The sequence below is a fragment of the Carya illinoinensis genome, chromosome 2 (genome assembly GCF_018687715.1).
Source record: "Carya illinoinensis cultivar Pawnee chromosome 2, C.illinoinensisPawnee_v1, whole genome shotgun sequence".
Taxonomy (NCBI): domain Eukaryota; kingdom Viridiplantae; phylum Streptophyta; class Magnoliopsida; order Fagales; family Juglandaceae; genus Carya; species Carya illinoinensis.
In genome coordinates this window covers 3546500-3617337 of record NC_056753.1, presented here as the reverse complement: position 1 = coordinate 3617337, position 70838 = coordinate 3546500, and the positions used below count along the sequence as shown (strand labels likewise).

The 70838-nt window shown below is 34.7% G+C and overlaps 8 protein-coding genes and 2 long non-coding RNA genes across 10 annotated transcripts; 5 read left to right on the top strand and 5 right to left on the bottom strand.

Annotated features, from left to right (window-relative positions):
* Window positions 1-8174: 8174 nt before the first annotated feature.
* Window positions 8175-9068, bottom strand: LOC122301617 (protein FAR1-RELATED SEQUENCE 5-like). Its single transcript, XM_043113022.1, has one exon. It carries the CDS (start codon window positions 9066-9068, stop codon window positions 8175-8177), a length of 894 nt encoding a protein of 297 aa, XP_042968956.1.
* Window positions 9069-19519: 10451 nt separating this feature from the next.
* On the top strand, window positions 19520-20732 carry LOC122301989. The gene is made up of 3 exons (XR_006240243.1): window positions 19520-19710; window positions 19831-19922; window positions 20639-20732. It is a non-coding gene; the product is annotated as an uncharacterized LOC122301989 (long non-coding RNA).
* A 137-nt stretch (window positions 20733-20869) lies between these two features.
* LOC122301616 (protein FAR1-RELATED SEQUENCE 5-like) lies at window positions 20870-22170 on the top strand. Its single transcript, XM_043113021.1, has 2 exons — window positions 20870-21010; window positions 21190-22170. Exons 1-2 carry the CDS (start codon window positions 20870-20872, stop codon window positions 22168-22170), a joined length of 1122 nt encoding a protein of 373 aa, XP_042968955.1.
* A 20-nt stretch (window positions 22171-22190) lies between these two features.
* On the top strand, window positions 22191-22973 carry LOC122301614 (protein FAR1-RELATED SEQUENCE 5-like). Its single transcript, XM_043113020.1, has one exon. The coding sequence runs from the start codon at window positions 22191-22193 to the stop codon at window positions 22971-22973; it is 783 nt and encodes a 260-aa protein (XP_042968954.1).
* Window positions 22974-24420: 1447 nt separating this feature from the next.
* LOC122301966 lies at window positions 24421-26522 on the bottom strand. Its single transcript, XM_043113306.1, has 2 exons — window positions 25080-26522; window positions 24421-24987 (listed from the first exon to the last, which is right to left on the bottom strand). The coding sequence occupies exons 1-2, from the start codon at window positions 25242-25244 to the stop codon at window positions 24751-24753; spliced, it is 402 nt and encodes a 133-aa protein (XP_042969240.1). The 5' UTR covers window positions 25245-26522; the 3' UTR covers window positions 24421-24750.
* Window positions 26523-32767: 6245 nt separating this feature from the next.
* On the top strand, window positions 32768-38206 carry LOC122297394 (lipid phosphate phosphatase epsilon 2, chloroplastic-like). The gene is made up of 4 exons (XM_043107446.1): window positions 32768-33252; window positions 35345-35570; window positions 36350-36423; window positions 37593-38206. Exons 1-4 carry the CDS (start codon window positions 32893-32895, stop codon window positions 37830-37832), a joined length of 900 nt encoding a protein of 299 aa, XP_042963380.1. The 5' UTR covers window positions 32768-32892; the 3' UTR covers window positions 37833-38206.
* Window positions 38207-39488: 1282 nt separating this feature from the next.
* Window positions 39489-46091, bottom strand: LOC122297391 (GTPase ERA-like, chloroplastic). The gene is made up of 9 exons (XM_043107433.1): window positions 45643-46091; window positions 44562-44707; window positions 43090-43230; window positions 42905-43018; window positions 42678-42803; window positions 40958-41056; window positions 40682-40783; window positions 40013-40093; window positions 39489-39843 (listed from the first exon to the last, which is right to left on the bottom strand). Exons 1-9 carry the CDS (start codon window positions 46013-46015, stop codon window positions 39757-39759), a joined length of 1269 nt encoding a protein of 422 aa, XP_042963367.1. The 5' UTR covers window positions 46016-46091; the 3' UTR covers window positions 39489-39756.
* Window positions 46092-46719: 628 nt separating this feature from the next.
* LOC122301965 lies at window positions 46720-48411 on the top strand. The gene is made up of 2 exons (XR_006240236.1): window positions 46720-46894; window positions 48168-48411. It is a non-coding gene; the product is annotated as an uncharacterized LOC122301965 (long non-coding RNA).
* A 1062-nt stretch (window positions 48412-49473) lies between these two features.
* Window positions 49474-54677, bottom strand: LOC122297387. The gene is made up of 4 exons (XM_043107425.1): window positions 54427-54677; window positions 52132-52880; window positions 50794-51228; window positions 49474-50044 (listed from the first exon to the last, which is right to left on the bottom strand). The coding sequence occupies exons 2-4, from the start codon at window positions 52874-52876 to the stop codon at window positions 49869-49871; spliced, it is 1356 nt and encodes a 451-aa protein (XP_042963359.1). The 5' UTR covers window positions 52877-52880; window positions 54427-54677; the 3' UTR covers window positions 49474-49868.
* Window positions 54678-60264: 5587 nt separating this feature from the next.
* On the bottom strand, window positions 60265-67964 carry LOC122297378 (auxilin-like protein 1). Its single transcript, XM_043107418.1, has 7 exons — window positions 67421-67964; window positions 63007-66578; window positions 62776-62873; window positions 62624-62689; window positions 62447-62536; window positions 61492-61668; window positions 60265-60483 (listed from the first exon to the last, which is right to left on the bottom strand). Exons 1-7 carry the CDS (start codon window positions 67816-67818, stop codon window positions 60448-60450), a joined length of 4437 nt encoding a protein of 1478 aa, XP_042963352.1. The 5' UTR covers window positions 67819-67964; the 3' UTR covers window positions 60265-60447.
* Between the last annotated feature and the right edge of the window lie 2874 nt (window positions 67965-70838).

The window sequence follows — 70838 nt, the reverse complement described above, 5'->3', positions numbered from 1 at the left end:
CGCATCTACCCCTCCAACGTTTAGATAACTCACGATAATCTTCTTAATTTTTTTAATTAAATTTTAATCAAAAACACCTTTCTGTACTTTAGTTACTCAGTTTTTCAAAACTTCATTCGTCTCATTTTCTATTATTCTTCTATCCTACTAAAAGAATCTTTTTTATTCTTTAGCATCATCGTTCTTAATTTATTTCTTTTCACATTTTCAGTTATTTGTTGTCCATGCTCTTTTAACTCTTCACCTGTAACGAAAATTTTAAATTATCTATCTCTCCTAACGGTAATGTTTCCAAAGTCAGCAGTTTCATAAAGATAATATTTAAAAAAAATTCATATTTTCCCAACTAATCAAATTTTAGAAGAAAATAAATAACTTAATTGTATATGTTCATATATTTGCATACATTAACAATCGCTTTATTTCTTGTTACCATTACAAGAATTATATGCAAATTCAAAAGAATATGTGTGGCTTTTATAATTTGATGATGAAGTGTATACTAAAGTTGGTTTGTGGCCAACAAAAGTATTTGGAAGATTGTTGCCCAGATGACTAACGCAAGAGGGGGATGAATTGAGTTGTATTAAAAAAAATAATAATTATAAATCAAATATACAATATAAAATATAAACAAAATACGAAATAGTAATAAATATAAAGAGTAAGGGTAAGAGAGAAGCAGACTCAGTATGTTAACGAGGTTCGGCCCCACTGCCTACGTCCTTACCTCAAGCTACCTCTTGAAAATTCTCAAATTCACTATTCAACCTCATTCAGGTGGAGATAGAAACTTATTACACATTTGAACAACACCGCTACAAAGGATCCGTGTAGAACACCCTCTACACTTGCAATCACCTTACACTTGGTGATTCAACTATTCCCTGTGTAGAACACTTTCTACACGCACAAGGGTTATACACACCATTTTACTGATACAAGAGCTGATAGCAGGTAGGTTATCAGAAAACATTTATCAATGAGTGTAATAAGAACAATACAGCGCAAACTATATCTCTCAAAATGAATAAAAATTAAGGCTTAATGCTTAGAGAAGAGAGAATGAAAGTTTTAAATGAATATTATATGCTCTTGGTGTTATAAATGTGAAACTTTCAAATGATCTATTTATAGGCATATAAGACTTCATATTCAAATTTAAAAAGATTCACATGTCAAAGACAATATCATTCATTTTTTCAAAAAATTTAAATAAAAGGTTGTTCTTTTTCAATTGTCAAAGACAATATCATTCATTTTTCAAATACTTCAAACCTAATCTTTTACTTTTGACATATGACAAAATGAACACACTTTACTTTTCAAAAAATTCAAACCTAATCTTTTACTTTTTGCATATGACAAAAAGAGCACACTTTACTTTTCAAAATTTTCAAACAAAATCATCTACTTTTTGCATAAGTAAAAAAAAATTAATAACTTTTGAAAATATTCAAATAAAACATGCACATGTGAAAGATGATAATCAATCATTTTTAATATTTTTAAAGTTCAACCCTTTAATCAAGGTATGCAAATGTGAAAGATGATAATCAATCATCTTTCAAAATTTTCAAATTTAATTTTCAAAATATTCATGCACATGTGGAAAATATATTTTAATGCTTTATGATAAAATATTAATTTTGAACCTTAATCCTAATTTCAAATTTTTAAGAGATTTACAACATTATTCTATGACTTTAATGTGAACTTGTTCCCTTCTTGCTCATACTTGTTTCCTTGATGTGCTTGACTCTATTGTGTAGAAAATTTGAGTTTGAGACTTCTTTATTCTTTGAATTCATTTGTTATCATCAAAATCCATGTGTAGATATATAATTACACAAAGTTTGAAACCTTGGGTTCAATAATCTCCCCATTTTTGATGATGACAAATACTTGATAGAATCTGAAAACTGTATTAATACTTAAGCTCCCCCTGAGAATGTGCGTTAGTTTGTTAAGCAAAAATCTAAATATAATTCCAAACATATATAACAAGTTTAGCAATTCAAACAATGTTAATGTTCTAGTCTAACACTTCTCTACATTTTGGCATCATTAAAAAGGATCCACAGTAAGTAAATAGACTAAAGAAAATGGTGCGTTAGTAGAAACTGTAGATAGTTGAAAAAAATGGATCTGTCCGTGACCCAACAAGTGTGGCTGGAGATTTGAAAAAATCGTTTGATGTTGTTGACAAACGAGATTGAAAGCTCCAAGTTTCTAAAAAAATGTCATTTTCACTGATCGGTAAAAAAAAATCACATTGCTCTTTGACTTGGATGATAGCTCGTCTTATTCTTTATGCTATCTCTATAAAATCAGTCTTAAAGTTCATCAAATTCGCATCAAGTTTTCTTCTCATCTCTATAATTCATTTGCATTCCTTCAACATTCTCGCTTTAAGCCTTATATTCTTTTCTCAATGGCCCATTCTTCTAACATTTTTCTAAATCCATCCATGAAGCATTCTGCACCTCAATCTCCTGTTCTTTCTGCAGCTGCCATTGGTGCCATGTTGCAGCAAGAAAATAATAATTTGGCTAATAAGTCAGATTCCGATGCTATCTATGACTTGGTGAGTCTTGTGACTCGTTATTTTTCCTTTATTGTTATTTTTTTCCAGCGGCTACAAGTCAGAAATCATAAAGTTGAAAAGCTCAAAGAACAAATTGTTGTACTTCAACGAATTGCTCAAGATTCTCACACAAGGGAAGGAATCATTCGGCAGAAAAATAAACAGTTGAAATCTTTATTAGATTCTTCATTCCGCTTGCCAGTTCCCATGGATAAGAATGACATGATATTATACGAAGAGAATGAGCGTCTCAAACATGAGGCTAAGAATCTCAAGTTTATGTAAAAATATTTAAAAAATCTATCTCTATTTTTATTAACTATGGTCTATCTTTTAAGAGATATTCATACCTATTTCTCTTCTGATCATACATAATCTATCTTCTGGTAAAGGTTTTGTGAAAATATCTGCTAACTGATCGTGTGTATTTGTGAACTCTAATACTATATCGTCTTTTTGCACATTATCTCGAAAAAAATGATATCTTATTTCAATATGCTTAGTTCTAGAATGTTATATTGGGTTCTTTGAAAGATTTATAGCACTTGTATTATCACATTTGATTGGAATGTGATTATATATGAGTTTAAAATCTTCAAGTTGTTGCTTCATGTAGAGAACTTGAGCACAACAACTACCCGCAGCAACATATTCTGCCTCAACAATAGATAATGCAACAGAATTTTATTTTTTTACTAAACCAGGAAACTAGTGCATGACCTAAGAAATGACATGCTCCACTAGTGCTTTTTCAATCTATTTTACAATCGACATAATCAACATCTGTATAACTTATTAAATCGAAAGATGTGTATTTAGGGTACCATAACCCTAGGTTAATTGTACCACTAAGATATCTAAAAATGCGCTTAACTGCAATTAAATGTAATTTTTTTGGAAATAATTGAAAACGTGCACACAAGTACACACTAAATATAATATTTGGTCTACCGGCTGTCAAATATAATAAGTTACCAATCATACCTCGATATACTTTCGAGTCAACTGGTTTACCGGTTTCATATTTATCAAGTTTAGTTGATGGGCTCATTGGTGTTCTAATTTTCTTAGCACATTCCATCCCAAACTTCTTCAGTAATTCTTTAATATATTTTGATTGATTGATGAATGTCCTGCTTTTTGTTTGCTTAATTTGCAATCCGAGAAAGAATGTAAGTTCTCTCATCATGCTTATTTCAAACTCTCCCTGCATAATCTTAGCAAAAACTTGACACATATTTTTATTAGTAGCATCGAATATTATATCATCAACATAAATCTGAATAAAAAAAATATCATCATTTTCATATTTAATAAAAAGAGTTGTATTGATTTTTTCTTTTGAAAAACTTTTTTCAATTAAGAAATCACTGAATCTCTCGTACCAAGCTCTAGGAGTTTGTTTGAGTCCATATAGTGCTTTTGTGAGTTTGAAAACATGATTTGGGGAAATATGGTTTTCAAAACTTGAAAGTTACTCAACATATACCTCTTCATTTATAAAATCATTTAATAATCTTTTACTTTTACTTTTCAAAAAATTCAAATCTAATATTTTACTTTTTACATATTACAAAAGGAGCACACTTTACTTTTCAAATTTTTTTAAACAAAATTATCTACCTTTTGCATGAGTAAAAAAAAAGTATCAATCACTTTTGAAAATATTCAAATAAAACATGCACATGTGAAAGATGATTAATATTTTCAAAATTCAACCCTTTAATCAAAGTATGTATATGTGAAAGATGACAATCAATCATCTTTCAAAATTTTCAAATTTAATTCTCAAAATATTCATGCACATGTGGAAAATATATTTTAATGCTTTATGATAAAATATTAATTTTGAACCTTAATCCTAATTTCGAATTTTTAAGAGATTTACAACATTACTTTATGACTTTAATGTGAACTTGTTCCCTTCTTGCTCATACTTGTTTCCTTGATGTGCTTGACTCCATTCTGTAGACAACTTGAGTTTGAGACTTCTTTATTCTTTGAATTCATTTATTATCATCAAAATCTATGTGTAGATATATAATTACACAAAATTTGAAACCTTGGGTTCAACAAAGATTAAATGAGTTTGATAATCAATCCATCCCTATGAAGACAAAATATACAGCACGCAGTCCTCTTATTGCAGGGGGAGGAGAAGTTTATAGTCCATTAGACCAACCAAGTTTACCTATGGATACTGGCATCCATCCCTATGGAGACATAAGATATGCAGTACATAATCGTCTTGCTGCAATTTCATATGAGAATTCACAATCTATATTTGTATAGATTGTGAATCCAAGTGATGTAATGTTATGTGAATAAAATCCAAAATCGTATACTGTGTGATTTTATACGATGGTCCAGTGGAATAAAAAGTGCTTGATATTATAATTTGGCTCTCGTGGTTTTGCTAATAAAGTTTCCCAATTATTTATTTTCCTTTTTAGTAAGAAAGCTTCTCTAATCACTCAAGGCTATGAAAAATGAGTATGGTCTATAATATGTCATAAAACAATCTTTACCCGTTTCCTTTTCTTTCTGAAGTTTTCTCAAGGATAATGAAAGGAGATGGCAAAGTTATGTTGCCATGAATTGATAATGTTCTTTTATGGCTTTCATCAGAAAAAAAAAAAATAAGGATGTCATCCTCAGTTTCTTCAGCTACACTAGGACATAGCACATTGAGTACTGTCCCAATGTGCAGTTATGGAAAAGAAGCTGTATTTAGAATATCAAATACTTCAAAAAATCTTAGACAAGCATTCTTTGGATGTCCATTGTACAACAAAGAGGTAGATGTAATTAATAGTACTTGTGTGTTTCTGTTTACATATTAATGTTTTATTACAAATTTTGACATCAAACATACTTAATAATTTATGTGACACATATGGGTTGCCACACTGCAAATATTTCAAGTGGGCAGATGGTAGTGAATACAAAGAGCAAGCCCTTTTACAGAGAGAAGCAAAAATATTAAGGAAAGAATAAGAACTTAAAAAGAGAGAAGAAGAGATTAGGAAGAGGGAGTTGGCACCCCATAACGATGAAGCCCAACTTCGTAGGCAAGAAGCTGACATGCAGCATGCACGCACACTACTTCATGGGCAATGGCTAATGTCCATAGTTATTTACTTGTATTTGATACGCTCAAAGTGATGAAGACTTTGTATTTGTATTTGATAGGAATTTAACATTTGTAAGTCCATACTTTAATGAATGTACTTGAGACTTTATTTGTAAAGTGTCATCTTCAATTTCGAGACTTTATTGTTCTTTAATGTTCCACTACTTATTAACAAAGTAGGTATTCTCATGTATATGGAAGCTCGTTGTATTTTGGAGAAACTTTTTATATTTATTGATATTTTCAATACAAACTTGTATTTTGTACAAAAAAATCTACTCTATCGATAGACATTATTAACAAGGTTTCAAAGGTGATATGACAGTTGCATATTCATCAACATATGTGGTGCAAAATATGTTGCATTGCTTAAAATTAGCTGCATTTTTATAAAAATCTGTTGTTAAATTTTTTTAACATCTGTTGCTAAAAATCGGTTGTAGCTTGCATCCACTAAAAAAAAATCTATTGCATTCACTCAAAAAAATATATATGTTGCATTCACACAAAAATTTGCTGTATTCACTCCAAAAAAAATCTGCAAGTTCACTCAAAGACTATTGCTAAATTTTTTAACATCTATTGCTAAAAATCTACTACAGCCTGTATTCACTTAAAAAAAATCTGATGCATTCACACAAAAAATCTGCTGCATTAACTTGAACATCTGCTGCATTAACTAAAAAATCTGCAAATTCACTAAAAAAGTATGCTTTATCCTACACGTGCATTACAAAAACTATGGAACTATGGACGCTGCATGTACTCAAAGACAGGAGCATAAAATTAAAAAGAAAAAAAAAAAGAATGAGCACTTCATTTATGTAATAGCAGCCCAATAATAAATACAAAGAATTCATTTGGCTATGTTCAAACAAATTACTACCAACAATTAAATACTAACAAACCACCACCAACACAAAACATACTCTAACACCCATTCTTAAAGTCTTGCTACAATATGCTATTTGGCTGCGTTCCATCTGTTGTCTCTGGTTGTGTTCCATCCATCCCTAGTTACATCTGTGCATGTAATAGTAGACAAAGTATGACCCACATAAAAAACATACAAATAGAAGAAATGAATTAAAGTTGGCTTTTGTACACTTTCTTGTATCTCCATCACTACTTGTTGTACACTTTCTTGATCCACCATTACAGGAGTTTGTGCATTTTCTTGCGTCCTCATTCTCGATGGGATAAGTTGATTTTCACTGCTTTCCAATATTCAATGTCCAATCCACACCTCTGACAACATAAAAAAATACATAAATAATTAAAGTTCATAAATAATAGTATATTATCAAATACTCAAATCTACTTTTTCATACTCTCACCAATCTGATTTTTCCTTTATCTTCTTTCTTTCTCACAGCCTTAGTTTTTTTTTCCTCATTTGTTCCTCCATTGTTGACATCCTCCTCTTACATGGGGGTCTTCTTTTGCCTCTGATAACACGGGGACTTAGTATCTTTTTCGAACTTCCTCCATGTCTACATTCACAATACTTACTCCAACATTAGAATCTATGTCGTGGGACTTTAAGGTGCAGTATAACTCATTCATTGCATACAACTTCGATACCATATCCTCAGTATGCCCATCTTGAGAGTAAGCATTTGTTATTACCTCATAACAAATTTTCAATAGACATTTATACCTAGTAGTTTATGGCCTCTGATCAGCAACGGCATGACTGCTTGGAATAAAAGTATACCTACGTTTTATGTCATTTCTTCATCGGTCCAATATGTACTTTTCCAGCAACTCACGGACTTTCCTAGCAGAAAAGATGGCAAGAATATGCCTACATATTATCCCTCGCATCTCAAATAACTCACAAAGACACTTCGCCTCACACTCGACCTCATTAAACAAAATAGTATAAGTAACCTCCTTAATGAAATCTTCAGCCTGAACTTCCTCATCAATCGAGTAAGTTGCGATTACTCCATCTATTTTCTCAAAATGATAATGAAAATAAATCATTCTCATTATCTCTTGTTGAACCCCTCTAAATTTTTCATTTGCATACACATCTTGAAATTTCTTCTCAAGAGCCAAGTGTGATATGCAAAGAATGATAAAGTTGAAAGAATGAAAGTTTGCTTGGTGTTTATTCTCAATTTTTTTCTTCAATGCATTGTTGAACTGATCAAAAAACTCTTTAAGGTTTGTCTTGGCATGCACATAGCCGTCAAAGAAAGCGTTCATGCTCTCATTGCGCTAAGTTGTACTCAAACGAGTTCTTTAAATATACAAGCACCCAAAACTCTCTCTCTGCATATAAGCTTTGCAGCCATGTATTTTCATGCAAGTTGAATGTATCCTTGATGATGTTTCAAGAATTCTCAAACTCCTTGATAGTAAGGGAGTCATAGACACAAGATAATAACTTACTTTTCAGGCCAGATTGGTATTGGCTATGGGAACCAAGCTTCTCAAGGACCTTTTTCAATATGTGCCACAAGAAATATCTATATCGCGTGTTGGGAAAATAATGGTGATCACATTTTTCATTGCGCGATCTTGATCTGTAATAATAGCATTTTGCGCTTTTCTATATATGCAATCAAGCCAACTTTTAAATAACCATACAAATGATTTTGTATCCTCACTTGGAATAAGGCTTGCACTCAAAAGAATTGATTGTCTATGGTGGTTTACACCCACGAAAGGTGCAAATGGCATGCCATACCTATTTATCAAGTATGTGGTATCGAATGTTACCACATCTCCAAAATAGTTATAGGCCTCTCTACTACGGGCATCCGCCCAAAACACATTTCTCATCCTATCCTCATCATCCACCTCCATGATGTCGAAAAAATCACCATTCTTGTATTGCATCCTTCTAAAATATTCCAACAGTGCTTGAGCACCATGTTTACCAAGACGCAAGAGTCGTGCCTTATCAATATAGTTACGACAATATTTTTCCCCAAATGGTACACTCTCAAATCCAACTGCCTCAGTTACAAGAGCTTGGAAGCTCTTATTCATCTGTATGCCAACCTGATCATTTGTATCAAACACCCTCCTAACTGACTTATTAACTTCTCTGTTGCATCTGAAAAATCTTGCTTTTCTTGAACTGAATACATGATTGTGTGTATTAAAAACTAATGTGATACATAACTTCTCATTCTTGAACATCACATTCATCCTTGCCCTGCAGTCTATCTTGCTTGTTGGCCAAGGCTTCGAAACATTTGACGTCTTATTCCATGCCTTACCACCACGAGCACATTCTAGAGTAACATATTTGATAGTCTCATCCTTCTTTCTTTTACTCCTTTGTGTCATAACTGGAAAACTTTGTTTTCCATAATGCTTATAATAAGCCATCAACGCATTCTCCGATTCAAAGCACATACATGGCTTTGGCTCCTAGCAATATCACCCTTATTGGTTTGCTCGACATGAAGTGACCCGAAACTGCCAGCTTCTTTGGTCTCAACAGTATTACCCAAAGAGGCAGTAGACTGCTCTTCACAATCTATCGAGTCTAATGTGGCCTCACTAATCTCTTCAATAAAGTTACTTTGCTGCACTTTATTTCCTTACAAATTAGGAGAAAAAGATATTATATGACAATATATGTTCTAAATAATGTAAAAGATAACACATATAGAAAATCAAACACATTACCTCGCTGCCACATGGATATGGGTTGGCATTCGTAGGAGGAATAAAAGCCGGTAAAGCCGAACAAGAGCTAGCAACTACACTAGGCTGCTTTGTACACTGGAACTAGCAGCTACACTAGGACTGCAGCTACACTAGAGCTAACATTGGTTGTGGAGCTAGGCATGGGAGCGATCGTAGAATTCCATGTTTGTTGCTACAGTTTTCCAAATAAAAATTTAACATAAATACTTAGACCAAATATTGTATAGTTCATGAAATTAAAGCACACCAATTACAATAAATATTCCAAGAAATAATCACCCAATTGCTCTATAAATATAGGTAGACAGTTAGAAGAGGTCTCATCATTGGTATGGCGGAACTATGCACGGTAGTGGAATTACTCAGGGTAGCAGTACTTGACGCAACAGCGGAAGTAGAGAGTTCCATGGTTGTTGCTGTAGTTATCAAAAATAAATAAATAATAAATAATTAGACCAAATATTCAAGTTCATAAAATTAAAGCTACCATCCAACAATCACCTGGTTGCTCAATGGATATGGGTTGGCACTTGGAGGAGGGATAAAAGGTGGTAACCACGCACGAGGCACTGAACCGTAGTAACTTGGCATGTAGTTTGAAACGCTGGATAAAGTGGTCGTGATATGTCCTAACATGTAGTAACATAATGTTAATCAACCCAAGTGGCCAACGACTAAATATAAAATAAACACATGTCAACTGTTGAAAGAGGTGTACAATACCGTAGTTGATGGATTAGTAATAGGAGGTGTTATGCGGAATGCATCTTCTTTCTCTTTTTCCATCTATACAATTTTAAATAAAAATACCTCAACAATGAAAGCAAGTGGGTGGTTGTTAAGAATGAAAGCAAAATGCATGCACATATGAGTAAAGATGCACCCAATACATCATGTAACACACGTCTTTACTTCTAATTTGTCTTCCCAACACTTTCATTATTTAAGTAATGGGTCATCATGTTCCAGATCAGGTACGTATTTGCCTTCATGATCATATTCATGTCCCAATGATGGGAAACAAAAACACATTTTCATGATGAGACTCATATATGATTAATAATCATGAATATCGTTTCATATAGCTTTCTTAGCTCTATCTACGGAAAATTATCTTCGATCTCCCTACGTGATTTAGCAACAACAGATCACTCGAATCATGCACCCGTGTATCTTTTGTATATAGGCTATTCTACTAAATTCTTATTTATCTGATTTTAGTGACTAAAAATAATCAGGAAAAATTCAAAAAAAAAAAACATAACTTTCCCACCGACAACTTTGTACTTGATTCCACGCACTTCCAAATCATCTATCTTTGTTGCCTTCTCTTCCATTACACATTTCTCTCTCTCTCTCTCTCTCTCTCTCTCTCTCTCTCTCTCTCTCTCTCTCTCTCTCTCTCTCTCTCTCTGTGTCTCTCTCTCATTACAAATTTTTCAAAACCCTCTTTACCTTCTCAATAACCTAGAGACCAGGGGCCACAGATAAAGCTACAAATTACTAATTAAAACCATTCTTAAGTGAATCTACTACCTCTTTATGTTTTCCCCCTCTCGAACTAAAATAGGAACAGCCTTATGAAGGCCTCCTCAATGCTCTTCTTCTCATTCAGTTTCCTTTATATTCACTTCTCCAGCCTTCTCACTCCATAGAAATACTCCATCGGTAAGTAATAAAAATCTAGAGATAGACACATACAATAAATAGTTATATCTATGAGATTTGAGAAGATTACCTCCTGGGTTAGCTTTTATTTTGTTGATGCTTTGCCTCTTGAACCGAGGAGACTATGATTTCCCCTACTAAGTTTGAACACTTTTTATGAGAACTGAGAGATGAAAGGTTTGAGAGAGGAGATCTACAATGGACCCTTTCGAGCTTGAATGTATTTCCCACGGGTTTGGTCTTTATTTATTTTTAATATAAATGTTGACGAGTAGAGTTTGCAGACAAGCACATTTGTGCTTGTCTCTAGCACTACTATTAAAGTAAATTGCGTGCTTTAGTATATAAGGTCACTATACAAGATTTGACCTATTATCTGGAATATTTTACTGTTCACTATGTTATGTGGAGGTATTTTCACCCGAAAAAAGTGTAGCTATCGTTATGGCTACAGTGAGGAAATCCAGATTATCATTACATTCTATCTCTATTTCCACTATACTCTATTACACAATCTCAGATTCTCAATATACATAGCAAAAGGGGGATCTCTAATCCATAAAGTTACTATTAACAATTTAATACCTGTGGTGTGGAGTGGGCGGTGTGGTGTGGATGTGGCCGAGGACATCGACTTGCAACGGAGGAACACAAGCTCCTGTGGGATGGATTGCGCAACACGAGCAAACTGAATTTTGAAGGAGCAACAGTAGCTACGACGGTGTGGAGCAACACAAGGCTCAAGTTGTGACGGTGTGGAGATAGCATTGGAGCCATGTTAAGATTTAAATGTTTTATTTCATATTTATTAATATTTATTGGAAGCTCTAATCATTGGTAGGTTTATCTGAGTTTTTAGGTATTTGGTTATTTGATGTCATGGCTGAGAAAGTGGCTTATGTGTGATCCTATTTTATAGAAGTTGTGGTTAGTGCTAGGATAAAGCATTCTGATGTAAAGTTTATTTATACGCCATTTTCTTTATCAATAATATCAACATGTCTCTTTTATTTTTTTCTTAACTATGTATCAGTGGTATCAGAGAAGCAACCGTGTGAGAGAAAGCAAAAGAGAAAGAGTTCCCAAACAGCATCGATGGCTTCAGATTCAAATTTTGTGCAGGTGGCAATCCCACGTTTTGATGGTCACTATGACCATTGGAGTATGCTAATGAAGAATTTTCTACGGTCAAAAGAGTATTGGCCGATCGCTGAATTTGGAATTGAACAACTACCAACAAATACAGTCTTGAAAGATGCCTAGAAAACAGAGTTTGAAAGGAGAAAGCTAAAAGATTTGAAGGCAAAAAATTACATTTTTCAGGCAATTAATCGTCCCATCGTGGAAACAATTCTTAGCAAAGAAACTTCCAAAGATATTTGGGATTCCATGAAGAAAAAATATCTAGGCTCTGCTAGAGTGAAGCGTGCACAGCTTCAAGTTTTGAGAAGAGATTTTGAGACTCTACAAATGAAGGATGGAGAATTTGTCACTAGCTACTATGCCAGGACTATGGAGATCAGCAACAAAATGTGATTTCATGGTGAGAAGATGGAAGATGTCACCATTGTAGAGAAGATATTGCATTCCCTGACACCAACGTTTGATTATGTCGTGTGTTCAATTGAAGAATCAAAAGACATAGATGCATTCTCTCTTGATGAAATGCAGAGCTCTTTGCTGGTCCATGAATAGAAGATGAACCGAAGTTCAACTTCAGAGGTAGAAGCCAGCAAGCTTTAAAGGCTTCTACCTCTACTCATTTCTCAAACTCTAGAGGAAGGGGTAGAGGAAGGGGAGATCAAAGCAATAAAGATGGCAGCAGGTATTCCAAAGCCAATGATGATCAATTTCAGGGCAAAAGCAGAGGACAATATCAACATTTTGACAAATCCAAGGTAGAGTGCTTTAGATGTCATAATTTTAGACATTATCGTTATGAATGTTATACTAGGCTGCCTAAAGACAAAGAAAATGAGCACAATCAAATTTTGTCGAAAAGAAGGAAATGGAAACTTTGTTAATGGTTGTTCAAGCTAATTAGGAACCTGAGTCTGATGTTTGGTATGTGGATATGGGCTACATTAACCACATGTGTGAAAGTAAATCTTCTTTTTCTTATTTAAATGAAGGCTTTCATTCTACAGTAAGTTTTGGTGATTGTTTTACTGTAAGGGTGATGGGAAAGGGTGATATTGAGATAAGAACCAAGAATGGTTTTGTAGAAACAATTTCTAATGTCTTTTACGTTCCTGACTTGAAAAGCAATTTATTAAGTCCTGGTCAATTGCAAGAAAATGGTTATGTAATCACTATTCAAAAGGGTGTTTGTGAGATTTATGATCCTCCTAGAGGAGCTATTCCTGTTATACAAATGAGTTCAAACAGATTATTTCCATTGAAGATTGAAAGTGTGCAATCTTGTTTGGTAGCTGAAGTAAAAGACCATTTTTGGTTGTGGCATTTTCGTTATGGCCACTTGAGTTTTGGTGGATTGAAGACCCTCCAACAGAAAAATATGATGACAGGTCTTCCTCAGATTAGTATTCATTCTCGAGTTTGTAAAGAATGTGTTGTTGGCAAACAACATCGTTCTCAATTTCCCCAAGGGAAGTCATGGCGAGTAAAAGGTGTTTTGGAGCTAATTCATTCTAATATGTGTGGCCCGATAACACCATTTTCTAATGGAGGTAAAAGATACTTAATTATCTTTATTGATGGTTATACTCGAAAAAACTTGGGTTTATTTTTTACAGGAAAAATCATAAGCTTTTTGTTCATTTAAAAGCTTTAAGGCTTGGGTGGAAAATGAAACATGAAACACTATTAAGACCCTCCGAACAGATCGTGGTGGAGAATATTGCTCAATCGAATTTAAAGTTTTTTGTATAGTTTATGGCATTCGAAGAGAGCTGACAGCTGCTTATACACCACAAGAAAACGGTATATCAGAGAGGAAAGACAAAACCATCCTCAATATGGTGAGAGCTTGTTGGTAAGAGGGAGAATTCCAAAACCTTTTTGGCCTTAAGTAGTAAATTGGAGTATTCAGATCTTGAACAGAAGTCCTACATTTGCTATTCAAAATATGACACCAGAGGAGGCTTGGAGTGGAAGGAGACCAGCTGTGGATTATTTTAAAATTTTTGGCTGTATCGCTTATGCACATATCTTGGATGAGAAAAGGAAGAAACTTGATAAGGGGGAAAAGTGTGTCTTTCTTGGTGTTAGTGAAGCATCTAAAGCGTATAAATTGTTTAATCCACTAACCAAGAAGATTGTGACCAGCCAAGATGTTGTCTTTGATGAGGAAAACACTTGGGATTGGAATAGGCAGCAACCTACTCAAGTTCTTTTTGACAATGATTCTGAAAGAGAGCCAACTCCAACAGCTACTGAAATTTTGTCAACAACAGTAGAAGCTATTGATACAACAACTCAATCTCTTTGAGCTATTTGAAAAAGGCTCGCATGGATGGAAGAATATGAGGTAACTGAAATTGAAGATCCAATCACTCATTTTGCTTTATTTTTCAAATTGCGATCCTACAACTTTTGAAAGTGTTGTCAAAGAAGCGAAATGGCGGAAGGCGATGGATGATGAAATTGATGCCATTGAAAGGAATGATACTTGGGAGCTGACTAATCTTGGGCACAAACCATTGGTGTAAAGTGGGTCTTCAAAACAAAACTAAAGGAAAATGGTGAAATTGACAAGTATAAGGCGCGCTTGGTAGCTAAGGGATATAAGCAGGAATATGGGATTGATTATACAGAAGTTTTTGCTCACGTTGCAAGACATGATACAATCAGATTGGTGATCACATTGGCGGCACAAAACTCATGGCTTATTTTCCAGTTAGATGTCAAATCGGCATTCTTACATGGAAACTTGGAGGAACGGGTATTTTTAGAACAACCCCTTGGTCATATTAAGATCGGACATGAGCATAAAGTGTATAGATTAAAGAAAGCTTTTTATGGATTAAAACAAGCTCCACAAGCTTGGTATAGTTGTATTGAGGCTTATTTTTTTAAAGAAGGCTTTCACAAATGTCCATATGAGCACACTTTTTGTTAAAATTGGAGATAAGGGGAAATTGCTCATTGTCTAGTTATATATAGATAATCTTATATTTACTGAAAATGATGGTGTCATGTTTAAAGAATTCACGAAATCTCTGATGGTTGAATTTGAAATGTCTGATCTTGGTATGATGCATTACTTCCTTGGCATAGAAGTAGTGTAATAAGCTAATGGGATCTTTATTTCTCAAAAGAAGTATGTGCGAGATATTTTGGACAGGTTTTGGATGAAGGATTGCAATTCCGTAAGCACTCCAACTGAGTTTGGCTTGAAGCTAAATAAAGATCATTAAGGGAAGAAGGTGGACAGTACACTTTACAAGTAAATTGTTGATAGTTTGATGTATTTAACTGCAACAAGACCAGACATAATGTATTATGTGAGTTTAATAAATTGATATATGGAGAATCCAACATAAATGCATTTGTTAGCTGCCAAGAGAATCCTTCGTTACTTTTAAGGAACTAGAGATTTTGGGCTGTTCTACAAGAAGGGTGAAAAGTTAGAGTTGTTTGGGTTTACTAACAATGATTATGCATGAGATCAAGATGATAAAAGGAGCACTTCAGGCTATGTTTTTATGTTGGGCACAGGGGCCATTTCGTGGTCTTCTAAGAAGCAATCAATTGTCACCATGTCAACTACGGAAGTTGAATTTATTGCTGCAATAGCTTGTGCTTGTCAAGCTATTTGGTTGAGAAGAATTCTTGAAGAGCTACAGTTCAAGCAAGTTGAAGCTACTACAGTTTTTGTGACAACAACTCAGCAATCAAACTCTCCAAGAATCTTGTGCTACACGGAAGAAGCAAACATATCGATGTGAAATATTATTTTTTAAGAGATCTCAACAATGATGGAACAATCAAACTGGTTTATTGTCAAAGTGAAGACCAAGTTGCAGATATACAGACCAAGCCTCTCAAGTTGGCTACATTTGTGAAGTTGCATGGTCTACTTGGAGTTTGTTCATGTGCTGCTATAAAGGAGGACTTTGCATAGGGTTGATTTTCTTTTAAACTGATTTCTACAGATATCAGTTTAAGGGAGGGTGTTAAGATTTAAATGTTTTATTTTATATTTATTAGAAGCTCTAGTCATTGGTAGGTTTGTCCGAGTCTTTAGGTATTTGGTTATTTGATTTCGTGGTTGAGAAAGTGTCTTATGTGTGATCCTATTTTATAGGAGTTGTGGTTAGTGTTAGGATGAAGCGTTTTGATGTAAAACCTATTTATAGGCCTTTTTCTTTATCAATAATATCGACAGAGCTTTACCATTCCAACACATCTCTTTTGTTTTTTTCTTAATTCTGTATCATGCTGATCGTTGGTGTTTGAAGACAGAGTCACAGAGAGCTAAATATTTTTAGAGATCTAGGGTTTGAAAACTGTTTGCAGGGAAGGGAAAGTTGAAAAGAATCGGGTTGAAGCTAGGGATAGTGAAAGTATTTTGATTGCATTTTGATTCTTATTTGATCTAAAATATTTTGTGAATAGTAGAGAAAAAGTAATGAAAAATAATAATAAAATATTAAATAGTAGTGAATAATAGTACAAAATAGTAAAAAGAATGTACAAAATAATAATAAAATAGTAAATAATAGTAGGAGAAATTCTATTTGCAGTCCCCACTTGAGGACTGCACATGCAGACATTTTATTAAATGAGAAAAAATCATCATTTTAAGAGGGATATTTTTGTAATTTTAAAAAATTTTAAAGATAAAATTGCCTAGGCCTGCATTCTAGTCCCTAAATGGGGACTGTATGTAGCATTGCTCATAATAGTAGAATATACTCCACCACTTAAACTGGCCCTATTTTTAATGGTAGTAGAGTATACTCTACATTAATTAATCTATTTTATCTTATCTCATCATTATAATTCTTTTAAATTTTGACAAAAAATATAATAAATAATTTAATTTTTTTAAAATTTCAAAACAATAATAATATTAAAAAGTAATATTCTTACAATATTTTATTTAACTTTTAATTGTTATTTCATCCCAACTCATTGTTCAAACGGTACCTAGAAATTACTGGAATTATGAGAATGCCATCCGCTTCAACTTATTTACAAAAATGACACACGTTAATGCCTAGTATGAATAATAAAATGAGATGAAATAATCTATGAATAGTAGTAAAATAGTTTGTGAATAGTAGTGAAATGATTTGAGTTAATATGTTTTATAAGATTTTGGAAAATGAGAGAAAAAGAAAGTTAAATAAAAATATTATAAAATTAAAATATTATGAGAATATAATTTCTTAATATAATTTTTGTCTTAGCATTTGAAAAAATTGAATTATTTCTTGAATTTTATTTAGAAGTTTAGGAAAATTATAATGATTAGGTAATGATTATATGAGAATTTTGAAAATTTGAAATTGAAGAGTGATTGTTTTTGTAATGTTTGGATATTGAGATGAAAGGGTTTTGCCATTCCAACCAAGTCTAATATATTTGGAGCGAAATGCCCATTCTAACCCGAATACCAAAATCTATCCAAAACACTCAAAATTCTATCTAGGACGAAATACCCACCTACACCGTGCTGGTTACTATTCCAGCATGAAAATTCTGGTGTTTTGACTGAAACGAAATGGATTTTAAAATTTTACGAGGGATATGTATAGGAGAAGGAATCGACAAGTTCGAGAGGGAGTAAGGCTACAGGTATTTTTCTAATAATAGATGGAGAGGACAATGGAGGGACAACAGCACGGCAGGAGAAGAGAGAGAAAGAGAGAGAGAGGTGACGGGGGTGTTGTCTTTGTGAGACATTGAGACTTGAGAGACTGAGTGTGAGTGTAAGAGACAGTAGTGGAGGGACAATAGCATGGCAGGAGAAGAGAGAGAGAGAGAGAGGCGATGGCGGTGGTGATTGCAAAGACTTATGAAGTTAGTCTGCTTGGCAATTGAGATTTTTTAGATGAGAATTTTAAGTTTTAAGATTAAATATTAAAATATTATATTTTAATATTATTATTGTATTGGAATTTAAAAAAATTAAGAAAAAGTTAAATTGTTTATTATATTTTGTACGAGAATTTGAGAAAGTTGTAATGATGAGATGAGAATTTTATGTTTAAGATAAAAATTTCTTGTAACCAAACACAACCTTTCAATGTAAGGAATCGAGGAAGTGGGCGTAGAAATCCAGAATGCCACCCATTTTACCTCTTAAAACCATGTCATTTTGAATAGTTAGGCTTTCTAACTTGTGTGCCTTTGAAAATGACGTCATTTTGTTGAATATGGGCTAAGTTGAGTATTTTGGGCTGGGCTAGGCTAGGCTGTGCGGTTTTGGGCTTCTAGACCAAATTCTTTTTCTTAAACCCTTTTTTAGGCTTTTTATTTCCCTAAACTCTAAACTTTGTTTTACCCTAAATTTTATTTTAATCATTTTTTAGCCATAAAGTTTTTATTTATGGTTTTTATTATTTTTCTCGACGCTAAATTTAATTTTTAATATTGATTATTAATAAATACTAATTTACTAGTATCTAATTAAATGTTATTATGCTATAATATTACAACATATGTATTATTAACTTATTATAATAAACTTATTTCTATAATAATATTTAACTTATTTTATAGTAGGCTTATACCATAGCGTCTAACTATTTGTCATTATACTATAGTATTACATATTATTATATTATACTAGTGTCTAACTTATTTATATACTATACTTATTTCCAGTGCCTAATTAGATGTTATTATACATTAATATTACATATTATTATTATATATAGTGCCTAATTACAAATTAGGATAATGTTTAACTTATTTCTAACTTAATTCTATACTAGAGTTATTTCTAGAATTACATGTTATCATATTATGTACAGTAGTAATACTATCATTTTTACATATACTAAACTATTAGTCTATTTATATTATATTATAAATATGTTATTTTATAATAATTAGATCATACTAGTATATTGTTGAATTTAACTATATGAGTTTTATATTAGTATATAGGATCAATGTATAAATAACACATATTTTATAACATATGTACAATATTGAATTTGGATTTGAAGTTTGAGTTAGAGCAAAAAGTCAGAGTCAAAGCAAATCAGAGTCAGAGTCAAACTAACAACAACCCCCACTCCGATTGAAAATTTGAAAAGAGAAATCCAACTCCAACTCCAAATTGTCGTAGTCGGAGTAAAGTTAGATTTTTGAATCAGTTCTTCTACATACCACCGGGCTTACGCCCCCGCCGCGGCCTCGGCTGGCGTTGCCACGTTAGCCGAGTTAATTAATAAAAAAAAAAACGTAAAGCGGGAACCTGTTTCCGAAAACAAAAACAAATCTCCACCTTCCCACGCCGTGAGCCACTTCCGAGTTTGGTCTGAACCCATTTGGCCTGAACGGAAATCGTGGGTTGTTGCCGTCGTGGGTTGTCGCCGATCTGTGTGACTGGCGGTCGCCGATCTGAGTGGAAGACATGGCCATCGATTACCTGCACAGAGAATGGAAAGTCACGGAACCGATCCAGCCAAACGTGATACACCAGTCAAACGTTAAGCTCCGGCGAGACCAGGTAAATAAGTGAAGCACCATGTACATTAGTGCAGTACCGTCGGCTGTTCTTTTTCTCCATGTACATTAGTTCAATAATGGAATCGATTTTATATTTCTCTATGTTCTTGGTAAAAACCAGTTGTTCCAGTAGTAGGAGGAAAAAAGTGTTTTTTTTGTGGGCTTGACTCTACGCAGGGGCGGACGAGTGCAGTACCGTCGGTGGCTTGTAAGGTATATTATGGTTAGCTAGATCCAGTACTTAGATGTGTTAAAATGTCATAAATTAGTACTCTGCATTGTGACTGAAATTTCCGTAAGAGGAGGAACATGGGCTATGTGTCTTGCAGAGGAACAGAAATGTGCTTGACTTTGTAACTTAAAGAACATTTTTTAGGGCGATTGAGGATATGTGCATGTTGTTAATCATTATTCAGTTTAATTTTAAGAACTAATTTAAACTAAAATGGTATGTAGAAGGCATGCTAATTAAAATGGCAAGGAAATCTACTCCATGCCTCACAGCTTGTAGAATAATAAGCATATATAATTTTATAATTTTCTCACTCAGTTTTAGAATAATATGCATCTCATGAGAAAGAGTGTAGATAGAAAAATGCTAACTTGATACTTGACCTGCAATGGCTATAGATTCCTTGTGGGTGTCAGTCAAAATTTATCTAATATATGAGAAAGGGGGTAGATAGTTTGAGGCAAGTGTTTGACATTGCTATTTTTTTTTCCTTTTTTAATCAGAATGAAATCTTCCTAAATCTGGAAAATGAATGTCATAATGCTGATGCAAAGTCTCTATATAAAAGTACTGTTGCAAAATATAATGTCATCATAAGGCATGGATTTTATAAAATGAAAGGCCCTTATTTGCATTTTTATAAAATCCCCTCACATGTTGTGGATTTAAGGCCCTTATTTGCATTTTTACACTTCAGATTGAGTATTTGCATTTGGCTCCCTCTCAGGATGAGAAATGGGAAAGAACACCCGTACACGCTAACACAATGTAGCTCGAATCCCCCATCCATGGTATGTGTTATCATTTAATATATCATTAAAAAAATGATAACTATTGATATGAGTTTATTTTTATTTCCAAATTACATGAATAACTTTATCCACTTTTTTTTTTTAGGATATACTATCAAGCTGTCCAGATTACCTGCATGGTTATTATGGAATCAATATTGGGGAAACTGAAGCACTATGTACATCCTCTACAGTTAATGAAATTAGGGAGAATAGACCAAATCCTTAAGAAACTGATGATTGTAGTGCCGGGACATGTCAGAATGTTGATGTCGATGGTGATGATGTGATTGAGGAGCCAAAGAAGGGGATGGAGTTTAACTCATTTGAAGATTTATTGAGTTATTATAAGGATTATGATAAAAAATGTGGGTTTGGGGTGATGACAAAAAGAACTGAGAGGGCAAAAGATTAGTCTGTTAGATATGTCACCCTTGCTTGTGCTCGTGGTGGGAAGGCCCGTAATAGGACTTTCAATGTCGCCAACCCACGTCTGACAGGAAAGACCGAATGTAAGGCAAAGATTAATGCCTTAAATTCTTATGGAAAACTTCAGTTGACTACGGTTCATAATGTCCATAACCACGGCCTCAGTCCAAAGAAATCTCGCTTCTTTCGATGTAATAGAGAAGTGAGTGAAGCCGTTAAAAGAGTTCTAGATACAAATGACCAAGCGGGTGTCCGGTTGAACAAGAGTTTTGGATCTCTTGTTGTTGGCGCGGGCGGGTTTGAGAATCTCCCGTTTTTGGAAAAGGATTGTCGTAATTATATCGATAAGGCAAGACATTTACGACTTGGTGCAGGTGGAGCTGGTGCGCTGCGAGAATATTTTTGTAGGATGCAGTACAAAAATCCTAGGTTCTTTGTATTGATGGATTTAGATGATGATGGGAGGTTGAAAAATGTCTTCTGGGCCGACCCCTGTAGTAGAGCAGCCTACCAATATTTTGGTGATGTGGTTACATTTGACACCACATACCTGACGAATAAATATGGGATGCCGTTTGCACCTTTTGTTGGTGTAAACCACCACGGACAGTCAATTCTATTGGGAGCAAGCTTGATATCTCGGGAGAATACGGAGACCTTTGTGTGGTTATTCCAGACTTGGTTGCAGTGTATGGATGGTATAGCTCCTAAAGCTATTATAACTGACCAAGATAGAGCGATGAAAAATGACATTACTATTGTTTTCCTAACGACCCGACATAGATTTTGCCTATGGCATATACTGAAGAAAGTCCCTGAAAAGCTTGGTTCTTATGGTTCCTACAAAACTGGGATGAAAAATGACTTGATGAAATGTGTGTATGACAGTCAGAGTGTTGAAGAGTTTGAAACAAGCTGGGATAAGTTAATTACACGTACGATTTGCATGAAAATGCGTGGTTGCAAAGTCTATACGCTGAGCGGCAGTATTGGGTTCCAACATTCTTGAAAGACTACTTTTGGGTTGGAATGAGTACAACGCAGTGGAGTGAGAGCATAAATGCCTTTTTTGACGGGTATGTTCATGCTAAGACCAACCTGAAAGAATTTGTCGACCAGTTTGACAATGCGTTGAAAAAGAAAAAAGAGAATGAAAATGCTACGGACTTCCACTCTTTTAGTGTCACAACCCCCTGCATATCGAGATCTCCAATTGAGAAGAGGTTTCAAGATTTGTATATGAATTCTAAATTCAAGGAAGTACAACAGCAAGTTACTGGCATGATCAATATGAATCCAAAGTTACATACAAGTGATGGTGCAGTCCTGACTTATATGGTAAAAGATAAAGTTCATGTGGCAGAATATGCTAAACTGGTTACATATTTTGTGGACTTTAGTGAAGAAGATTCGAAGGCAAAGTGTTCTTGTGGATTATTCCAGATGAGGGGGATATTGTGTAGGCATATCTTGGCCTTGTTCAGATGTAACGAGATTACAACATTGCCAGATAGCTATATTTTAGATCGCTGGAGGAAGGATATCAAAAGGCGATACACGTTGATCCACAGTAGTTATGATGGAGGGGAAAAACAGGCAGATTCTAATAGATATTCTGAGTTGTTGAATATCTGTTATCAGATGATTACTCTTGCAGCGGGCTCGAAAGAACATACTCAGGATGCGAAAGCTAAGTTATATGGCATGATTGATTTCTATGGTACCAACCAAGAACCCCCATCGATGACTCAAACTGGTTCCAATATGCATTGTACGACTGGGGACGCAATTACTGTCGGTGGTTCTGAGTAAGTACGCAGTCCAAATGTTGTGCGTGGAAAAGGCAGACCCCCATCTTTGAGAAGAGCATCCCAGATGGAGAAAGATATGCAAAAGTCCAAAGCGAAAGCGAGGAAAACACCAGGAAAGGGGAAACGCAAAGAGGTGCGTTTATTTTTTTCAATGTTATTTTTTTATTTTACCTCATTCGATAAGATATATAACTTGTTATTTGATTATTAGCGAGATGGAGGAGATACACCCATCTTGAACACACAGAGGTCTTTATTTGGCCATTCAGAGATAGATATTGTTGGAGCTGGATTAGTGGAGGTAAATATCTAATTTACCTCATTCTAATGAATTATGTAAATGATATGGTTGGCTATTGAAAATTTTCTTTCTCACCAGGTCGTTCCAGAAAGCACAGCTTTGGACTTTAGTGGAACCTAGGTTCGACCTCCAGTGCTTCAGAGTCAAGAAAGTGTAAGTGGATTCCAATCTAAGTAAATCCTTTTATTTTTCTAAAAATAAAATATGACGTTTTTAATCGACTTTTTCTATTTACAAATGCACCTTGGGTTGGATGAATCAGAACCCCCTCTTGGGTTGGATGAATCACAACCCCCTTTGAACTATGGGATGGATGGATTACAGCCATTGCAATATGGGATGGATGGATCACAAGTATTGTAATGATTTTCGGTGGCTTTGTGGAATTAGGGGATGTTTTATGAATTTTTGTGGGTGTATGTTTATTTTTTTTAGGGGGATTGATGTGGATATGGATGTAACTTTTTTTAGAATTTTAGTGGATGTATGCTGGGTTTTTGTTAATTTTGTATATTTTTGTTAATTTTTTTGGATGTATGGTTATTTTTTTTTTGTAGGATTGATGTGGAGTTATTGTATATTTTTGTTAATTTTTTTGAATGTATGGTTTTTTTTTTTTTTTTTGTAGGATTGATGTGGAGTTATTGTATATTTTTGTTAATTTTTTTGGATGTATGGTTATTTTTTTCAGGGGGATTGATGTGGAGTTATTGTATGAATTATGTTAATTTTTTAGGATGTATGGTTTTTTTTTTTTTTTGTTAATTCATATGGAGTTGCATGAAAATCTGTTAGGTATGCTCGTGGTGGATTTAAGGAACTTTGATGTGGTGTGAATGAAATTCCCTTTGTGATTTGGTGTTGCAATAATGAGAAGAGGTTTTAAAAGGAATTGGATTGAAACTACAGCAGCAGATTTTTAGGGGAATTGCATTTATGTTTGTTCATCACGCTGCAGGGGAGTTGCATGACTTCTAAGGACAACGGGTAGTTGCAAATTTGTAGTTTTGTGTTATATTTTTGATTTGGTGTTTAGGGGCACAATTAACCGGTTGTTGATTGGGTTAATAGGTTGTGATGGCCCGTGTTGGTCTATTGTCTAGTAAAGAGGTGGAGTTTGGGGAAAGATCAATGACGTGTGTCAGAACGTAGTTGCTGGACTGAGTGAGATCTCACACAAAGAACAAAATAAAAGTGAACCTAGAAACAATCAGAGAAATCTTCTGAACATACATACTGCAAGTTAAAAGTTCTGAACATACATACAGCAACTACAGAGTTTAATCGACTCAGAACCTAGAAATATGCACTAAACTTTTGAACATACAGAGTTCAATCATACAGATCTAATAATCACAACTTCTGAGTCATTACTTCTAAACATACAGCTACTGCAGGTTAATGTTAGATGTACATAACAACCACAACATATACTGTAAACATAAATTCTGAACAACATATTCTTGCATTGAAATAATCAGTTAAATACTACATAATAACAATACACAACAAACACAAAAGCCCAATAAAGCCGGAGTAGTGCACGTGAACGCCTTATGGAAATCTCTCTCTTCTCGAGCTCTTTCTCCTTCTTCTTGAGTTCTTTCTCCTTCCTTAAAAGTTCTGCGTATATTTCTCGAAGTTGTTGTTGGCAGTGGTGTTCGCAATCGTCATTACTATCTGTCCACTTGAAAAATTTGCAAAATGATAAGCCCTGGTCATTGTAGATATAAAAAGAGTGTTAGATGTCACTAACATTAATTAATTAATATTAGAGAACTTAGCCTACCAATATTATGTAGTTACCTTTGTGTTATACTTTGGACAACCTAAGAAGGGTCGTCCTAGATTTCGCTCAGTTTTTGAGTATCGCACTACTGCTTCAACCTCACAGAAGCAAAATTCTGGACCATCCTTTGTAGGTTTAGCAGAGGATGCAGAAGTCATTGATGATGATGATGATGATGACATCTGGACGAAAAGGCATACACAAATGTGCAAGTAAGCAGTTTCCAAATCTAAAAACTGAATATGAACAAAACTGAAACAGGTTCTAAATATGGTAGGGAAAAACAAGTGCTAATTCATTCAACTGAATTCCCTCAAAGGAGTCTACCAATGTCTCGGTTCTAACACTTATATGGTACCAACTGATGTGGAGTTTCATGTAATCATCACATGCCATAAATCTAAAAAAATATATTCTGTAAACATCAAAACACTACACTATAGCACCGATCGTTGGAGCAAACTTCCAATGCATACCAAACATTAAACTCAAATTGTGTACCCCATTACCACAACATCATCATCGAAAGTAAAATTATCCAACATACTTCCAATAAACAGGACTCAAAGCAACAATTATAACTTTGTTCACAAAGTTTGAATTAAAATCAAACCATGGATTCATGTTTCTAAAGCTAACAGGGCAACTTAATCAAACAATCAGAGTATACCAATGTCTCGGTTCTAACACTTATATAAATATAAAAATGTATATCATGTAATCATCACATGCCATAAATCTAAAAAAATATATTCTGTAAACATCAAAACACTACACTATAGCACCGATCGCTAGAGCAAACTTCCAATGCATACCAAACATTAAACTCAAATTGTGTACCCCATTACCACAACATCATCATCTAAAGTAAAATTATCCAACATACTTCCAATAAACAGGACTCAAAGCAACAATTATAACTTTGTTCACAAAGTTTGAATTAAAATCAAACCATGGATTCATGTTTCTAAAGCTAACTGGACAACTTAATCAAACAATCAGAGTATACCAATGTCTCGGTTCTAATACTTATATAAACATAAAAATGTATATCATGTAATCATCACATGCCATAAATCTAAAAAAATATATTCTGTAAACATCAAAACACTACACTATAGCACCGATCGCTGGAGCAAACTTCCAATGCATACCAAACATTAAACCCAAATTGTATACCCCATTACCACAACATCATCATCTAAAGTAAAATTATCCAACATACTTCCAATAAACAGGACTCAAAGCAACAATTATAACTTTGTTCACAAAGTTTGAATTAAAATCAAACTATGGATTCATGTTTCTAAAGCTAACAGGACAACTTAATCAAACAATCAAAGTATACCAATGTCTCGGTTCTAACACTTATATAAACATAAAAATGTATATCATGTAATCATCACATGCCATAAATCCAAAGAAATAATTTCTGTAAACATCAAAACACTACACTATAGCACCGAGTCAAAGCAAACTTCCAATGCATACCAAACATTAAAATCAAACTGTGTACCCCATTACCACAACATCATCATCTAAAGTAAAATTATCCAACATACTTCCAATAAACAGGACTCAAAGCAACAATTATAACTTTGTTCACAAAGTTTGAATTAAAATCAAACCATAGATTCGTGTTTCTAAAGCTAACAGGACAACTTAATCAAACAATCAGAGTATACCAATGTCTCGGTTCTAACACTTATATAAACATAAAAATGTATATCATGTAGTCATCACATGCCATAAATCCAAAGAAATAATTTCTGTAAACATCAAAACACTACACTATAGCATCGAGTCAAAGCAAACTTCCAATGCATACCAAACATTAAAATCAAACTGTGTACCCCATTACCACAACATCATCATCTAAAGTAAAACTATCCAACATACTTCCAATAAACAGGACTCAAAGCATAATAAAATGTAATTGATTCAAATTAAAAAGATGACTCACAACCAAGACCAATCCAAGAAATACACGCAGCACAAAATTATCGCTGATGTCAGTGAGGGTGTCATCATGTGTTTAATAGATATGAACTTAGAAAGGGTTAGGGTTTGAGTGGTTAGGGTTAGGGTTAGGGTTTGAGTGGTTAGGGTTAGGGTTAGGGTTCGGGTTAGAGTGGTTAGGGTTAGGGTTTCGGGGCTTTGTGGGAAGGGGATTTCAGATCCGGGTGGAGAAGAAGAGGAGGGCTGACGATGAAGAGCAGAGAGACCTCGTGGATTCATGGGTGTGGCTTCATGGAGAAGACGAAAAATGAAGACAAAGAGAAGATGGCTCGGTTTCACGGAGAAGACGAATACAAGATGAATCGTGGGGGGAGAAGGTCGTCGATGGCTCTGTGGGTTCACGGAGAAGACGAATACAAGATGAATCGTGGGGGGAGAAGGCCGTCGATGGCTCTATGGGTTCATGGAGAAGACGAATACAAGATGAATCGTGGGGGGAGAAGGCCGTCGATGGCTCTGTGGGTTCACGGAGAAGACGAAGACAAGATGAATCGTGGGGGGAGAAGAAGAAGATGGCTCTGTGGGTTCACGGAGAAGACGTCGTGGGGGGAGAAGGCCGTTGATGGCTCTGTGGGTTCACGGAGAAGACGAAGAGATGCAGTTGAAAATAGAGAGAGGAGGAAGATGAAGAATCGGGGAGAAAATAGAGAGAGGAAGAATCGGGACGAATGGGAGACGTGACAAGGACCCCTTTTGTCTATGAGACCGAAAGCCACGAAAAGGCTTACGGAAACTAAAACGACGTCGTGGGTTATTTTTGCCACGTCGGACACGAGGCCGCGGCAAGGACGCGGCTCGATTGTACACAACATTTTTCTTTTTGAATTTTTACTAAAGCCATACTTCGAGTATTTTTCTTTCTTTTTATTAAAGATAAATAAAAGTTAAAGTAGGCAACAAAAAAGCCTTGAGGCCTTGTAGCCTTTGTTAAAGGCCTCTCCATTTTTTTTTTTCTTTTTTTTTTTTTAAGTTAAAGGCCTAGTTGAAAATACAAGTGCTCTTAGGTATTCTTATATATATTTCAAATATTTCTTTTGCTAAACATTATTTAAATGCAAAACTTTTAATTTCAAATTTTTAACTTTTTTATCTAATCATCACTTAATCATTATAACCTCCTGTGCTAAAACACATTACTTCATAAGAATACTGTTAAAACACAACTTGTATTTTTATCATAAAAAATGATAAACACGCATAATTTTTCACAATATTTTAAACAACTATATTTTAAAATGGGGGGTATTTCAATAAAAATATCTTATAAAAGTAACATGACTTTACAAAAATACTCTTATTTTAAAACACAAGCTGTAAAATATTTTGTAAAATGTGTTGTGCGAATATCAATACATGTTTTGGATTGAGAAAAAAATTATAGCATGTTGTTAGGCTTTTTGGTGTAAAAACTCCTCAAAGAAGCCAACACTTATACTTACAAGTCAGAAGATACACCATCAATGAAGTTTGAAAATGATGCTCGCTTGAGAGAAGCAGGTGGCTAATTAAAGCCTGCATGGGTACACCACCTCACCTGTTAGATTAATGGCAAAAGAGAAACAAGGAAGATGAATTGATAACAATAGAGGAGAGTAGAGGAGAGAAAATGTATTTGTTGTGAAACACGAACCACATCCTTTGGTCGGTGATGTCAACTTCCCAAAACTTAAGTGAGTTGTACGCTCGATCAGGTTCAACTATAACAAAGAGGAAAATGCTTATCATGCTCCCGGCCTACTTATAGTACATTTTGTTTGGTTTTAGAGGGGAGTTAGGTTTCCGCCTAATAATGACCGCGGGATGTGTCGTGTAAGCAAAACTCTTACCTTTTTCACTCTTTTCATTTTTTTTAATAATTAAAAATATGTTTAAAAAATATAAAAAATATCAACACACTAATAATCACTTTTTTTAATTAGTGAATAAAAAAAATGCATGAATGGTCAAAATAAAAAAATAAAATGAATGGGTAAAGTAGCATTATTCTTTATTTTATTTTATTTATTTTTTAAAATATAATATTAAAGAAAACACTATCAGTCTCGTAGCAACCTCGTAACAAAAATAAAAAATTTTTTATAGAGACAGAAGATTCGACTGAAAAGAAATATTATATAAAAAATAAATATTGTAATGTTTTCTTTATGTGTCTACCTCTCTAATGTTTAGAGCACTCAAGATAGATTTTCTAAATTTTTTTATTAAATTTTATTCAAAAAACACATTTCTCTACTTCAATTACTCATTTTTTTCAAAACTTCATATTCTCTATTCTATTAAAATATTTTTTTATTATTTACCATCATTGTTCTTGATTTATTTCTTTTCACATTTTCAGTTATTTGTTGTCCATGTTCTTTTAACTCTTCCCCTGTAATCAAAAATTTAAATTATCTATCTCTCCAAACGGTAATGTTTCCAAAGTCAGTAATTTCATAAAGATAATATTTAAAAAAAAACCATATTTTCCCAAATAATCAAATTTTAGAAAATAAAAATCAAATGATTTCAACAGTAACATTTTTATCAAATTCCAACTATGACAAATATGTACATAAGAAAAAGGGTAAACAATATGATAAAGAGTCTATTTTGTTAGTCAAATAAAAAAATTGTAAAAGAAATCAAGAAAATATGGGAATATATTGTTCAAATATCAAATTCCTTCTCTATGAGAGCACTTGTAGAGAGCTATCCAAATTGTATTTCTGTTGAAAAAATATAACCGTTAGAATAATATGAATGTTAAAAAAATATATTTGTTAGAAATGTACTTCTTTTAATAGGGAATAAATATTCTAATTATCATGAAAATTAAAAAATATAAATGAAGATTAAATATAAATATTTTAATGAAATGAAGATAGATTTAACAAAGTTTGTTATTTACTTATTTGATATCAAGCTAAAGGGAGAAAAGTGATTTTTTTTTATTCAATTTTTTGTTAAATTTTAGCCACTTCCCTATCAATACTCTAATCATCAGCCGAATAAGAGGTAACTTCATTTATTTTTATAAAATTTTTTATTTTATCTTATCTAATTATTACAATTTTTTATATCAAATAAAATAAAAAATTTAACTTTCTAAATTTTAAAATAAAAATAATATTAAAAAATATATTATAATAATATTTTATCTAATTTTTAATTTTTAAATGGACTTATCTTAACTGCAAAAATAAACACAAACGAGGTTACTTACTAAATTTTGGCCGGGTATCTAAGCAGGACTAGTGTTCAAACACAAAAGTCAAATGTTCTTCAAACACAAAAGTCAAGACCGAACATTTGACTTTTGGGTTCCTTGGAGTAACTCTGGAGCTCTATCCCACAAGCCGAAAACCAAAGACGATGACAGCCCGAGCACTTTAATTAATGGGTCGGTATACCTATTTTCTTTTAAGATTTTTCTTTTCCTCATCAATGTTAGCTTATATGATTACCAAACCTATTTCAAACATGTATGGTATTTTATCCAAAAAATTACATCATCTTCAAACTCTTCAATGGACTATCGTACAAGTATTTTATTTTTATTTTAAGTTTTCTTTATTTTTCGCTTAGCTTGGCCACCAAAGTAAATTGCTGGTTTTGTTGCTGATTCTTCCATTTTGGTATTTATTTATAAAGTAAGGTATACTATTAAAAGAATTATTTGTTTATATGAATATCAGATTTATCTATTTTTTAATAAAGTGCACAAAATTTATACATTCTGATAAGGACATGTTTCACCGCCAACCACACAGATGACTTGCAACGAACAAATAGGAAGCATTGGTTGTCCTGGGGACACTCCGATACCAAATTCTAAATAATATGAGGATAACCGTATCTATAAGAGGAAGTAAAGTTAAGAATTTGTTACCTCCTGTAGACTATTTATAGAAGTTATTTCATTGGAGTAATAGGAGTCTAATTAGTCTTGTAAAGTCTTTTCCTTGTAGGAGTGTGAGTTCATCTCCTGTTAGAAGTGTGAGTCCATCTCCTGCTAGAAATGTGAGTCATCTCCCTCCTAAGAGTTTGAGTCCCTTATTGACTTTATCTTTTAGCTAAAATTGTGGGGGCTTAAACATCCCTTCCAGTTACCCCTCTAATTATCTTCATGATCATCACATGAGAAATTAAACATACTACATTTCTTTCTACCCCGCTAGTTGTTGGTGCGGAGACTTGTGACAAAGTCAGGATTGCCATGGCGGGAAGCCTTGGTTGACGTGGAGCTTCGCAGCATAAAGTGTTTGTCGCCATTATGGCAAATGGCAAGGAGACTCTAGTCGCTACCATGAGAGTGGCAAGGAGAGTTGATCGCCATTGTGGCGAGGGGACTTTGGTCGCTATCAAACTGTTGCCCGCCTTGCCAGCTTTAAGAAGGATGCTAAGAAGACTTGATCGCCATTATGGCGAGGAGCTTTGTCAAAGTAATCTTGTCTGCTGCTGAATGTTTTTTGCATAGAGAAACTGTTTATCCTTGAGTACTTTTGTAACAATATTAATACTTGCTCGCCCAGAGCTGTTGGTTGTGTTGCTCACCCAGAAGCATTTGTCCTCTTGCTCGCCTATAGGTGTTTGTCCTCTTACTCGCCTATAGGCGTTTGTATGGTTGCTCGTCTGAAGGTGTTTGTATATTTGCTCGCCTAGAGGCGTTTGTATAGTTGCTCGACTGGAAGCGTTTGTATAGTTCCTGCGTAGAGGCGTTAGTATTCTTGCTCACCTATAGTGACGTTTGTGTTGTTGCATTTGTTTACTAAAAACAAAATAGGTTAGTATAATAAAAATTACAAAGTTGAGATTTAAATACCCAAGCCTTGCTCTGGCGGCGATGGGCTTCCAGGCGAGAAGACTAACTTGGGCGTCAAGGAGTTTCCTTTTTACATGGCACTGGGAGACTGATAGCTCGTTATTGACATTTAATGATCGGGCAGTTCCTGACTTTTCCCTTTTTTTGCATGGCACCGCGAGACTGATTGCTCATCATTGATGCTTAATAGTTGGGCGGTCCTAACCTTTCCCACATTTTTATATGGCACCACGAAGCTGATTGCTCGTCATTAATGTTTAAGGGTGGCATGGTCTACTGACCTCCACGTATATGGCACTGCGAGTGTGATAACTTGTCATCGGTGTTTAAAGGTAGCGTGGTCTACTGACCTCGCGCCCTTTTTTACATGACATCGCAAATGTGATAACTCATCATTGGTGTTTAATGCATTGGCGGTCCCTAATCTTTCTCATTTTGCATGGCACCACAATATTGATTGCTCATAATTGGTGTTTAATAGTCAAGCGATCCTTAACCTTTCCCTTTTTTACATGGCACTGAAGGTTAATTGCTCGCAATTTTTTTTTTAAATAAAGTATATATAATAATTTGGTGATGCAAAATAAAATTACCCAAAAATCTACTTAAAATCTTCTCATCATAAAATCCAAATAATGTTATAAAAGACACAACTTTTTTTATAAGAAAAAAAAAATAAAAATAAAGAATTATATTAATCTACACAAATATGCCAAATGAAGCTCGAGCCCCAAAGACCCAAAAAAAAAAAACAAAACAAAACAAAAAAAAAAAATCTATTTTTTCAGGTTTGGATGATGGCCAGGTATTCAAGAATCCAAAATGGGAGTCATCAGATGCCTATTTGGAATCTTCTGATTCTTCTCAGCCAATCACCCTAACAGCCATTTGCCCCCACACGTTATTCACACTTTTTTACTCACACAATCTTCTTCTTAAATGGCTGTTCGCTTGTTCCATCCTCTCTTTGCCTACGCCGACTTCTCGTCCTTTCCCACTGTAGAGCAATGTCGTCAACCCCCAATGTTAATGTTTTGTACCGCCCACCCTTCCAAGATCTCTCTAGTTTTCGTACTAAGTTCAAGTCTATAAATTCTGCATTCGCCGTCAGCTTATCAATATCAATATCAATATCAATATCAAAATCGGGTTCCTTTGGTGGGTTTGTCTCAAGCAAACGTTTTTGTGATAGAAATAGATTCAAGGGTACGAACCCCATGCCTGAATTGAGTAAAGTTTCTGCTTTCAAAGGTGGTGACCATGATGAAGGTATTAGCGTGCTTTCTCAGGAAACTATAGTAGATAGGTCGTCCAGGTTTCCTCGGGAGTTTATGGCTGATGGGCTGGAACCCACTCTCAATCGAATGGTGGGTGTTTCTATACCATCTTAGTCATGGCGTTTAGTTTTTAATGTTGTTGTTGTTAGTGTGTTTCTGTGTTGTGTCAATGATAAGAGTTCTGATTTCTATTGATTTTGTGGAAATATTTTCTGATAATTGAATGAAAAACAATGTTCTTGAATTTTGTTGGCCCTTTGAAGCTTAAAAGGTCTCTACTTTCACTTTTAGCTTTAATTCAATTGACACAATTCTGCAAATGAATATGCATATACTATGTTATTTTTGGCCCGAGATAGCTAGACTCGAGAAATATATTGGGTATGGTTAGAGCCAAATGCAAGGGAGAGAATTTCCTATTTGCTAGCGTCTATTCTCATTCAGTTTGCAGAATTCTTGGTGATCATGACACCATATTACTCTTTTTCCTATAGGTAAGAAAAATCTTACTGAGGACAAGTAAAAAGGCATAACCCAAGTACACATGAAGTATAAAAATGCAAAAATCTCGCTACAAGTCAGGAACTAGAAAAGAAACAAGGAAATCATGGATCCTAGTTCCATTAAATACAGTGGCCGACGCTCAAAGAAATAATGTGTTAAAAGAAAAAAGCATCTAGGTTCATCCATTGAGCATTCCTTATCTTCAAAACACCAGCCATTCCTCTCGAGCCAAATTCACCACATTTAAGGGATCATGTTCCAGAGGTGGCAATTTGAGAGTTACCCTAAGACCTCTCCAACAAGTGAAAAGTTCCACCACCCTCCTAGGCATCATCCACGCCACTCCAATCCTATTAAAAATCTCATACCATAACACTCTTGCCATCTCGCAATGAAGTAACAAATGATCCACCGATTCGCCACATTTTTTACACGTGGCACCAATCCATAACAATTAATCTACGCTTCCTAAGATTGTCCAAGGTCAGAATTCTCCCTAGAGAAGCTGCCCAACCAAAGAAAGCAACCTTAGAAGGCACTTTACTCCTCCAAATACACTTCCAAGGAAAAGAGTGTACCACACTTAGACTAGTCAGCAGCTTGCACATAGAGCTGACTGAAAACTTCTTGTTTCCAGTGTGAGTCCAGACCATCTTGTCCGTCTCAGTCCAGCCAATACTTGTATCATACAGCAAACTGAAAAGATCAGAAATCGCTTCCATTTCCCAATCATTTGCTGCTCTAGGAAAATGTACCTTCCATTGAGGGGAACCATTGAACAATCCAAAATTTCTGCCACTGAAGCATCCTGATTCTGAGTGATACAGAAAAGCTCTACGAACTTCGTATACATTATTTATGGGTGGTTCCAAAGAAGAGCTCATGCTATTTGCAGCCAAAATTACACAGGATTCGTCTCAGACAAGAAGGTTAATAGCTATACATCTTGGAGGTCACAATTCTTACATCTGCTGCAAATTATTCTTGCAATTCGCAGCTTGACAGCAGTTAGCAAGTAGTCTTGCTTGACTTTATTGGTAATTAAAAGATACTATGTGAAGTTGAAGGATAATTCCTGAGAATATGCACCCTTATAGGCAATTGTGAATTATTTACCATCCCTTAGGAATTGTTATTTCGTTTTGGGCTCCTTTAAGCACCCTTCTTACTAGCACCTGGTTTAAGTATGTGGAATACTTAAGACAGTCGGATGCTAACTAAATTTTTTATCACATAAAGGCAATGGATTCTGTTACAGAAATCTTCTTCACATGATATTTTCTGGATATTGTTAACCTCTCATATCTTTAATCTCATCTAGCATTCTTTTTATTCCTTCTGGACTTTTTTGTAGTTTGAAGTTTGTGCTCATTGATGACTTTATCTCACTCCATTGTTCCATGTCCTTGTCTCTACATGATTAAGAATAAAATTGATAAATGGAAACTCCTTTAAAAATCCTTTTTAATAGCATAATATTGCTTGGATTGGTGACTGAGGTGGGATTTAGCTGAAAAAATAGACATTAAAGTTATTTTTTCAGAAATCCAGGAATATATGATTAGTATACTTCTACAGATTCTATGTTTTTCAGTCTTATAACTTTTAAGGTGAAATAAGTGAGAAAGAGCAATTTTTATTTTACCCGACTTGATATCTTAGGTCCTGTTGTTTACAGAGCAAGTGGCTTGTAGCTGCCCTTTTTGGTGGCGTCATTCTTTTGAGGCATGATTCAGAAGCTTTGTGGGCTGCTATGGGGTCGGTTGTAAATTCTGCGCTTTCTTTGGTACTCAAACAGATTTTAAACCAAGAGCGGCCTCTTTCTACAATGAGATCTGACCCTGGGATGCCATCTTCACATGCACAATCCATCTTCTTCATTGTTGTGTTTTCTATTCTGTCAAGTAATTTCTCCCATTCTCTATTTACCTTATCATCACTTATGATGGAAATCTCTTTACAAATGGAAATCACATTTTTAAGTTATTATATATCCTCATGAACATTGTTTTGTATTGATAAATGCTTGGAAAATGTTTGATCTGATTTTATAATGCATGTGAGGGCTTGCAGTGCTTTCTAAAATGTATGCTGCATCCTCCTTAAATTGCAAAGACCAATATTATCAAGCCATTCTACTGCTGGCAGGCTAACATACTGTGTAGAATATCTTCTTATTTTCTCAACTTAGAGCTTGAAATGTTAACTACACAATGGGTTGTTATAGTAACTATCAAGTTACCTGTGGAAGAATCCAACGTCTGTCCATCCCCTGAATTAATGTTCTTTCTTTTTGTTTTTTATTTTTTTGTGTTCTCTCTCTTCCTCTCTTTAACCGTGATTTCTGGTTATGCTCTATCATCTGCATGACCCCATTTTTGAAGTTGTTCCATCAACTAGTATTCAGAAGAAATTAAAATGATTTTGTTTCTTCGAAATGCTTAAATGCTATCTAGAGATTTAAAATCTCAATTTCTTGTTTCTGATTCTTGCATGTGCATTTAAAGAGAAAGAGAGAAGCAGTTACCTTGTGCTTTGAATTGATAAATGTACAGCATCCTTGTTTTTATTACCAAAATATCAATGTGTTGGCTCTATTGTTGATATTTAATCGTTGTTTTATTTATTTATTATTTTTTAATTACCAAAAATTTAATTGTTTTTTTTCTGCATGCTGTTGCAGTTGTGGAATGGCTTGGGATAAATGAATTTACAGTAATCATCGGCGGTCTTGTCTTGGCGTTCGGTTCATATCTTGTAAGTTTTCATGTGTGGGTCTTATGAGTCAATGCAGGATATAATACATGTGTTTAGCTTAGGTTTCATGGGTGAATATTGATATTCCAGAAAATTAATAATAGGTCCAATGCTAATCTGGTACGTTTCTTTCCATGCTTTTGTTTAATCTACTGAACAATGCAGAAATTAGAGGCCAGCATAGTAATGATCATGAGTACAGTTATCCTAGCAAAAGTTCTCTGGTTAATTCCATACTGATCCTCATGGTTCCCCAAATTTTGGAACTATAAATCAGATGCAGCTTTATTTCCCGAAATTTTGTGAATATGGGTTGTAAAGAAGAAAGAATGGAAGGAAGAATAAAATGCTATTGTGTATGGCCACATATTGTGTATAATGTTCTAGTAGCCTGTAACTTATTGGTAAGTGCTGTCTACAGTTTAGACTTATTCCCAACACTTTCATGGTGATTGGTGCTATATTCATTTGTGTGCCATGTGCTAGTAGGTTTGTTCTTTCCAAATTAACTCTTGAGTGCTTTATCTTTTCTTGGTCAGAATCTCTCAAAGTCTCTACTGCGTCAGGAGTTCAATTAAAGAAAATAGAGCATTTTAATTAATTTCTAAGTACTTCTGGAACATATTATATATGCATGTAGAGAAATTTTGGTGCAGAAAGTAGAAGGGCAACAACTTTTCACATGATTATCACATCAATAGATGGTATGAAGAAACCTAGTACCTTTGATTCATAGAGTAATAAACAATTATGTTTTTGAAAAGAGGATTTATTTTGTTTTCCAGCTATAATTCATGGATTAGAATTTAGAACATATTTGCATCGTGACTTATCATAAGTGAGTAATTGAGCAAGTAAATATTGTTTTAAGTATTGATTGGCATAAAATTATTGGAAACAAATTTCTGCCGAGCACTCGTGGATCTAGGAAGGATTGAAGAGGAAGAAGAAAAAGAGGAAGAAATTGTTGCTACTATAATGTAGTCGATAAAATTGTAAACTTAAGTAGTGAAGGACCTGTAGCATAAAAGCCCTTCCTATTGCAAGTTTCATGATTTGGTGTATGGCATTTTTCTTCTGACCCAGAATCAGTGATTGAATTTAGTAAGTTTACGTACTGGATATTGGAAGTGAAAACTATGCTTATTTCTCTGTGTCGTTGTTTGCAGACATGGCTGCGGGTCTCACAACAATTCCACACCGTTAGCCAAGTTGTTGTGGGTGCCGTCTTGGGATCCGTCTTCAGTATTTTGTGGTTATGGTCTTGGGATGCTTTTGTTCTAAAAGCATTTGATTCAAGCTTATGGGTTCGAATAGTTGTTGTTCTGGGAGCTGTTGGGTTGTGCCTAGGTTTTCTTGTACATGTAGTTCGTAATTGGTTTCAGGATGAGGAGGAATTCTCTAATTAAAATGAAAATAATATTACTCAAAACCAAGATGCATTATTCTAACCTGGGGTTTCTTGTATACGTAGTTCGTTAATTTGGTTTTAGGATGAACATGCAAGCTCAAACAAATGTGCATATCATACAATACAATAAAGGCCTTTACCTTTTATGTTACAAATCAGATTGTAGCGGCAGGAGTAAAAACTCTGGGCTGCGAAGCCACACTTCCATAAATCTTCTGATTGTACAGCAGGTTAGTTGTCTCATTCATGGTTTAAGAGAACTTGAGATTAGGCTGCTGTGAATGGTGTTTTCCTTTTCTTGTAATTTCACTGAATTAGACATTGTATAAAATGTATGAGCAGATCAATGAGACTTGTTTTGGATGTTAGTTATATAATTTGTTAACTTTAATTACAAAAGCACTCTGTAATCCAAGTTGTGGCTGCCCCAACTCCCCATCTTTTCTCTGCAATCCCTAGACCATGTAACAAAGTCTCCACATCGATTAATCCCTAGGCCATGTAATCCACATCGATTAATCCCTAGGCCATGTAACAAAGTCTCCAAATCCATTACCCTCAGGTTGCTGGATCTCAGGAAAATAGTCAATTATTTTTGCTGGATCTCAGGAAAATAGTCAATTATTTTTACTTAGAAATGGAACCTGAGTATTGACTTTGTGGAGTAAAAGCTCTTATGGTGGGGGAAACCCCTCGAGCGGATAGGATGAAGTTAAAAACGCCAAAATAAGGCACAATTTACACGAAAAGCAATTGATTCAATGACAACAGAAAGACCTGGACATGAGCTCTGTACAAGAAAATAAGAAGTTGGCAGAAAGAAATTAAAAGATAACAATGTTCAGAAACATTAGATTGAACTACTGAATCTTCTCCAAGAGCTCAGCCGATGATTAACCTTATTGTTTCAGTTCTAACGCGTTTGAAAACTATTGTTGTATCTTACAAAACCCAACAACGATCTTTCTCTTTTTACCTAATACTGAAATATTACAACAGGAGCCAGGGTGAAGACCATCGCTTGCAATCCATTTCTCATGAGCGTTACCACTACAATTCGTTCCGATCTTTCAATGACCATCGCTTGCAATCCACGTCACAACAGATTTAGTAAAGCATAAAGAATTGAATTGGTCCCATGATACGTAGTATTTCACACAGAAATACATAACCCTTTTAAGCTACTTCATATATCAACAATTTAAATAACAAAGAAGCGTCACGTAAAAAAAATATGAGCAGAGATGACAAAATTAAGAAAAAATATAGTTACAAGTACAATTGTGCACTAATCTGTGCACCAATATAATGTGATTGGTCAAAAAGTAGATTTTATTGAAAACAGTGTTAATTTAAATTTTAAGTATGAATAAATCAGTATTGGTATACAGATTAGTGCGCGACTGTGTTTGTTGTAACAAAACTTCAAAATTAAAGATGATAGACAACATTTTCCAAAAATTAATTAGTAAACATTGAATCTCCCTCTCCTTGTCATGTGACATGGGACATATGGTCCATTCACTGAAAAAGACCAACCATATATGCACCCGAGGACTCCGGAACATACAAACGAACAAAAATGCCTTCAATGGCATCCTGGTCACTATGCATGACCGGCCCATGAACCCCACGAAAACCCAGAGTCGCAGACTAATGCAACTGTTCACAATTACCAATAAATGACATTTCCCACATTGTCCAGAATTTTTGGCCTCGAGTAAATAAGGGAATTATAACATATTATGATTGCCAAAAAGTAACACTAATCTCTACAAAAATGAAGATTACAACATCCCACTCTACCTATAATACATAAAAAGGGCTTGTATCATCATTGCACATTTGTTTTTCAATGATTTCAACCATCTTTACTTACATTGTTTGGCTGATATGGAATAAGGCCATGGTATCTCATGAACTCATAGTGCTCGAATTTTCCCTCCATATCCGTAGTATTTCAACAGCCCTTCATCTTGCCGCCAATTCTCCTTCACTTTCACTTCAACCTGTACAGACACCTTAATGTGAATAGTTTCCTAACAGAAACAACCATCAAAGTTGTTTAAAAATAATGACGCGCACAAGTTCCCAGAGGTGGTTTATGTATAAAATACATAAACCCCAGTTCAGAATTAATAGCATAAATTTCAAAAATAGCGTTTATGGTGGATGCACCTCAAGATAGACTTTCTTCTGTAAGAAATCTTCAATGTCAAGCCGGGCAGCTGTTGCAAGTAGTTTCAGTGCCTTCCCGTCCTGCAGTGATTGAGACACAAAGTCAGATGACCATATCAAGTGCACTGCATGAACGTCTGTGCATCCAGTAGTTCAAACATTTATAAATTCAACCGAAAAAAAAAAAAAAAAAACCAATGTCTCAAGCTTAAGAAATACTATCAACACACTTTCTTCGATGCTTTCTGTCTCTGCAGTGAGCTTTAGTTCCAACATTTATAGAATTCGTTGACATTAAAAGAAAATTCTCCCAAACAGACAACAAATATGGCAGAACCCCATTCATCATGTAGCAAAGGAAAATCAAATCTTTGAAGTGTCAACGTTGATGGAAGATACGAAAAAACATAACATGTTATTTTCCTTCTCAATGCTAATGCTCCCATTGCTATCCTCCTCATCACCCTTACTTTTTGACTGCTCTACTTGCTGTACTAGCAAGAACCGCATCCCATACAACCATCATGTTAAATACACCTCAAGCTGAAATGACGTCCTTGGTGGAGGATGAAGTCATGGTTTCAAGACCTACTGGATGCATGTCACTTACTGCTAAAGGAAAAAAAATGGAATCATCCAGTAAATTCGTTAATTAATTAACATACTCACTTTTCCAATGACGATGATCTTCTGTGTATTCTTTTCAACAACAATTTCTACTTGTATAAAATCTTTTGCAGTTGGCCTTGTTTTATAGCTCACCACATTCACCTGGAAGATTCAAAATTAAAAACACCACAAAAAATCTGGCCATAGCTGTATGTGTGTGTGTGTGTGAGAGAGAGAGAGAGACAGAGAGACAGAGACGAGACAGAGACAGAGACAGAGAGAATAACGGAAACCAATTCATTTTTTGGAATGTACACTATGTTTTCAATCATATACCTGACATGCGTAGGGAATTTCGTCACGGTATTGCATAAAGATCTTCTCTCTTACAATTTCAGCAACAAAGAATCTTTCTGGATGCTCACTAACTATATCCTGATCATTCATAACCAACAGAGTAAGTGGTCATATGCAAGAAAAGATTGACTTCACGATCTAAAAGGCTTGAATAATTGCAGAATCTGGTTTATAGAAAAACAAGTTGACAATTAGAAGCTTAGAAAAGAATGAATTGTTTAGCAACTGAGTGAAACCATCTAAAAATGTAGAAATCTTCAGGGCACAATTTTACTTGGTGCAATATGCCTAAAGATTCCCATCTCACAACCAATTGTCATGCCAGCTCAAATCCACCTCCCAGTCTTGTACAGGTTTTGTAAAAATCATTTCCACTACATTCTTCCATTTTGGAGCTGTATATGAACCCCTCCGAAATTGAATACTAATTCCAGATATGACATCGTCAATTTCGTCAAAGGTAGCTCCCCACACCACACACCGTGCCAAAAGCTAACTCGATTTCCATCGCCAATCACAAATCTAACATATTTAGAATAAGTATCCCATCCCCTCCTTATAAATTTCCACACTCTACAGCAATATGGCTCCATTACCTCCTTAGACCACCAACCTCCCCTTGAACTACCCTACTTGGTATCTGTTACCTATCTCCACAATCTCTCCCTCTCTATCACATAACGTCAGAACCATTTATCATATAATGCTCAATTAAACTGAAGCAGGTTTATAAGCCCCAAACTGCCCGATTTCATCAGAGTAAAAATTCTCCACCATCTCACCAAATGAAATCTTAACTCATCACCAATTCTTTTTACAACCTAAATCAGGCCTTCTCCTTTCATATCAAAACCCTAAAAGCCCACATACTTTCTCTACCAAATCGTCACTGCTTTTCCTGTATCCTGCATCATTTCAAGAAACAATGCTTTTCCTGTATCCTGCATCATTTCAAAGCCCTGGTCAATCCTTGAGCCTCAAACCATTTTCCTAAAATTCTAGATCCTAATTCCTATATCTAGAAGTCTCCTAACCCTAAGCCCACCACAGGTAGGCATACACAGATTTTTACTGATACTTTCCTGACAAGTTTACCTACAGCTTAGACGAAACAAATTAAGTTCCATCACACTAATAATTTCAGTCACATGTTTAATTTTTCTTTGTTGATGATGGGGGAACCACCCCAAGGCAGAGCCCTTAAGATTCACCCATGGAACTGAAACCCCCATGGAGACTAACACAGCAACCCACCGCCATGACCTGCCACTTAAATCGCAGTTTGATCCCAGGGGGAATCGAACTTGTGACATGGGGCTCATGCACACAAGTTCGCCCTTACCCCTTGGGCTACCCACGGATGGTAGAATCAAGGTAAAATCTGTTTTGTGATAAATGGTTCACACCCAATTTTGGCATGAATGGTAGGATCAAGTTAAAATCCTTTTTTAATCAATTTCCATTTTACAAATCAACATTTCCTTACAGGTTTTAACACACAAGCGTTGCATCAAGATGAGCTGTGATTAATTATTTTTTCTACTTCATTCCAAACTATTAGTTTTAGGCTATAATATTATATCAAAAGCATGATAAGACAATAGCATATCATCAAAGCTCATAAATGTACATTATTAAAAAGCCCAGCCCCTCCCCCCCACCCCAAAAAAAAAAAATAAGAGAAAATATTTCTACATGCCTTCGGATAATAAGGTGGCGCAACTGGAAGTTTTGATAGCACCCACTCCTTGATATCTTCCACTCCATGACCATATTTTGCACTCACGGGTATAACCTCATCTACATCTGTAAATTTCTCATACCACTGCAAACAGCATGGAATTTAAGCTAGCATAAAGAATTATGGATTCTTAAATGATGCATTTATACTCGCCAAAATATATATATCAACCAACAAGTTCTGACCTCCAGCTTCTTTGAAATTTCACCTGGTTTGATCAGGTCTTTCTTATTCAAAACCAGTAAAGTGGGTGGCTTATCTTTGAGGTCTCCCACACCTCCTTCCAACACTTCATCAATCTAGAAACAAGAAACTGAATTAAAAAAGGAACACATACTTCAGGAAAATATTATACAACAAAGAAGCATACTTTTTGGGGCACTTTACATGCATCAACAAGAACAAGTACACAGTCAGCGTTGATAGCAGCACTTCGAACATTCTTCATCATCATAGAGTCCAACTTGTGCATTTTCTTCTCAATAACACCAGGTGTGTCGTACAGAATCATCTGCAAGCAAACCCATAGGTTAGATGCATGTAGCCAGAAAGAAATGCATACCCAAAAGAATCTGGAAGTTATCAACACATTACTCTTTTTGTAGGGATCTAGAGCACTCATGACTATATAGATTAGTTAATTAGATGCAATATAAGAGATTTGTCAACATTTGTGAAAAAATATCTAGATACAATATTCCGGCAAATGATATATCAAAATTCCATTATCACTAAACGGTGTTCTACAGATCTGAGTTTTACACAGCCTAACTGATATTCTGGACATTCTATATTCTAATTCACTGCTTATTGCTGCCATTTGGAAGATGATTCCTCCGTGCTTGATGTGGTGCCTATGGTTAGAGAGGAATGGGAAGTGCTTTGAAGATAGAGAACGCTCGATGGGAGAACTTAGGGAGTTTTTCTTTAATACCTTGAGTTTTTGGGCTAAGGCTCTTGTATTGAATGGAGATAATCTTCTTGATTTGCTTTAGTCATTTTCAGTTTCTAGAGTGTATGTATTACATGAGTTTCTTATTTCTTTCGATCCTACGTAGTGTAGGACATTCTTTGTACTGAACGTGGCATTTTGCCTATTCTTTTGAATATATCTTCTTACTTTTCTAGAAAAAAAAAGTTTCTAGAGTGTATGAAGGTTTTCCTCTTGTATTCTTCCTATGTACTTGGGCTATGCCTATTCTTGGTAATAAAATCTCTTATTATTTAAAAAAAAAAAAAATCACTGCTCCAACTTTCTATGCATTCTCTGTTCTTATGGTCGGTACAACATAATCTCCCAACATAAATGAAAGGCAAGCCAATAAAAATCACCAAGACATGTTAGGATCTCTAACTGCTTACTCAATGCTACTAAACCTGTATTAGCTTTAGAAGTCTCTAAGGACATTTGTATGAATGTAACTGTCAGTGGCAAAGCCAGGATTTTATCATTGGGGGCCCAAATGTTTTTTTTTTTTTTTATAAGTTCATTGGGGGCCTAAATTAATATTACAATAACCAATCTTTGTTTATTTTATACATAATGCATCTTTTGCCATTTAGAGTAATATAAAAATATGTTCGAGTTCAATTATTCTAAAGTCACATCTAGATATGTCCTACACATAGGTTTATCCAATTAGATCATAATGGAAACTGAATGAAGAATAATTTGGTGCAAAGCAGATTCCAAGGCAGAAACACTGCCAGGCAATCATCAAAATGGACAGCCTAGATACCTGACAGTCTTTATATGAGCCATTCTACCTAAGTTATGTTGCTTTAAGTTTTAACAGGTAGCTAAAATCAAATACTAGAGAATTGGATTTAATAAAGTCAAACCTGAAACTCTGGGCCAGAACATATACCAAGAATTCGGTGCCTTGTTGTTTGAGGTTTATCTGTAACTATTGACAGTTTTTGGCCTATCATCTGGTTTGCAAGTGTACTCTTACCAACATTTGGCTTGCCAAGTACAGCCACATAACCTGCATGCGATTCATTAAAATTCAAAACCACACTAGAAGAAATAAACCCTGCAACTTCGCAAGAAAATAGACAGAAATCAAAGCATGAAACATGAGCAACAAGATGGGAAAAGGACCCCAGCTATGAAATGATTTATCACCATTTTTGGAATCTCATCTCAATCCATTTTCATAACACCCAAAGGTTTATCCACAACTAAATTTCCTATAAGTCTCAAATAAAAAAAGAGCTAGGGCAATATATAAAACTAGCTAATTGCAAGGGTAATTCCATGTCTGTTCATGCTTTATTGCATGCACGGAAACATAGGACACAATTTGACACAATATAGAAGGCAGAAATATTAAAAAAATGTGCAGGAATTATTGATTATATATCCTAACTTCCCTTTAAAGAAACCATCATATTTTCTAGCTTCCATTATTCCTAAACTGGCAAAAATCAATAATAACCACGACAGTCCCTAGACGTCTTTTCTTTGACAGCAAATGTCATAATGAGTTTTTACCTATGCTTAACAATGGTAATGTGCAGGTCTCCAGAGGACCATATCCAGAATCGACATTCGGACTAGGTATGCTCACTTAATTCTTGCTAATTCATGAGTCAATTATCAACAGTACTATTTTTTCCCCCCCTTTCTACAGTCTGAATCAATGTTAATCGTTCAAAGGGATAATTGAAAGTAATAGAACTAATAAAAATTTCATATAAACGATTACTAACAAAGATGATTTAAAAGAATGTATCGTACTGACTATAAAGACGCATATAAATTTCATGGTTTGAAGCTATTACATTTCTTAATCCATCCACTCCAAGGAAATCATAACAAGTGGAACATAATTCTCGGTACCCAAAATCACAAGAGGGTAAGAAACAAACTAAAACACAGCGTAATTTCCTGAAAAGCAGAAATAATGAGGAGACTAACCGCTGCGATGGTTAGGGTCGGAGGGATAGTCAAGCTCCTCCATCTCATAGTCATCGAGCATAGCCGTACTCCTGTCAGGCTTCTCACTCAGAGACAAGAAGGACGACTCGTCATCCTCCGAATACGACGTTGTATCCGCCTCATCCTCGGCGTAACACTGGGACAAGACAATGCTCCGGCTGTTGTTGATGTTTCTGGAGGTGTTTCTGGCTTGGAATTGGGTTTCCTGAACTGGGTTTCTAGTAAAATGAGGGAAAAAAGCTTTATTGTTGAATAATGAGGGGCCGGTGAGTAGTTTAGCGACATGGGAGTAACAGGGGAGGAAAAGCTTATCTCTGGGAAGAGTTGGATATTGGTGTAGAGCCAGCCCCATTGTCGGAGCTCTGCACTACTCTTTCTGTTGGTACTGTGTAGCGGTCTGTTTCTGCTCCTTTCTTTTCAATCTAGACAGCCTATGAAACTACCGGATAAACTTCTAAACGACGTCATATTAGTAGTCTGAATTTTTTTATTTTTTATTTTTTGGAATTTGAAGTTCTTTTAGGACTTTGTTTTCCCCTTATCTAAGAGAAAACAAAAAATCACCCGAATTAAAAAAATGTTATATTTGTCATCTCTACATCATACACTATATACTAATATGCATATTTAAATAAAAGAATAAAAATAACAAATCACATATTACTATATGGTATAAGAAATGATAAATAAAATTTTTCTTTCAATCGCTATGAGAAAATCTATCTACAAATATAAATTTAGATAATGATACCCTTACACAGCTTTTACTACCATTTTGTTTAGGACTGTTCATACGGGCCGGATAAAATCCAGCCCAGCCCGGAAATCGAATTCCGGTTACGGGCCGAAACTCAGATGACATAATCCGGACCTATACGGTCCGGATCCGGTATTAAAATCCGGGTTTCGGATTGAAAATCCGATACCCGGATTTATATATATACACATTATATTTTATAGTGATTCAGCATCTAGGTTTTCTGTTTCCGCCGTTCTCTCTCTCTCTCTCTCTCTCTCTCTCTCTCTCTCTCTCTCTCTCTCTCTCTCTCTCTCTCTCTCTCTCTCTCTCTCTCTCTCTCTCTCTCTCTCTCTCTCTCTCTCTCTCTCTCTCTCTCTCACGCGAACCAGTCCTCTCTGCACAGACCTCTCTCACGCGAAACCAATCCGCTCTGCATAGTCCTCTCTGCTCATACCTCTCTCACGCGAAACCAGTCTCCATATTGTGTTTTTGGTTCGTTCTCTTGTAGGCTGTAAGTTTCTCTTCACTTTTCTCTATTTTTGGCCTTACTTTATCATTTTACTTTTTCCAATACAGTCCAAATCTTGCTGATAAAATGCACACTCTATCTCTGTAAACAAAATTTGGGTGCTTTGAGATTAAAATTTGGGTAGATCGAACTAGTTCTCTTCTTTGTGATTCGGTGAAAATTTGAGATTTTTCTTGCTTTGATATTTGGGTAGATTTGGGTACCCTAATGGGTTAGTACCTGATAAGATATGTTTTTTTCGGATGGCCTGTTTTAGTCGGTTACGATTGCAAGGAATGAATTAAAGCACCGACTAAAACAGGCCATGCCCCTAGTATGCAAGTGGTCCTAAGGAAGTGTCTATTGCGACTGCAAGGAATGAAATATGGCCTGTATTTTTGTGGGTTTGGTGTGTCCAAAATTCCAAATCCCTCATCTCCATGTTGTGTTTAATATTATTTCATTGTTATGTCTAAATTATTTAGATAATGTTTGTTTACAGTGTGGCAATTAGTCTATGGCTGCTTTAACATGTGGCTCTGAAATCATTTCTGGGTTATAAAAGGAAAAAGCCTTAAAACATTGTTTTATTTTTTTGTTTTCTATGTTTTAACTGTGGCGATGTCTGACCTTAAATATGGAGCTCTAATAACGTATTTTTGAGTTCATAAGTTGCTTGGAGATGCAAGTTCTTAATGCTATTTTGTTGGTGACCTTATTTCATAATATAAGTCCTTTGGCAAACTTTGCCATAACTTGAACTCCGGCTGGGTCCTCTCTACTTGGGAAGAGGACCCCAAGTAGAAGGCTTAGATCATTCTTCTTAAATGGAAATCACCTTACCTATAAAAAAAAAAAAAAAATCCCTATTTGTACCCAGGGCTGCTCTGTCAACCTGTGTTTGTTTGTGTTAACCTTTACTTCAGCCTATATTATATTGCTAGGCCAACTCTTATACCCTAAGATCTTTTTGGAGTTGTTGAAAAAATAGAAAATATATGTAGAGAGAGGTGAAATCAATTTCAGAGCTAGACAGAGTAGATTAGTAAAAAAAATAGGAAGTTGTGTGTATTTATGGAGTCTCTCTCTCTCTCTCTCTCTCTCTCTCTCTCTCTCTCTCTCTCTCTCTCTCTCTCTCTCTCTCTCTCTCTCTCTCTCTCTCTCTCTCTCTCTCTCTCTCAATTAGGAAGTTGTGTGTATATCCTAAAAAAGCTTTAAACTTGTGTTCTAATTGTTTTTAGGTGTGTTCTTTTGCAGGTTTTAAGGTTCCTTTCAACATTTTGAGACTATATCCTTCTTGTACTATTATTGGACTTTTAAATAACAATGTCAATTTTTATAGTCCTTTGGGTGTAGAGGTTGCAAGAATGTTCTTACCAAATTAGTTCATATTTGTTGTTGTGTATTGGAGTTTAATTAAAGTAATGTATGTGGTTTGTAATGTTCTAAACAAATCAGTTCAAACAATATAATATGTAGTGAATTTTTTTTTCTTCTTTTAGGTTAATTAGTTGTTTATAGTGTTAGGTATGTGTTAATTAGTTGATATTTTTATCACTATGGACAATGATATAAAAAAATATAAGTTTTTATATAATAAAAAAATTTTGCATTTCAACATTATTTCTTAAAAAATCAATAAAATATTGGATTTTTTATAAACATTTTTTCAACATAAAAAAATTAATAATAGAACGACTTCAATTTAAAAAAAAAAAATCCGGGTTGTATACGGAACCCGAATTTCCGGTTTGTAGAAATCCGGATTAATCCGGGTTTCGGACCAGGTCATAATCCGGATATACCCAGTCCGGATTTGCAACCCGGGTTCCGGACTGGGTATACCCGGATACCCGGTCCGAAACTTGGTTGAACACATTTTTGTTACCCTATTATTTTTTTCTTTTTGCTATTTAAATCTAGACAAAAAATTCAAAAATATGACCTTCTTGCATAATCTTAAAGAAAATAAACTCAATCAAATAACGTAATTATATAATTTAATTAAAAATAAATTTAATTTTATAAAAATTTTACTAGTCAATTTTTATAAAATTAAATTTATTTTTAATTAAATCATATGATTAAATTAGTCAATTAAATTTATTTTCTTTTAAACTATGCAAGAAGATTATGTTCTAAAATTTTTAATCCAGATTCTATTAGCAAAAAGAAAAAAGAAAAAAGTTAAACAGTAAACTAATAGTAATCGAGATGTAAGAATATCATTATCCATTTTTTTGCCCTTGTATGGGTAAGCAGCAATGATGATGCAAATCCCTAGATGAATCAAAGCACAAACGAAGCCACAGAAAATCACATATTATAGGTTCCAATACTTCCTTTCAAAATGATTTTTGAACACCACAATCAGCAGAATTACCGAATAAAGAAACCGCGCCCCCCCCCCCCCCAAAAAAAAAAAAAAAAAAAAAGTTTCAGAGTTGGAATATTATTCTACATGACGTTACAGCAACCAAGAGAAGCCACCAAAAACAAAAACTCCAAAGTAACGTCTCGGGCACACAAGGCAGAATGCAATACAAAATTGGACTTTCAGAACTGTCGAAATCAGATGGAAATAAATCAAACTAAGGATTCAAAACCCTCTTCTGTGATCTAAACTTCAAAATTATCCTCAGATTTTGCAGAGTTGCATATTGAATGCACAATTATACCAAAGGGAACTAACCAATTCCCCCCATGAAATCCCCCCGACTGGTACTAGAAATAATGATTTTAATAGTCAGCTCGTACATTTCATGATCTATCACATTTGTAGTGAACGTAAACGTATATCAACTTTGAGGAACTATACAACCTCTGAATGCAGGAGAATCAAGTAATAAAAGCAAGATACTGTACCCACAAGGCGAATTGTGTGACCTTTTATTTTATGTTTTTTTTTTCCCCCCCGATGACATGGTATCATGGTTCCTTGTATTCATCAACCACCTGTTAATCAGCTACATCATCACCCTCAGGATTCTGAAAGTGTACCGAAGACGACCCTCTTCCTGTTGGAAGGTAAGACCATGCTAAGGCTGCAGTGCCAAGTGTAATCGCAGCAGCTATTGAACCCCAAACCCACTTCTGCCTTATTTTCCTCATATGCCTTCCATGCCGTGCCACCTCTACAAAATGGGAAATTGCCAAAGTTAGAAGAGCAAATATTGGTAACCACATCCAACAGGACCTATAGAAAAGTTGGGAAGCACCTACAAAAGTATGCTACGGATACACACAATCATGCACGTGTGGGTTTGTGCACATGAGGGCACTCCATTTTTTTTTTTTTTTTTTTTTTTTTGGGTTGGGGGGGGTGGTTTGGAGATGGGCTTTGGAACCTTTTTCATAGCAAATTATTCAAATATTAGAAACAGAAGCTTCTAGGACTTTTTAAAAGTATATCATGGGTTTCTACAACTTCTTAAAACAGAATATGATGATTGGGCAATTCCATGTTCAGATCCAACTGTTGCTACACGCTGATCCTGCATATTTGAGCAAGAATGTCCAAAGGATCACCAGCACTTAGATCTCAATCCAAACAGCACAGAAACCTACACAACTTTCCCCAAACAAGCACACGATTACTGAGGGCTAAACCTAGCAAATAAGCAAAACATTGTGTAGGATTTTGTTTTTACGTGGAAAGACGAACATATCCTACTGCAAGAGAACAGGATTGTGAGACAAGCTAGGTGAAGAGTGGAGTAATATCAAAATAACAAACTATACATAAAAGTACTTTGCAGAAAATAAACTCTCCCCCCCCAAGTTTCATCCTCAAAATAAATAGCCAAACAAATAATTATGTCTGCTTAATCTTGGAAAGATAATTAACCAAAAGACTATAATATAAAGTGCATCAAAATCTGACCTAAAGCATCTTGGTTCCTCTGATACATTTCCCGATTCACAACCTCATAGAAATGGATTCTGTCATGTAATCGAGCAATCTCAAAGTTCTTTGACTCGATCAGAGCTTCCATCTCCATCTCTGCCTCAGCCCTGGCGACACCCTTTCCAATAGATTCCGAAACAAACCTAGCAACATGTACCTGTTGAAGCAGCTCTTCTTGAGGACCAAAATCCAGCTGCTCGCCCTCTGCTAAAACAGAGGGATAGGCAGGGAGTGTCAGTCCCACAACAGATAACTGTTGCCTTAGCCTCTGCCACTGGCTTTGCACGTATTTCAGGGCTTCTTCTGCTTGCTTCCGCTTCTCTATTTCCATCAATAGACTCAATCTCATTTCACGCAAATCAGCATCAACGTTGCAAAGAGAAGCCTGCGGCCCACCCTCAGAGGATAATTCTGTATGAAGTAAGGAAACCAACGAATACACTCCTCAATGTCTTTGTAGATGTACAACAGTTATTTTCACACATAGAAATGTCCAATTATTACAATCTTTAAGCAATCATATTCTATGACCAGAGGAGAGAACATGGAAAACAGGGTAGCTTATTCTATGTACTAAACTTTCTGAAATAAGCAGTAAAAGTAAAAGTCCAGAATTTTGTAATTAAATTCCAGGAAAAAATTTTAAACACCACATCTTTGGAAGAACTGGAATGTTCCTAGCTACAACAATAATAATGGTTAGTACCCATAAATATGCAACATTTACCAAACACCTGCCAATCTGCTGTAATTTGTGTAACCTTACGATATCAAATATGCATATAAATATTGAAAATGATGAAAATAAAGAACAAAAAAAAAAAATCGAACTGAAGTTCCCCAGCTGATACGCTAAAGTAATTTGATACACTAAACCTATCTTTCACAAACTTGAAAATTCAAATCAAAAAGTGACAGTTTCTAATAAGCAGCATATACAGACAAAATGGGAGGAACACTTCACTAAGTCATTCGATTCCCTCCATCTCATGTGGCTAGTCCCATTTAGAAAAGCCAACTATTTAAAGAAATATCACTTATTATTGCCTTTGAAGTAGGAAGTCAAAAGTTTCTAAAATTATCTCCTCCATTAAAACTCAAATGAAGCAAATAACAAATGTGTTTCAAAAAAGTAAAGGATAAGTAAAGACAATGAAGAAATCTCCAAGCAGTATAATACTTTCAGACATCTCAAAATCAAATACAAGACCAACTTTTTTTATTATAAGTAATAAATCTCTATCGATAAGCACAAAAGGCAAGAATAAAAGACCAACTCGACAGAGTGAATAAACAAATAAATAAAACAGTTACCTTCCCAAGCATCAAAAAACTGTGCCATTGGCGTGTTAGGTTTCATACATCGTTCAGCCCCAGAATTATCCTCCACATCTGTGTTGCTGGTAATGCTGAGAGATTCCTGTGGATCAAAGAAACTATCAGACTCTTCATCTCTTTCAAGCTTCAACAAATCATCTTCCCTGGCCACACCATTACTTTTACCACTGCTTCCAAGTTCCACAGAAATACTCTTACGTTCCCCATTACTGCTCCCATATTCCCCATTACTGCACCCAAATTCACTTTTGCGACTCCCAACTTCACAGTCATGGCTACCATTGACACGCTCCTCATTGGCACCAGGAGTAGTGAAAGTGACAGCAATATCATCTGCCGAATGGACATCATCTGTTTCTACATTTGCCAAATTCCCATTGACCTTTTCATTAGTTTTTTGGCGAGAGGATACATCGTCCTCGGAAAAGCTCTTCACAAGACGTGGCCCACGTCGTTTGTGGTTGATGATGTATGGGGAAGGTGTGAATGAAGTGGGCGAACCAGGAAGCGGGGTAGCCTTAGGAGTAGCATAGAGTGCTGGCGTTATCTGAGGACGCTTAACTCTCCTTTCGGTGGTAGGCGTGCTATTTCTCCTCTCCAGGTTTGAATTGGGAATAGGTCTTGAATTAGGAGGCTTTGAATTAGGAACAGACTTGTCGACAGATCTTGAAGCTCCAGGTTCCAGTAACCGATCCAAAGCTATAGCAGTAAATGTCGGCATGTTTCTGCATCATCACAGTCAAATAAACTTAAAAAGAAGATTCACATCAATGAAAAGGGGGAATCTAATACTTAGGCCTTGTTTGTTTAACCAAAACCAAAAATCTCATCTCATCTCAATTCATCATTACAACTTTTTCAAATCCCAATACAAAATATAATAAACAATCTAACTTTTTCAAATCCCAATACAAAATTAATATTCAAAAATTATATTATAACAATATTTTATTAATTACTATTCAAAACATCACATCTCATCTCATCTCATCTGTATAACCAAACAGGGCCTTAGTGGCTGAGAAAGGAGGAGATAAGAAGAGAACATAAATTGTGACAGATTTTTCTTTCTAAAAAAAATATGGAATTTTCAACCCGCCAGAGCCAATTAATTGTAATGATGATTGAGCAAAGGATGTAAACTTGGGATTTCCTCTTATCAGGTTCTATAAATGGTAAAATCAAATATTGGATATTTGTAATAAATTTGCATCCATCAGATACCAAACAGAATTATGGTACTCAGGGTTTTAGAAAAATTTCCATTTCATAGATACCAACTAGAATTATGGTACTCAGGGTTTTAAAAAAGAATTTCATCTGTCAGATACCAAACAGGATTATAGTACTCAAAATATGAGCAACATATATACTGATATGCTAAATCCCAATAATTTCTTATAATATAAACTCCGAAACCTATAGCATATAAAAAATTGCACAACTTATAATTCAGTTAATATGTCTGTGTGTAATGTGTGTGTGTGTGTGTGTGTGTGTGTGTGTGTGAGAGAGAGAGAGAGAGAGAGAGAGAACAAAAATTCACACCAAACTGAATTTTAAAGAAGGCTAATGATACAAGTATACGTCATAGGATAAAACTAAAACTACTTATAAAAAAAGGGATAAAACTAAAACCTCTATATAACTTAGCCATTAATTACTCCAGCGGTAGAAACAAAAGGACAACGCAGAAATAAGGATTTAAAAATCAAATTCGGTGATATTTTACCAGCAAAGCATTCTTAATATCTAAATAGCATGCAAGCTACAAAACTAGACAAACAATCATATCCTGCCTTGTTCAGAAATTAAAATTAACAGAGGGTTATGGTACTCCATGTAAGAGCAGGAGAGAAAAATTAAAACCCTAAGCCCCAAAATCTTCAATACCCAACTCACAAAATCCATAACCTAAGCAGACAAACATGTATCAATAACTTCGATATAACGGCTAAACAACAAACTGAATTGTCACATTCAAACACCGCATCCCGAAAGGAAATCATCTCAGAAGAGCCCTAAACGTTAGTTTAATTTCCTAGAAAAGGTTTGAAGAAAAATAAAACGAAACTTCCAGGAAAGCTATTCCTCCCAGATGTCCGGACAACCCAAAACAGTATAAACTCTCGCAGCCTCGCGTCACCTCCCTCCGTACCCAAACAGAAACCATGATACACATTTAAAAAAAAAAAACAGAGAGATCTCACAAATTAAGGAAGCAAAAAAGAATCACAGAATGTATTGAATCCGTAGAAATGTAAAGATTACCTGGGAAATTGAAGGAAACTGTGAGGAGGAAATGGTAGGGAAGAGAAAAGCCAGAGCGGGAGAAAAGAGAGAAGAAGAGGCAGAAGAAGCGAAAGTGGAGGTGATTAAGGAGGGAGGCGAGAGGAGTGGAGGCGGCATAAAACCAGGCCTCTCTCGTTCACGCAAGACTCATTCCCCACACCCTTCGAGTTTGAGAAAAGATTGGAGGAAAAAGGTATATGCCCCAAATCCGTGTCCAAGAGTCTAGAATGACCTTAGGACTTAGTGGGAACGCGCCATTTAAACCGATGACGACATCGACATTTCTCGTTCGAGGCATAAAATCATTTATTTTTATAATTTTTTTCTTAATATTATCTATTCTAATTTCTTTCACAATTATACGTATTGATATGTTAGTTATTAAAATAATAAAAAATTTAAATTAAAGAAAATGTTGATGATATAGTGTTAATAAATTAAAGAAAATGTTAATAAATTATACGTCTTAATATTATGTACTTTACTAATGTGATTAGTTACATTAATTTTTTTAATATAAAAGAATTATTTTAATCAATTACATTAATAGAATGTATAAAAAATATGTAAAAGTAATTATATATTTCATGACTCTTTTTTTTTTACCTTTTACTAAGTGGGCAATACCTTGCTTTACATTGGTTTTTTATCTCCGAATATTGTTTTTAATTTAAAAAGTTATAGATACAATATTTAAGTTCTATTATATTTTTTTTTAAGCAAAAGTTCTATTATATTAATATTGAAAGCCGTAACGTAAATTATTTAATATTGTGATTATCTCTTTAAATTGTAAAAGATAATTAATAATAATAATAATAATAATAATAATAATAATAATAATAATCTTTAGCCAATTTTGGAATACCAAGTTTGATGGAGAGATTATAGGAAGGTAGAGATCTCTCGAAAAATATAAAGTTTAATGTCCTGTTTAGTTGTTAGACTCAGCTGTGATTAATTCAGTTTAATTTAATTTTAAACTGAGTCTAACATCCAAACACCTAACTCTCAAATTATTAAACTCATTCCAAATCAAAATCTCTTTATATGTGAAGTCTAAACTTTTTTCAATTCAACACATCTTTATACGTGGGATCTATAACTTTTTTTAACTTTTTATAAATATCTCTAAACTCATCTTAATATTCAAATACATCTTAACTCATATTAGATAGTCTCACAAAACTCACTTCATTATTTTAATTTATTACTATTAATAAAGAATTCACTTAATTTAATACTCAAACTTAACCTAAATGCACATTTGTTGCTACGACAGGTAAATGTTGCTGTATGATAGTTGTGATCATATGTTCCACGTGTTCAAGTGCCATTGGTTTGTCGACCAGCCAACCACGCTTGAACGTCAACGCCGGCCGTACAGTTAATTAACATTTAGAAAACTTGGGATTTGGGAATGATTTTGTTGACAATGTCAAGTTGACAAGTCATTTTCAGACATAAATACTATACCTTTTTAATGATTTTGAAGCTTTCCTATGAAAGAGAGACAGTCCCAAATGACGTGACATCTTAACTGTATTCTATTCAAAGTCATCATGTTTGACAGCCAAAGATGCATGTCAACATTGGTCAAAACAAAAACAGTTAGAAAATTGAAAATTGCAAATTGCAAAGGCGTTTTTAAGAAATGCTGTACATGAATGAATCAAAGACAAAAGGAAGTTATCTCTAGAGGTATTCCATGAGAAAGGTTCGAAGACTATCTTGGTAAATAAGGAAGACAGTATGGGAAGAAAGAAAATAAAAAGTTTGTTTTTTATTTGAATAACGTGTAAGAATCTATCATTGGGAGGAAAACAATGGTTGAAAATGGATATTATTAACCTTTAGCTACTTTTAAGTACTAAGAGTATTTGAAATACTTTCAACACTTCTCATTATAATTTATTATTTTATTATTATTTTTTATCTATTTTTTATTATTTTTTATTTATTTTTTATTACTATTTACAACTCTTCTCAATATCCAAACCCACCATTTGAATGAGTCTACCTGGATAGGCGTTGAATCTGATAAGCTTAGTTAATAGGGCAATAACTTATCAAGACAATAATTGATAATTGATATAAGAGGATGATCAGCACTGCACTGAGTCATGTCCCAAACTTCTATAAAAGATAGCAACGAGAAGTTCCCCACAATGGATGAAAGGCTGATGGAGCAATGTCGTGGGGAGGTAGAAGTGCATGGTTCATGAACTTCTCTAATTGAAATTGGGAAAAGGACTACGAACTTAAAGAAAGCAACCATACATGCAGATGGCAGAAATATTTATTTTTCCATTAATGTTAGAAGCTAGATAAGGAAGATGCTTTATGTTGTCAAGGTGCTTTGATTCTTTGTTTCCAAATATTTGGGAGACATCTTTTGCACCTTGTTTTCTCCTCTTTACTTGGGTCTTAGAATGAGCAGGGATTTGAAAGGGAAGAGGAGGGCGAGGTCTTTGGGATATAAGTCGTTTTGATTAAATGTAAATGTAAGGACAGTTTCAAAATTTTGTGGACCTTTTTTATACGTGTGCCATGTCACAAGGTGTCAACAATGCGACGCCATAGCCAGCCATAACACGAGAGCTTATTCCTTGAAAAACCACATGTATCGGACCTCTACTTGACAATGACACATGAGTGAATATATCACAATCGCATTTGATGTATATAGGAGTGCATATAAATAGAAAACTTGGGTAGTAATGTGTATATATTTTAGGCTAAATTACTCTCATACTGTTGACTAAATTGCTTATTTGTTTAGTCCACACCGGTGAAAAATAACGAAGGAGTAAATTTTTAAGATTATAAATAAGAGGCTTAGCATCTTAGTTTAAGTGCACCAGTTGAAAGCTTATCTAGCAATTTTTGACTTTAGTTAAATTCCTCTATTAACCTTTTGTAAAAAGGGAAGAGGTGTAAAGTAAAAGTTTTACTAGTGGGTTAACTTTGTGGGTCATGTGGTGAGGAGAAAAATTATGTTATTGTAACAATTTCTCACATAATAAATTTTCTTCTCTGTATCTGGTAGTTTTTCTCCTGTTTTGGAGTTTTTAAGTAAATTTCTTGTGTTGTTATTATTTCTCTATTTTTCTTGTTATTCCTGCAAATGGTAGATTCTAGGGGGTGAATTTGGAAGGTCTAAATTTTCAACAATTGGTATCAGAGCCACTAAGTTTTTTTTTATGGGGTGGACATTTGGTGTGTTAGTGTGGATACATACAGTCTAAGGAGGCTCTATCTAAGAGATTGATAAGTGTGTCCATTGTGACCCTCCAATCTTTCTTGAGAACTAATTTAGTGAGGTACTATTTATTTCTACAGTAAAATTCATCAAAGCAATATCATGAAGTAAGGTTTCAAATTTTGTCAGATTTGAGGTAGAGAAATTTGATGGGAGAATCAATTTTGGCTTGTGGCAAGTACAAGTCAAGGATGTTTTGATTCAATTAGAATTACACAAGGCATGAAGGGTAGACCAACACATGAAGTCAGTACTGGTACTAGTGTGATTGGTGAAATGAGCAGATCTAAAATGATTGGGAGAATCTAGATTTGATAACAACAAGTGCGATACGTCTGTGTCTGGCCAAAAATGTTCTTGCAAATGTGATTGGAATATCTACAGTAAAGGAACTCTGGGAAAAATTTGAAGAGTTGTATCAGACAAAGGGCGTCTCAAATCGTGTGTACCTGAAGGAGCAGTTTCATAGGCTGCGGATGAGTGAATGTATAACTATTTCAGATCGAATGTATAACTATTTCAAATCATTTAAGCGTTCTCAATGGCATTGTCACTAAGATAGAAGCTATTAGAATTAAAATTGATGATGAGGATCAAGCCTTGAGACTCATATGGCCTCTTCCACCTTCCTATGAGCACATGAAACCTATTTTGATACGTGGGAAGGAGAAAATAATTTTTTCAGAAGTTACCAGTAAAATCTTTTCTGAAGAGAGAAGACTAAGTAGTGAAAGTAATATTCCACTTAAGAACTTAGTAATAGTAGCAGCTGGGAATGGGAAGATGAAGAATTCTATGAAGAAGAAAGTAGTCTGCTAAGAGTGTGGACAATCTGAGCACGTCAAGAAAAATTGTCCAAGAGCTAGAACAGGTTCGGCAAGTGGCTCCAAGTCAGTAAATGGAGATATTGATATTGATACTAATGTTGTGTCTTTCTCCATGAAAGATTTTGATCTTTAAAAAGAGACATATACATTCTCATGATATGCCGCTAATTTCCAAAGTTGCCATGATAGAGGATGTGTTAATGTTAACGGTTCCACAAGTTTGTACACAAGTATTGGTTTGGCGTTAATGCAGAGTATGTGGTAGAAATTCATGTCGATAGCTAATGAATTTCCAGGAGAGTCAAATGTGGAAGTTACACCATAATTTTTCGGTAAGGTTGTTTTTCGACATGGACCGAAGTAAAATGCTTGGAATTGGTTTTATTCTGAATGGGTATGCTTTTATGGTGAAGCATGATAGGAGAAGTTATGAAAATCTTCATCGAGGTAGAGCTTGGTTGTGGGACCAGTCAAAATTGCAAAGTGGAGATTGTTGTTTAAATTGCTCCTTTGTTTAGTCCCACACCAGTAAAAAATAATGAAGGAGCAAATTTTTAAGGTTATAAATAAGAGGGTTAGCATCTTAGTTTAAGTGCACCAGTTGAAAACTTATCTAATAACTTTTAACTTTAATTAAATTCCTCTATTAGCCTTTTGTAAAAAGGGAAGATGTGTAAAGTTAAAGTTTTACTAGTAAGGTAACTTTGTGGGTGTGGTGAGGAGAAAAATTGTATGATTGTAATAATTTTTTACATAGTGAATTTTCTTATCTGGGTCCGGTGGTTTTTCTCATATTTTAGAATTTCCACGTAAATTTCTTTGTTTTTATTATTTCTCTATTTTTCTTGTTATTCCTGCAAATAGTAGATCTTACGGGAGTGAATTTGGAATGTCTAAATTTCCAACACATACAAGAGAATATTCAGTTGATAATGATTAATTCATTTTTAGACCTAAAAAATATAAGAATGGTATGTACAACTTTTGAGTTTCAACATGGGACATCAAAAGTCTAAGAGCATTCACATCCAATTTTTCATAAAATTTCTTATAATTTAGCTAAAAAATACATTTCCTAAAATTTTTTCCTAAATTTTACTCATCTTTCAAAAACTTCCTACATCTCATTCCCTATCATTTCTCTATTCTATTAAAATAATATTTATTTATTCTTTCTTATTACATTTTTCTCTCACCTCCTTTTATAAACTTAACTACAAACAATTTTATAAACTTAAAATAATAGTTTGGAAACAAACAATAGATCCCCATATTTGGAGATTCTCTGTAGCAACCCTATCCATTCACCCCAAAATGGAAAATGGGAAGGAGGGTGGTTTGGAATGAAATATCTAAATATTTTCTCAAATTATGGAAAATCCGATACTTGAGGACACTGGATGTGAATGCTCTAACATGTCATCCCCATCTTCATATGTTTGGGGATTCCAACCAAATTAAACTACCTCATCTTATATAATTATTATAACTTTATTAAATTTGATTTTTGGTTGGAATCCCCAAACATATGGTCGGATAAAATGATTTCTTGATACGTGGGGAAGAAACGTGTAGCTTGAAACATCATTTTTTTTAGCGGCTGCTTGGTGTCACGGCTGGTACAAGAAGAAGAAAACTTGATTATCACAGTGGGAAGAGTCACTAAAGAGAGACTCCATTTCAACATCCAAGGGTTATACCCTGCGGTTGAGGTGGGGGGTAGAGGACTGAGGACATAGGATCATTCCTATATTTTCTTCTTGATCATAAACTTATGAACTTAAGCTTACATTCAAAGTCCACATAGACAACAATAATTATCTGATTGACATACAGATGTACACTTGGCGGTAGAAAACTACAAAATGTGAAGCGTGACACTGATTTCATCATAGAATTCGGACGTCTGGGCTACCGCTCTTCTGAGTTGAATTTGTTCCAGGCTTCCTAGAGATTAACAAAACAGAAACATCTGGTTACCAAGCGGGCTTGCCACTTTATTTCACTACAATGCTCTGTCAAAACACGAGAAAATAAAGAAAGGGGCAGTGCAAATTGCAACAAAATACTTATATTTTAATCATACCAACTGGAGATGCAACTAGATCCTCGGGTAAAAGAAGACACCATGATAACTACCTTTCATACAGGGAAGCCAAGGAAGGAAATACTCAAACAAGATATAAGAAGACATCATGACAATTACCTTTCATAATCTTTTTATATATTCAGATTTTTTTTTTTTTTGGTGGGTTTTGATTTATTTCTTATTTTTGCATTTTAAAAGTATCGGATTTTGAAATGAACTAGGTTTTTTATACTATTTTTTAGTCTTTTTTTTTTTCTTCAAATTTTTACTCTGACACGAAATACCAAGTGGCATACTATATATATATATATTACTATATATATATATATATATTTTTTTTTTAAGTTAAGTGGCATACTAAGTTAGCATTTATAACGGTTTACAAATGGAAGATTGATAGAGGGACTGATTTGATCAAACTTGATACCACATCATGCAACTTCAAATTTAAAATTTAGGGACCAATCTGTCCATTAACCAAACCATAGGGACTATGGTAAACCCAATAATTTGTTTGGTAGAATGCTTATAGATGTGTACTGAGGAAGGCTTAGTCGAGATTTCTTCCCTCCTAAAGGGTGTTAGAAATATATAAAGACAAAAAAGGTAAACAGAGAAGACAAGGAGAGGAGGGGAGTATCAGATGCATGGAATTTTCCACCCGCTATTTGCTTCAGCAAGCCCCTAAATTCCAATGCTACCTCGTGTCAGGTGCACAGCAGAGGCATTTAAAGCAAACTTAAAACTTTCACTAAATATAATACCTTCATATTAGGATGAATACCATCACTACTTAAGCACAAATAGAAGTAGAGACATGATAATAACTTGAAACTCGTGAAAGAGATAGCACAACCAGAACACACCTTTAGAAGATCAAAGACCTTTTCACATATGTACTTCTGCTGAATGCTTGCCCCCCGCTGTTGTAGTTTATCCGGATGAACACAAAGAGTGGCTTTCCTGTAAGCTTTCTTTACAGCAGCAGCAGTTATGACTTCTGTCAGAGGGATTGGCTGCCAGCCACTGTCAGGCCCAAGGATCTGCCAAAGGAGAAGAAATAATTACACTAACCACCACTAGAGCTTGAGTTAGGAAGAACTGAAGAGAGGTTCAATCATTGGTTATTCATTTGCAAACCAACTTTAAGCATCTCAGTTCTTTATTTCTGACTATGTTGATCGTGGTGCAAACGGAAGCATGGGAAGATCAACAAAGAAAAATGTTATGCAGTCAATGTCAGATTCTTAATAGTATAAAGTCCCTTTTCCTTTTTTATGAAGCTCTTAAAAACTGCCATGGATGTGTACATTTACATACACCTCCAAGAATGGTACCAAAGTTACCCTGGAAAGGTGTAAAACATCATACACGCCAAAGTTTAGGAGCAGTTTGATATAGTTGTAGCAGACTACCAAGTACCACAAATTCAAATTCAAGGAAATAGAAGTTAAATGTGTATTGGATTGGTTGGAGCTCCAGCATCATGCTAACTACATGATATATTAACAGGAAAGCAATTTCTTATTTTTGTTTTATAAGTAAATTAACAGGAAAGCAATTAACAGAAACTAGTTCAAAGTTCACATAATTAGCAGTAATTCAATTCGTTACCCTCCTCTAATCACATTCAACACACAACCATACATATTTCAATCATTTTTAGTCTTTTTTCTAAGCTACATTTTTCTCATCACATCACAGCAGAGAACACTTCAATGTTATCATATGCTTTGTATAATGTAACACCACTCAAAGAAAACAGGAGACAAGCATATTGAATCATGACCCCAATACATATTGTAGGATAGGAAGACTGACATATTGCAAGGTTGAAAGCAATGCACGCAGATTCCCTTCTTTCCCACTTGACCATCTCCTGACATCGGCATCCAAAGTTTCTGCTAATCTCTGCAAAAAGAAACAAAACTATCAACCAAAACTACCAAGACTGTTTGATAATTTTAAGTTTTCTTCACTTTCTAAAAAGATTTTTACATTTCTCTCGGCTTGCTCTCTCTGAGCAAGGAGATCGCGCATATTTTTCTCTGCAAGAGCTTTTGCCTGAAACAACAGCATTAAAATTTGTGTTATATTTGCCAGATATTGGATAACAGTTCATATGCTATGCCAAAGGGTGAGAATCCTACAGCACGTTCCGTGGTACGCCGATGCCTCTCCAATCTAGCTTTACACCTCTGAGGTGATTCACCTTCAACTCCTTCAGATAGTTCATTAGGATAGGCAGCTATTGTAAAAAGGAAGAATAGTTTAGAAGAAATTGAGCAGAAGGCAGTTGAAAATTGAAAGAAAATGAGAAGTTAAAGAAAACATTTTCAACGCAAGAGAGATCCACAGCAGGTGCCTCCAGGATCAGGTACCTCCATAAACTGAGTAAGAAGAGCTCTGTTTTATTTCATTATTTCTGAAGGAACCCGTAAATTTATCAGAAACTGATCTTTCTACTCGCTCTCTCATCCCAAAAGCAGCCTTCTCAGCCATCGCTTTTTCCACAGCACGCTCGCGAGCCTCTGCAGTTGCTCTCTCTACTGCAGCACGTTCTGCTCTGAGCCTAGCTTCCATAGTTGCCTTCTCAGAAAATGTCTTCTCCCGAGCCTCGGCACATGCCTTCTCTAGTCTTTCACGAGCCTCGGCCATTGCTCTCTCCACAGCAGCCCTTTCTGCCTTCTCACGGGCTTCAGCATATGCCCTTTCCCGAGCTTCAAGTGCTTTTCTGTCAACAGCCATTCTATCCTTTTCTCTTTCCCTCTCCCTTTCCCTCTCTTCTTCCATCTTTCTAAGGTGATCCATCTCCAGCTCTGTTTCTCTCTTCACCCTCTCCATTTCTTTGTCTTCTGATGTTGAGGTCTGACTAAGATTCTTCTCTTTCCTCGTTGTAATCTGTTTTGCATTAACATGTGGAGCTGCTTTCTGGATGTTTCCTTTTGCATCCAACATAGCTGGCAAAGCAGCTTCTATTTTCTTTCCATTTTCAACCCATTCTCTCCTCACATAAGTTGACATGAATCTGTCCTTGCCTTCCTCCTGGTTTAGAACAGCCTGGGCCTGTTTGAAGTTATCTCCTCTCTCTCCCAATCCATGAGAAAATTTCCTCTCTTGATATATGGGATCAGAGTCCACCTGTGAGAGACTCGTATATACGTGAGTCTGTCTAGCACCAAAGCCAGGTTCACCTGCCTTCTTCACATTGTTGTCTAACGGAAGCGACTTTCTAGCATCTTCCATCCTAAATCGGTTCTCTTCAAGTCCTAAGTCTCCTTGAGCAATGTTAGATGCTTTGAATTTTTCACCACCCAGTACATCTGCAATTTCAGCTGCTTCTGAGTGCTTTCCTTTACCATTGGGCCCGAATTCTGTCTTTCCCTTTTCTTCATGAGAATGGGCCTCTTGAGTTTCTTCCAGCTTTATGCTGTTTTTATGATTTTTGCAGGCTAACTTAGGTGCTTCGAGGTTTTCTCTATCCTCCAGCTTCCATGCCCCATTAGATATCACAAGATCCTCCACATCCTTGAGCACACAGGTTCCTTTAACCAGTTTCAGTGTCTTCTCATTTTCATCCTTCTTTGATTGCTCATACACATCGTTTAGCCCCTTTAGTTCTTCTTTCCCAACAGAACTTTTTAGCCTGTTCTCACTCTCTTCCAAAATACTAGCCTCTGTAGATTCCCTCTCAATTTCTTCAAACTCAAATCCTCCTTTGGATTTCCTGCCGAAGTCACATCCTTCCTGAGAACCTTTCAGTTTTTCATTGTTATCTTCTTGCCCAGAAGCTCCATAGAAACTCTTTTCCTCTTCTTTGGTACAAGCATCTTCGGGAATCTTTTCATTTTCTGTTCTTCCATAAGACTCAGGTTGGTTCTTCTCATTTATTTCCCACTGCAGAGCCTCTTCTAATATCTTCTCGTTTTCTTCTCCTCTCTCATATTCATTTCGTTTCTCATCACTCTCTTGCTGCTCGAGACCCTCTTTTAGTCTGTTCTCATCCTCTTCCTGCTCAAGAACAGTCAGTAGTCGATTTACTCTCTCCTCCTGCTCAAGAGCCCCTTTTAATATATTTTCATCTTCCTGTGTTTTGCAGGCCTCTTTCTGTTTTTTCCCATTTTCATACCTCTCATTAGGCTCCTGTTTTCGTCTCTTTTCACTTTTTTTGCACCCATGAGCTTTCTTGAGTTTTTTCTCATCTTCTGCTTGTTCAAGAGGCTCTTTAAGCCCTCTCTCATTTTGGTCTAGTTTAAAAGCCTCATTATTTCTATTTTCATTGTCTTCCCTTTCGCACGACTCCCTGATTCTTTCCTGATGTTCCATTATTTTATTACCATCTTTCAGTTTCTGTTCGTTCTCCCTGCGCTTCTTTGCCTGCTCGACTTCAAGTTTATATTCTTTCTTCTGGACCTCAACCAGGTTGTTGCAGTTTTCTGATACACCAGCTGCAGTTGATTTCTTTTCAGTTTCTATAATTTTTTGGTCTAATCTAACCTTCTCATTGTCTACCTGCTTAAAAACCACCTGAGCCACTTTTACCTTCTCATGATCTTTTAGCCTGTGTGCCTCATTTGCTGCCCTGTGTGCCTCTTTTGCTGCTTCTGATCTCCCACTTTCTCTTAACATTTCATATGAGAACTCCTCTTCAGATTTTTCCTCCCCTTCACAAACCTCATTTTCCATTTTAGATTTCTTCTGATACTGCAGCTCAGGTCTTCCACTAGCTGATTTCACTTTCTTAATCTCTTCTTCTTGCACCTCAAAAACTTCCACGGCTGCATTCTTCTCCTTCATCCCTTGCTCATCAATTTTAGCATTATTGACTGAAATATGTACGTGGCTTGTCTGCTCAAGAGCCTTACCAGTTTTATCTGGTCTCACCAATTCATAAAAATGTGATGCTTCTTTCCATTCACTACCTACCTCTATTTTTTCAGAACCTAGAGATGACCGGTACTCCTTGCCATGCTTTTTCTCCGCAGAATTTTTAGCAACATTTAGAAGTTTCTCTTCTTCCACTGAATATGGAACCTCCTGGGCTATCTTTGGAACCTTTTGTGTTTCCTCTCTGTCCAAAAATTCCATTTTGATGTCTTCTCTGTCATAAGCTATCTGGACACAATTGTCTCTCAAACTATCATATTCATCAACAACCTTACTTGCCTTCACTTCCCTATGAGTTATATGATTCTTTGAACCCATTTTTGCACTGCTTTGAAAACCCTCCTTCCTATCCATAAATTCTTTTGCAGTTCTGAGTTTTGCTTGAGCTTTCTTCATTACTTCCTTCATGGCAGCAGCCGATGCTGCAGCAGATGAACTTGCATCAACCTCCACATCAAAGAAAGGTGGTGAACTATCACCTTCAGACCCTTCAGAAACAATAGATTTACCATTTGAGGTCAACCTACCAGAACCATCCTTCCTGACATCTGCGAAAGGTGGTGGTCGAGAGGGTGGAGGTAATTGAGAGGGCTGAGTTCTAAGGCTGATATCAGATACAGTTATAAAAGTCTCATTAGGAAGAGAACCACTTCTTGTATATGCTTTTTCAGGCTTAAGATCATTTCCAAATGTCTCTCTGCTGGCAGCACCATTAAGAGGGTGAGACATGGTTTTCTTCAGATGCTTTCCCTTCATCATTCCCCCAGCAGAATCCATACTGAGGTTATCATCACCGATGACCTGCGAGAATGGATTCTCATCTTCTTTCTTTTGCAAGGGAGCACTTTCGTCGAATAAAAAAGTGAATCCAGGAACAGGATGTAGCTCAGATATGTGTGTTGTTCCACTGTGCATATATTTGTCACTTGTCTGATTAGCCTTATGATATGACGTGTTGAACTCCACATTACCATCAAATGACTCGTAAAAATCCCCATTGGACAAGAAATGGTTCCTTTCAGCGTGATCTGAATCTTCTGAAAGAGATTCACTTCCTACCGGAGTCCTATGAATGAGGAAACAACAATATATATATATATATATATATATATACCACCATTAAATTATTGATGCAGTAAAAGGAACTAAATAAATGATTAAAAATGCAGAACATAAACAGTCTACACAAAACAAATAATATCCAGCTGCAATAATAGCATCAAACTCATAGACGTTGTGAACTAGTCTTGAGACCAATGCACAAAAGCATTTGCCCGTATGTTCACACATGAGAACGGGACCAAGCACACTTGCATTTTTTTGGTAGAGATACTGCTGGGAAAAAAATAAATAAATAAATAAATAAGCACAGCAAGCATTTATGCCTGATCTTCTATACGCCTCCAATTCACTTTACTAGTTAAGCTTACGAAGCTCTGAATACCTCAACAATTTTGAAGAAAATAAAACCTCCATCCAACAAAAACCCCGACATCAGCCAAAACACCCAAGATTCCCTACAGAAAAGCCAGTCTTCCAAGTCCTCAACACTTCTTTGCCCAGGGTCACTCACATCATCATTTGTACATTTTACAAATAGGAAAGCCAGAACTTCTCTCAAATAGAAGTCTATAGAAAACAACCAGATCAATACTACCCACTAATCTATTACGCTAGTCCCTTACATTCTATTAAAACCCACAAACCTAAGCGCACGGTATAGGCCACCTAATATATATTATACTCAAGAAACTGAAAGAATGGTCACAGTGACCGTTATATCCGAAACATAAATGAGGAAAACCAGACGAGACAAAACTTTTTTTTACATTATTTAACGAATTCATTTTCAAAATTTACAAAACAAAATAACTAAAAGCTGAGAACTTAGAACATGATCATACATACCAAGCTTCGTCGTCTGAGAAACCTTGGTTCCCACCTTTGGACTGGTCAAACAGCAACTCCTCGTACGAGACCGCGCAATCTATGCCGTCGAAACCCCCGAAGACCTCGGCGTAGTCGAAGCTGCAGCTCCGTACATCAAAGAAAACCTCGGACTCTTCAACCACTGGAAGATCCAGCACCGGAATGGAGGAGGCGCGTGACGCGTGGAAGTTCTCGAAAATCTCGCTGTAGTCCTCGACACGCGGAGACAGGGTCGAGACGCCGAACTTGGGTGGCCCACCGTAAACATCTTCGAACAAAGCCTTGGCTCCGAGCCCGCCATTGCTACCAGCGGTCTTGGAAAGTGTAACGGAGGCAGCGGCCCTGTTTGGTTTCCGAGAATGCGAGAGCTTCTCCATGAAAAGGGAGCTTCCTAGGGCTTTCCTTTCCCTTCTCCCTCTCACACACTCTGTCTCTGTGTCTCTGTCTCAGGTGCAGAGAGCGCAGAAGTCATGAGTCGGACGACGAAAGAGAGAGACGGACAGGAAATGAAAATTGGAAAAGGAAAGTGTTTAAATGTCGAAAAAGGACTTGTTTTATGTATTAAATAAAGGTTTGTAAGATGCTTCCTGTCAGGGCTTTTCCAGTTTCCAGTTTTAAATTATTGTCTGTTTCTTTCTAAAGTAATATCCAAAAATTATTATTTAAATTATCAATTAATTTTAAGGTTTTTTTTGTCATCCTAAAAATTATGAAACATTTCTTTTTTCCAGAAAAAATATGTTTTTCGCAATTAGTTGCTATAATTTTGTATCATAAACTATCAAATTTAATATGTTTATAATCTTAATTTATAAAAAAAATTAACATATTTAACTCAAATTTAACTATTTAAATAAAATAATAACTGTCGTAACGTAGTGATTTTAACCAATAGATTTTATTGAATCGTATATTTTTATTTATTTAAAGTTATTAATAATGTAATCAGGACGAAGTCAAGATTTACATAAATGGGTCTTAGGATATATAAAAGTTTATATATGAAAAAAATTAAAATATTACTTAAAAGCGTATATAGAGTTATAAATTTGAATATAAAATAAAAAAATTTAACATGCCATGATTTAAATTGAATGTTTATGATATGAAGTTTTTATTCAACTTAAGTTTTCAAAATAAAAGGCAAAGAAAATTACTTGTGAAAAGTCATATTACCATATACAAAACTAATTTAAATGTACATGTAAGTTTATAACTTAATAAATCAAATTAAAAAATTTAAATATATATATGATAAATCAATGAGCATATATATAGATATATATCTTTCTATTATAATAAGCAGTCGTCCAGTTGCGACAATAATAAATAGTATTTTCATTGTCCTTCTGTATATTATGTGTGTTCACTCTTTATTCTTTAATTTTATTGTGTGTTGTCTGTGAAAAAGTCAGTAAATTGCATTAGTGGTTTATTTCTGTTTATTTGTATCCTATGTGTGTATATTTGTGTTAGTGAATTGTGCTTATTTGTTTTATAATTTATGTCGATTGTGGCAGTTTAAAAATCAGTTTATTTTATTTGTTCTATGATTTTCCACCAGTTGTGTTAGTTGTGTTTATTTGTATCAGTGAATTGTGTTTATTTGTTTTATTTGTGTCAGTTAATAAAATTGTCCGTCGATTGTGACAATCTAAAAGTCAGCTGTTTCAGTACACTCTTGTGTCTCTCGTTAGTGCATGCGTATAGGTAATGTAAGTTTGTCAATTATGCGTATAGATAATTGTAGCCGATTTACATTTTAATATTTTCAAATATTAAATTTCAAATAATTGTCAGTCATGTGTATAGAAATGTAAAAAAATTAAAAAATCATAAAAAACATTAAAAAATTATCCTTGAAAGGATTTAAAAAAAAAGCCCGCTCACTACTAAAGAGGGGAAAAAAAAAACATGTATGTCTCATCTAACTAATAAATAAATCAAAATCGAGAAAACAAAGAAAAAATAGGAGAAAAAAAAAACATGCACATCTCATGTAGCCAATAAATAAATTAAAACCGAGAAAAAAAATCACAAAAACATTAAAAAAATATTCTTAATTGGATAAAAAAAAAAAAATCAATCGCATTGCTGAAAAAAATAAAATATTCTTTTTGCACGTTCATGGTCTTATTTTTGTGTCATCTATATTGTGCTTTCTTATAAAATAAAATTAAATACACGTTAGAAAGTTTTTTAAAGAAGAATACATGTTAGTGGATTAAAAAAAACCTATATTCATTACTTAAAAAAAAAAATTAAAAAGATGAAAAAGAAATAAAAGGCTGCTTTCATTACTGAAAAAAAAAAAAAAAAAAAAAAAAGTTGCATGATTTCACCAGTTCATCAGTGTCATGATATTTTTTCAGCACTTTCTTATATAGTAAAATTAAATCTATATAAGAGATTTAAATAAAGAGAGTATACCTTAAAAAGGTATTTATGGGTTATTTTCGTTTCTGGCTAGTTCGTGTATATATATATATATATGTATGTATGTACGTACAATTTTATGGATAATAAAACATATTTAGGACTAAATAAATTAAAATCTAATATTCTTCTATTTTTATTTTTACATAATTTTGAATGTTAATTAAAAACATCAGAGTCTTTTTGGGGCACCCAGATTCATCCCCGAATGTAATAAACAGATTAGTTTTGATAGCTCGTAGTGCAAAATATAAAATATCAGATAATTCTATTTTCTCATAATACAAAAATTAGACAACACAATATTATTTAATAAAAGAAAAAAGAAAGTAATACTGCATATAGTTATATAGTGCGTAAATGCAATACAATCATTTTGACTGTACGGATTTTATATTTACTTATTTTTTTAAAATAAATTATGCAGTGCTCGGACACTCATAATTATAAATATTATTATTTTTTTAAAATTGCATGTCACATAGTTGTGTGATTATAACATTCCAATCATATTTTGTCCAACATATTTATATTTGTTTTAGAAAAAGAAAAAAATTACATAACCTCGTATTATTCACACAACTTCCACACATCAATTTTTTTTAATTTTTATCATTTTTATCAAATATTTAATATATGAATAATGAATATAAGAATTTAATTAGTCTAAAAAGACAAATTCAAACAAATTTTAAAAAAATTAAAAATTTTAAAAAATACAGCGTGTGGAGAATGGAAAAGTTGAATGGTATTACTTGAAAAAAATTGGTGCAAAGAGTCGAGGAATGGTGGTGGTCGATGGTTTTGTGGTTGAAATAGTAATTTTTTTTTCTAAATTATTTCATTTTGTAAGGAGTCGTAATGTTTAATAGTATTTATTTTTTATTTTAACAATAATTAAATTATTAATGAAAGTGTTATTAAAAAAAGTAATTCCTAGAGAATATAAATGATTATTAAT

Excerpts from the sequence above, each read along its gene's own strand:
- LOC122301616 (XM_043113021.1), top strand. The coding sequence starts at position 20,870 with ATGGTTATTATGGAATCAATATTGGGGAAACTGAAGCACTATGTACAT. Across the intron at positions 21,011-21,189 it reads TCAGAATGTTGATGTCGATG|GCCCGTAATAGGACTTTCAA; the intron begins GTGATGATGTGA and ends CGTGGTGGGAAG.
- LOC122301966 (XM_043113306.1), bottom strand. The coding sequence starts at position 25,244 with ATGTCATCATCATCATCATCATCAATGACTTCTGCATCCTCTGCTAAA. Across the intron at positions 24,988-25,079 it reads GTCCAAAGTATAACACAAAG|GGCTTATCATTTTGCAAATT; the intron begins GTAACTACATAA and ends TACAATGACCAG.
- LOC122301617 (XM_043113022.1), bottom strand. The coding sequence starts at position 9,068 with ATGGCTTATTATAAGCATTATGGAAAACAAAGTTTTCCAGTTATGACA.
- LOC122297387 (XM_043107425.1), bottom strand. The coding sequence starts at position 52,876 with ATGCCGACATTTACTGCTATAGCTTTGGATCGGTTACTGGAACCTGGA. Across the intron at positions 51,229-52,131 it reads GTTTTTTGATGCTTGGGAAG|AATTATCCTCTGAGGGTGGG; the intron begins GTAACTGTTTTA and ends TACTTCATACAG. Across the intron at positions 50,045-50,793 it reads GAGGAACCAAGATGCTTTAG|AGGTGGCACGGCATGGAAGG; the intron begins GTCAGATTTTGA and ends CCCATTTTGTAG.
- LOC122297378 (XM_043107418.1), bottom strand. The coding sequence starts at position 67,818 with ATGGAGAAGCTCTCGCATTCTCGGAAACCAAACAGGGCCGCTGCCTCC. Across the intron at positions 66,579-67,420 it reads TTCTCAGACGACGAAGCTTG|GACTCCGGTAGGAAGTGAAT; the intron begins GTATGTATGATC and ends CCTCATTCATAG. Across the intron at positions 62,537-62,623 it reads GAGAGCAAGCCGAGAGAAAT|AGATTAGCAGAAACTTTGGA; the intron begins GTAAAAATCTTT and ends TTCTTTTTGCAG.
- LOC122301614 (XM_043113020.1), top strand. The coding sequence starts at position 22,191 with ATGAGTACAACGCAGTGGAGTGAGAGCATAAATGCCTTTTTTGACGGG.
- LOC122297394 (XM_043107446.1), top strand. The coding sequence starts at position 32,893 with ATGTCGTCAACCCCCAATGTTAATGTTTTGTACCGCCCACCCTTCCAA. Across the intron at positions 33,253-35,344 it reads AACCCACTCTCAATCGAATG|AGCAAGTGGCTTGTAGCTGC; the intron begins GTGGGTGTTTCT and ends TGTTGTTTACAG. Across the intron at positions 35,571-36,349 it reads TGTGTTTTCTATTCTGTCAA|TTGTGGAATGGCTTGGGATA; the intron begins GTAATTTCTCCC and ends ATGCTGTTGCAG.
- LOC122297391 (XM_043107433.1), bottom strand. The coding sequence starts at position 46,015 with ATGGGGCTGGCTCTACACCAATATCCAACTCTTCCCAGAGATAAGCTT. Across the intron at positions 42,804-42,904 it reads AAATTTCAAAGAAGCTGGAG|TGGTATGAGAAATTTACAGA; the intron begins GTCAGAACTTGT and ends TGCTGTTTGCAG. Across the intron at positions 40,784-40,957 it reads AAATTCCCTACGCATGTCAG|GTGAATGTGGTGAGCTATAA; the intron begins GTATATGATTGA and ends TGAATCTTCCAG.